Here is a 68,456-nt window from a genome sequence, read left to right as displayed (position 1 = left end):
TGCCGTCCTGAAGATTTCATTAAACAATCCAGTCAACCACCTTACACCAGCCTCTCCAACGAACTTCCAAAACTCCACCGGTATCTCATCCGGCCCCGTCGCCCTACCCCTTCGCATCTTGCGGACAGCTTGTCTAACCTCTTCTACCTTAAAACGTCTACAATAGCTAAAATCCCAACACTCCTCTGAGTGCTCCAGTTCCCCTAACACAATAGCTTAGGCCTTTAGCATATCAAGTTGCATATTTGACGAGGTATTTATGTCTGTTGGTTAGCGTTGACACTACGTCTAATTCCGTCCTTGAAACTTGTGAATATATCAAATGTAACCATAGATGACACACCTCAACAAGATTTTGTATCTGAGTAACCCTCTTTGAAACAGTCATTCGAGTACTTCCATCAATAACTATCAGTGTAGAGTCCTTAGTAATGACCACCTTTGAAGTACTGCCCAACAAGTCCTTGAGGGCATTTTCAAGAGTCAATCCCATGTCATCTCTGATCACAGTTCCTGCAGAGACATGATGAGTTAAATATGTGGATAGTAAAAAACAATGTAAAATTCATAAATAAGCAATGATAAGCTTAAGAAAAAGTTTCTTGATAATCCATACCATCTCTTTGAAAAACCATTACAGCGACAATAATGAGAGACTAAAAGAAATGAGGTAGCAGATATAAGAAACTAACAATTTCTGTTTTACTGTGCGTATACCACTACCTCCAGTCAAGATAGAGATGTCATCTAAGCAATGACTCTTGCGCTCCTCGAAAGATGGAGCTTTTATTGCAGCTACCTTTAGGACACCCCTGAGTTTCTTCCTAATCATGGGTGCCAGAGTGTCCTATTCAATGCTCTCTGCGATTATCAAAACCAGGTACTTCTCCTTTACTGCATTGACCAAAATTTTTACCAACTCCTTCGGGTTTGAAATTTTTTTATCAACCAAAAGCAACTGCAACATAAAACATTTATGCCCTATAAGTAACTGATATACAACAGGCACTAGTGCTTAACAGAAGAAGTTGCTACCTTACAATCGTGAAGCTCGGCAATCCTCTTTCGTCAATCAGTTACAAAATAAGGCGACAAATATCTACGATCGAACTGCATTCCTTCGACAACTTCTAGATTGGTTTCCAATGGTATAGTCACTGCCAGCACTAACAGCAGCAACATCTTCCAGTTCGTGATCCTCAACCTGCAAGTTTTGATGAATGTCAATAGACATGTTGATGATAGTACAACCTCATATATCTTGGATAAGAAGGCTTTTTAAAGCATATTCTTGACCAAACACTTGTGTCTCTGTGTGACTTCGACTAAAGAAAAAAGGGAAATTAATTTGTCCATATCAACTGAAACCCTCAATATAAAATAACAAAAACCAAAATATCCAGAAGGGAGAAATCAAAAAGGTCTGCTACTCTTATTGTCACTCAACAAACCACTATTCATATTCCTTCATAGGGATATACCATGTGTACTTGTCCTTTGACATAATACAATGATGACTGATCCAACCAATTTTAAGTTGAAACACAATGAAAGTTTGTATGAGTCCACCACAGTACTGAGAACCTGGTTCTCTACAAGTTTCTATTGCTAGAAGAAAAATTAAAGAAGAAAAGATATTTATATGAAAACCTCCTTAAGTTGTAAAACCATGACCTTCCCCGTTAGGATTTTAAAATCTTCACTAACAAACACTGAACAACGTCCAAAATACAACCTCTTGTAACATCTTGAAAATGTGTTTGATAAAGAAAACAAAACACGATGCTTTCCATGTAATAACCATCCAAACAATGTTGTAAAAGAAAAGACATAATGGACGCCCGAAATTTCTTCCCATTTATTTGTCCAATCTCTCTGTCAAAACCTTAGTAACTATTTTTTTCGCATTTATAAATTGTATGAACTTGGTTATATGGTACTTGAAACTTATATATGAAGGTAGTGGATATACTTGAGAATCAGGATTTAGTTCAAATGCACTCAAATAAACAGGGATAACTCAACCATAAACAAGAGAGTATAGTCAAAATTAATGTGACAACCCAGAACACAATCTATGCAATTAAAAACTCTATATGAACACCCTTTAGGACGTGAAATATAGAACAATAACACATGTAAATTATAACACACAAACATCACAAAGCCAAAAAAACAAATGCACATATCAACTACTACACAATTCCTAAGGGTATAGTGGTATACAAGCTTAAGATTTGCTAGACTCTAAAGCACAGCCCATCAAAGACAAGATTTAACCAAATTCCTAGCAATAGGATTCACATTTTTAAAAGCCGTAACACAAGCAATCAACACCCCAAACAAAGCCATACACAACACTAACTCAAGTTTAGTAGCTCCAGCTTTAAACACAACAGAAAAAATATGTGAATTTTTTGCCTAAGATAGGCAGATTGAACTTGATGTGATGAAAAACAGACCTTGTTTCTGCAATCTACACCAAAATCAGTCAAAAATTAAGCTTAAGATCCACATGCAAGATGAAAGAATCAAACTTAGAGTTCACTTACAAGATGAAATCAGTAGAAACCCATTTGGGGAAATGGGTTTTGTTTGTAAATAAAAAGATTGAATACTATCATGTAACAATTTATGATTCCAGCTCCCCATCTCCAAGGAATGAGCAATAAAAAAGGGATATTAGATGTTCGATAACAATGTATCTCTAGAATATGAATATTGATTTTAATTTGATGGTAACCATAAATTGTTACAGAGTTGATTTGGTTTTGAGGGGAAAATCAGCAGCTGAAAACCGGAGAGATGCATTTTGGGGAAAACATGAGAGAGGTGAGTTTGGAGGGGGGGAGTGGGGAAAACCCATTTGGCGTGTTTGCCCAATAAAAAAACAGGGAATATGAAATTGAGTTGGTGGTATATTTTTTGAGGGATAGCGGGGTTAAAACCCTCACAAATTTATAAATTTTAGCGGAAGGTTTTTAATCCCCGCAATTCGTATAATTTTACGGAGGTTTAAATAACCCCGAAAAAAAACCCCGTAATTAAACCCATTTTTTGTAGTGCCTTTTTGACCAATCAATCCACCAAGGTTATCAATTAACTAATTACATGACCAACAAGGCCTTTACAGAGTCATTTACCAATCATTCTTACTCATTAATCCATTTTCTTAGTTCAAAACACTATTAACATGTGACTTGTTATTTCTCTTTGATATTTTCACAAACACCTTGAGGGAATACCTTTACCTTGACCAAAATCAAAGTAAAAATCAACAAGGTTAGAGTTATTCATGACCCATTTGTTAAACCTCAATTAACAAGCACCCGTATGTGCAAACCATCACCAAATCACGTATAAACACAAGTTCAAACAAGAGTAAACAATACTCATCACTGGGCATCAAAACCCTCAACATTTGGTTTCAAAACCCACCATTCAAGAATCAAAACAAGGTTTAAAATATATTATATTTGAGAAATAACAATGAGGGAAGAGTTACATGCCTTATACAAGATGATTCATAGAATGAACTTGACCCCTTTAGCCTATAGTTGAATACCTATTGAAACCCTAGCCTCCAATCTTATTGAAGAAGTTTAAAGAGTGTTTTGGAATGTTTTGATCTTGTCCAAGTAAAGAATGAAGGGCCAAACAATGTTATAAGTCATGGGTCAAAAAGGTTTAGGAGTGGGAAAAGTCTAAAATATCCTCAGATTAAAAGCTGAAAATTGGGTCAAGGAGGATACAACTCACCTTACTCAATCGTACCCTAAGGTTCGAGTTGTACGCTTAATCGTACCCTTGGCCTCACATGGACCCCAAAACTGTCCAACATACGAATACATATGCTTAACTCATACCATAAGGTACGAGAAGTACCCTACAACTCGTACCCAAGGCAGAATACTCTAGATCAAACTTAAGAAATCATGCAACTTGCCATCTTACGACTCGTACCTTAACATATGACAAGGGAGAAGCCAAACCGTACCTTGGACAGAATGTTATCAATCTAAACTGATCATCATACGAGAGGGTGGGTACTAGCCATACCCTAGCATGCGAGAGGTATGCTTAATCGTACCCTACACAGAATCTCAAATGTAGGAAAATCTCTAAGGGTTCATAGACAAGGTATTTCAATTCTCCCCCACTAGGATAATTCATCCTCAAATGATGGGTACGGCAAGCACAAGCACGAGTTAACACATCATTACATATAAAATCAACCTTTAGTCATGTTAGAAAGTAAGGATATACAATAAGGATAAGACACATGCCTTGATTATTATCAATCAACCATTCACTCAATTGACTTTGGGACTCCAACCCATTGTCTATTAAAACATTTGCTCAATTCAAAGTTTAAGGACTTGAACCCATTGCTTATCAAAGACACAAATCAATTCAAGAATATTAACACATACCTTAAGCACGAGTCTCTAGAATGGGGAACAAATATGGATACTTGGAATTCATGTCCTTTTCCGCCTCCCAAGAGACTTCCTCAGACTTTTGGTTTCTCCATAGAACCTTTACCAAAGCAACCTCTTTCGTTCACAACCGACAAACTTATCGATCCAAGATTCTCACCGGGACCTCCTCATAGAATAACGAGTCCAAAACACCAACATCCTCCAAGGGCACAACTAATGAAGGATCACCCATACATTTCCGCAACATGAACACATGGAGTACCGTATGGATGGAGCTCAAACTAGAGGGAAACTTCAACTCATAAGAAACATTACCAGCCCTCTTCAAAATCAAATAAGGACTAATATACTGGGGACTAAGCTTTCACTTCTTACTAAATCATATCACTCCCTTCATGGGGTGATACCTTCAAGAATACCCAATCGCCAACATTAAACTCCAAATCCTTATGACTCATATTTGCATAAGACTATTGGCAACTTTGAGCGACTTTCAACATATCACGAATCACCTTCACCTTCTTCAAGGCTTGGTGAACCAAATTAGGGCCAAAAAACTTACCCTCACGAACCTCATACCACCCAATAGGAGAACGATGACTCCTACCATACAATACCTCAAAAGGAGCCATACCAATGCTTGAGTGGTAACTATTGTTATAGGCGAATTCGATCAAAGGAAAATAGTCATACCAAACTACCACCATAATCAATCACATAAGCATGCAACATATCTTTCAATGTTTGAACGGTCCTCTTCCCTTGTCCATTTATTTGCGGGTGGAAAATGGCACTAAGGCACACCTTAGTTCCCAAACCTTTTTGAAATGACTTCCAAAAGTAAGATGAGAACGGAGTACCATGATCTGAAATAATAGAAATCGTAGCACAATATAACTTCATAATCTCTGCAAGATACACCTTATCATAATGTTCCATTGAAAAACTAGTCCTTACTGATAAAAAGTGAGTGGAGTTGGTCATTCTATTCACAATGACCCAAATAGAATCACATTAATATTGAGACCTAGGAAGGCCAGTGACAAAATCCATATTGATGACCTCCCACTTCTATTCGGGCAACTCAATCTCCTATAGTAACCAGCTAGACCTAAGAAGCTTCAAATATTGGTTTGAGTCGCAGGTCTAGGCCACTTCTTAACCGCCGCAACCTTTTGTGGATCCATCATGATCCCCTCACTAGAGATAACATAACCAAGAAATGTCACAACCTTCAACCAAAATTCAGACTTAGAGAACTTGTCATACAAATAATAATCCTTCAAGTTTTGCAGCACAACATGAAGGTGATCGACATAATTTGCCTTTGCAGTACAACACGAAGGTGATCGACATAGTCCACCTTAATCCTACAATAGACCAAGATGTCATCAATGAAAACAATGAAAAACAAATCCAAAAATAGATGAAAGACCCTATTCATCAAATCCATGAATGCCGCGGGAGCATTGGTCAACTTAAAAGACATAACTAGGAACTCATAGTGACTATACCAGGTCCTGAAGGCAGTCTTAGGGATAACCACCTCATTAATCTTAACTTGATGATAACCCAACCTAAGATCAATCTTAGAGAAAAACTTTTCACCTTGAAGTTGATCAAACAAATCATCGATTGTAACACCCCGAATCTGGTACCCAAAACGCTACACGGTGCTCATGATCTTGAAAGACCACAAGCTAACCCATGACTGATATTTGTACCTGTATAATGCATAAAATACTGAATAATGTAGAAACATGAACTGAAAGGACATAAGGTTCACATAACTAAAGTAAAATATAACATCTAAACGAGGTATGAAATACCCAAAATAAAACTAAAAATACTGAAGTCTGAAACATGATAGTCTAGAAAGTCTCTAACTGACTGAACTGTCTGAGTAAGAAGTTGATGGGATATGTCCCCATCTAACTCCAACTAATAAACTAATTAATGATATAATAGAGAAATAATCATGTGCTCAAATGATGAGGAATCACTTCTAACTCTTACTATTGAAACTGGAATCTACTGCTGATTTGGAGCTCGTGTCTCTAAACCTATGGTATAAGAAACTATAGCGCAAATACATCAATACTTCGAATGTACTGGTATGCATGTGGGGTAAGCTGAATCCATGGGGTTCTTATGGATGAACAATACTGGCTAACAGACTAATATGCACGTAAGAATAAATGCATGCATACATAGTAACTATATTTGAAATCGTGATAACATGAATACAGAATCTGAATACTGATAACATGACATACTGACAACTGATATAACTAATAACATGAGTGACTGTATTTGACAGTCCTAAATCTGGTGGAACTATCTGAGTTTTGTACTGTATCTGAGTTGACTGTATCTGATAGCCCTAAATTCTGAAGAACTATCTGAGTTCTTTTACTGAGATTGATACTATGGGAGGTAGTCATCTAACCGACATACCCCAAATAATACATTATAGCTAAATTGGGGTCCAATCTATGCCCTGATTGGAAGGGTGTCAATACCGCGCCATTGGTAAGGACAATATGTGAGTGACCCTAATATAACAGGTAACTCTAGTGAGAACGGTGGGAACCCTCATATATTAGGCTAAGCCACCTCATCTACCCTCATATAACAGGCTATGATGTCTCAAACTATGCTGGCTATATAGTTCTGGAATGCAAGGATTGCTTCTAAGAATCACACCCTCACATAACAGGAGAGTTCCCCTCCTTGGGTTCACTCGGTGTTAATTTCTAATCCTATATGAATAGACTCTGAACATAATTTACTAAACTGAACATGTACTAAATTACTAAATTTCCGTTGACTAATAAAATATTACTAATATCTGACAACTGACTGAGTTCATGAGATCATGGAGATTTCTTGAGTCATAAGACTGTCTGAAGTCTAAGGATTCATAGCTTGAATGAGAGTATCGTGGAAACATGACATGGCTCTAGGCACACAGCTAATATTTCGGGTACAAGTACCCCCAGGACTCGATGGAAGGAAACTGACCAAGCATAACTTACTTGAACATATAACTAACATCATAATCCATAATACATTTATAGAAGCATTCCATCGACACATGTGATTGGCAAACTTGTACATACATGGGGATTTCATGATATCATACTAGTTGGGAATTGTTCCTTTATCTAGGCATTTAATCAAACACATGGTAGGTATAGCACATGTAGACAACATTATACAACAATTAATCATTATGATTCATCTCTAATTTCATCATCCTAGGGTTTATTCATAGATTCACATAAATATACATCTAGACAAATCAATTTCACATAAAATTGATCACCCAACATGGATTTGAATTCAATTGATCATTCTCAACATAAACAAAACTAACCCAATATGAAATTCATAAAGAAATCCATAAACTTAAACTTAGAAAAGAGATTCTTGGGCTTCATGGATGAAAGGAGTCCATGAATGAATACTACGCATACCTTAGTTCATGATTTCATGAAGATTGACGGAGAAACTTTCTTGGAATTAGATCTTCTATGAAAACCCTAGCTTGTTCTTGAGAGATTTTTGAGAGAAGAGAGTGTATTTTGTGTAAAGAGTGGCTGAATCACGTATTAAAAGGCTTAAATAGGGGTGGGAAGTTGACCCTTTTAACCCTGGATACATCATTTAATTCAGTAAAATTTTCCCGAACTGAACCCTTGGCGCGACGCGGTGCTGTCATGCTGTGTCACTTGAATTTAATAATTGGGAAACTGAGGGATAGCGCGATGTGGAGCCATCGCGTTGCCCCTTATTTTGTGACCTGGAACTTTGGCGCGACGTGGAGGAAATCACACTAAGACACTAGAAAAGGACAATTTTAAATTTGTGCCCTGGCGCGACGTGCCATAATCACAGACCCCTACTGGATTTTGCCAAATGCCATTTCCTCTTGTGGTGCAGTGTGCCACTGACTAATATGGAACTGTTTTATGATGGGAACTTAAAATAATCATAACATCTGACTTGGTTATGGATTTGGGCGAATCTTATATCAGTGGAAAGCTTATTGAATTTTCCACATGACAAAAAGTAAAAATCTTGAAGCATCCTCATGGAATAACCATTATTTAATTTGGAAGATATTACTAGACATTCTTGAGATGAAATTAGCTAGGAAAAAGTACGGGGTATTACAATATCTCCCCCTTGAGAACTTCGTCCTCGAATGAGACTGATGAGAGGGAAGGAAATACAACTGATGTACATTCTGAACATGAATAACTGGAACATGATCTCTTGACTGACATGACTAACAAACTGAACGTATAATGCTGAACATGTATATCTTATGCATGTGTAACTGATTCATCAATGCATGACTAAGTGTGTAATGGTACTTGATACCAAGTTTATAATGGGAACATGAGCATGAAACTGCATACTAAGTTTGTGATGAACACTGAACATGAAACTGAGTAAGCTTAAGAAGAACTGTTAGCTTGAGCTTGAACTAAGTTGGCAAAGAAGAGGTGAGGATACTTGGTACGCATGTCTGCCTCTGCTTCCCAAGTAGCTCCCTTGATGGAATAATTTCTCCAAAGAACCTTAACTAGAGGGACTTTTTTGTTCCTCAATCTACGAGTCTGATAGTCTAAGATTTTGTCTAGAATCTCTTCATAAGAGAGAGTGTTTTGAACATCAATGCTCTGAATAGGGACTACAACTAATGGGTTACCTATGCACTTCTTGAGCAAAGAGACATGAAAGACTGGATGAACTGAGGCTAGATCTGAAGGCAATTCGAGCTCATAAGCTTCCTTGCTGAATAAAATAAGAATCTTGAAGGGACTAACGTATCAGGGACTGAGTTTTCCTTTCTTTCCAAACCACTTCACTCCCTTCATGGGAGAGATATTTAGATAGACATAGTCACCAATATCAAAATCGAGTTCTTTTCTATGAATATCTACATAGGACTTCTGTCAGCTCTGAGTAGCCCGGAGTCTTTCTCTGATCAACTGGACTATTTCTAAGGCATCGAATACTAAGTCAGGCCCTATGATTGAGGCCTCACTAACTTCAAACCAACCAAGTAGAGATCTATATCTCGTACCATAGAGAGCTTCGAATGGATCCATCCAAATACTGGAATGATAGTTGTTATTGTATGCAAATTCAATCAAAGGCAAGTGGTCATTCCAACTTCCCTTGAAATCAATTACACACGCTCTTAGTATATCTTCTAAGGTCTGAATAGTTCTTTCTGCTTGACCATCTGTCTGAAGATGAAAGGCTGTACTAAAATAAACTTGGGTACCAAGACCCTTTTGGAATGCTTTCCAAAAGTGAGAGGTGAACTGGGTACCTATGCCTGAGATAATAAACAATGAAATACTGTGCAATATGACTAGCTCCTTGATGTAGATCTTGGCAAAATCCTCGGCCAAATAAGAGGTATGAACTGGAAGGAAATGAGATAATTTGGTCATTCTATCTACAATGACCCAAACTGAATTGTGCTGATGATGAGTTCAAAGCAAACCCGTCACAAAGTCCATGTTCACAACTTCTCACTTCCAAGTAGGAATAATCAACTCTTACATGGACCCACTAGGCTTGTGATACTCTATCTTAACTTGCATACATGTAAAGCCCTTAGCAACAAACTTTGTCACATCTCTCTTTATTCCACTCTACCAATAGATCTCCCATAAGTTATGGTATATCTTTGTGGCCCCTGGATGAATAGAGTAACGTGCACCATGTACTTCTACAAGAATTTGCTGCCTTAAGTCATCCACACCTGGAACACAGAGACAACCCTGACAACAAAGGACACCATCTCCCCCTTGGGATAAAACCTTTACTTTCTGATCCTGAACTAACTCTTTCAACTTGACAAGGCTGGGATGTCTATCTTGCTTTTCTTTTACCTCAAAAACTAGAGATGATTCTAAACTACTCTGAACCCATATATCACCCTCATCTGTATCAACTAAGCGAATGCCTAGTCTGGCAAGCTGATAGACTTCCTAAGCTAACTTCTTCTTACTATCCTCAACATGAGAAACACTGCCCATGGATATTCTACTAAGAGCATCGGCCACTACATTGGCCTTGCCCTAATGATAGAGGATACTCCTGTCGTAATCTTTCAAGAGCTCTAACTACCTTCTCTGACGAAGATTGAGATCTTTCTGAGAAAAGACATACTGAAGACTCTTATGATCTGTGAACATATCTACATGAACACCATATAGATAATGCCTCCAAATCTTTAAGGAAAACAGTACAGCTGCTAACTCAAGATCATGAGTAGGATAATTCTTCTTATAAGGCTTAAGTTGTTTGGAGGCATAGGCTATGACCTTACTATGCTGAATGAGGACATAACCCAAACCTACTCTGGATGCATCATAATACACTACGAACCTATCTGGACTATCTGGAAGAGCTAAAACTGGAGCTGAGGTGAGTCGAGTCTTCAACTCCTAAAAACTCTTCTCGTAATGATCTGACCACTAAAACTTGACTTTCTTCTGAGTCAATCTGGACATAGAGGATGCAATAAAAGAAAATCCCTCAACAAACCATCTATAATAGCTAGCCAAACCCAAGAAACTCCTATTATCTGATGGAGAGACAGGTCTGGGCCAGTTTCTCACTACTTTAATCTTTTGAGGATCAACTTTAATGCCATCACCAGAAATGATGTGACCAAGAAATGCTACTGACCTTAGCCAAAATTTGCACTTACTGAATTTGGTGAATAACTGGTGATCTCTAAGAGTCTGAAGTACTGTCCTGATATGGTCTACATGATGACGCTCATTGCAGGAATAAACCTGAATATCATCTATGAAGACTATGACAAACATGTCCAAGTACTGATTGAACACACGGTTCATCAAGTCCATAAAAGCTATTGGGATGTTGGTAAGACCAAATGACATGACTAAAATTTGAAGTGATCATAGCGAGTTCGGAAAGTTGTTTTCAGAATGTCACATTCCCTAACTCCAAAGACAGTTAATGGTTGGAGAACTAACATGTAACTCAATGATAAGGATAAATAGAATTATCACTTTCGACCAAGTTAATACATCGTATTCAACCATATTTATATACATAATCATACTTGTTAATATACATAACATATTTATTATGTGTCACAAGGAAACAAGACTTAGCAAAACTCTCAATATACTCATTCAGATGTCATGTGGTGGAGGATTCCAACCTTCCCCACTTATAGATTCAAACATTTATTATAACGAAAAGGACTTTAACCTCATACATTTCCATTAGACAAGGGACTTCAACCACAAATATCTTCGTTGAGCTAGGGGACTCTAACCTCATGCCCTTTTGTTAGGCGTAGGACTCTAACCTTTTGCATTGTTATTAGGCAAGGGACTCTAACCTCAGCCCATATTAGATAAGGGAATCTAACCCAAAGTGATATCATTTGGCATGGATCTCTAACCATACGCATTTTGATTAAGAAAGGGACTTTAACCTCAAGAATTTTTATTAGGCAAGGGACTCTAACCACAAGCCACTGTAGTAGGCCAGGGAATTTAACCACAAGTCATTGCGACTATCATTGGTTGACATTGGGACTCTAACCCTTTGTCCATACATCAATATCATTCACTGTAACACTTAGGGACTCTAACCTATTTGACTAATTCCACGCCCTACGTGACCACAAGGTCTTCATGAAAGCATTTGTCATTCAAACAATTCAATAGGTCAATGGCTTGATTTGATTCAATATTCAATTCAATTTATGGTCTTCAAGACCCTTACAAGCCATTCATTCCTCATAAGCACTCTCATACCATTTTTTAGTTCAAGCAAAATCTAATTTTGTGTTTAGGGACTGATCTTGGGTGTATTTATATATCTAATCACTAATATTCATGTATATTTGGACTTGTTCTGAAAGCTAAAATGTGCTATCTGATTATAATTGAGCTTTAAGCATGTTTCTTATCTAATAGATATGATTAGTGTATGTAGGACTAAATTGTGATGGAACTGACTATGATCGGATGCATTAATAATATGTAATGATGAAAGGATCAATGAAGGCATTAGAACATAACTTGGGAAGAAATTAAAAAAGGAAAAGACGAGAAACCAAAAGTCTATAAGTCTCCTCAAGTATGTCACCACATTGCGTTGAAGAGTTAATCTCCATTACTTTAGTTTTGAAGCCCATCGCGTCGCAGTAAAAGAGGAATTGGGAATTGTCAAAATCCAATACCTCACCGCAATTGCACCGCGTCACGGTGAGGACCAAATCTATATTTTTCAAGAAATAAAAACATGCCGCAATTACATCGCATCGCGGTAAATATAGCGATGTGAGGCTTACTGCATCACGATGCTTGTCAAAAGTAGAAATGTTATATCTAGCTATAAATGGAATAAATTGAGTCAACACAAAGCACTTTGGAAAGCACAACAACAGCAGAAAAACAACAATATCTCTCTTTTAGGGTTTTGAGAGTTTCTTTTGCACTTTTTCACTTCAAGATTAATTTTGGGTATGATTAATTACTTATTTTTGATGTTGAATTCAAACATTAGTGGCTAAACACCTTTGTTCTGGGGTTGAGGCCAAGAACATGATTACTCTTTGATATTCTTTATCATAGTTTCTTGTTGGATTATCATATGGGTTGTTCTTAATTTTTTGTGCTTACTATTTTGATGAGTGGCCACCATTAGAATAAATTTATATTTTGATGTGAATTCGGGTGGAGAATCGTAGTTTAGAACAAAGAGATTAAGGAGAAAGTTTCTCATCCTTTTATAAAATAGAGGATTTCAATTAGTATCTAGGATAGGGATATACCTAGAAGCCTTGTTTAGTTCAATTGCAGAAAGATAGCCATATATATTTAAATGGATTATTATATCCCCGATCAACGATGTAGTTGTAAAGTTCATGTAGGTAGAAGATTAGAGCTTGGGAAACCATGATCGTGTTATAAACCTTGTGAATTAACAAACCAATAACTAACTAGACTGCGATAAAAATAGAGATTTGTAAGATTGTTAGAAGTGCCTCAACCCTGACTACTCATTATTACTGTTTACAACTATTGCTTGCTTGCTGTTGTCACAACTTGTTATTTCTTATTTTATTTACATTTTTACACAAAATTTCAAAATCATCTTGATACTTTACAACACTTAAGACTTTCTTGTCTAAAACTAAAGTTGGTTGATTGCTAGTTGTATAGTCCTTGTGGATATAATTTCTGACTGTCCAAGTCACTATGTTACTTGTACGATCACGTATACTTGATTAGAAAATGTGTGTGTGTACATGTGATTCGACTCATGGGTATATTATGGTTTAATTACATGCGTATGGTGGACTAAGTTGCTTAAAGGATGTGTGCCCTCACTTAGCAGTCTTTCTAGCCTAATTTTAACTTTTGTTAATTATACTGGCTGCTTAAACTTGTATAGTGTGAGGGTTATTACCACAAAGAAGGGAAGTCTGAGTACCTTACTTGGTGATGATGCACACCTTACGAAAGTGATTAAGTGTGTGGTGAATCCAATGTGTACTTGTGCAATATAATTTTTAAATTCCCGTTGAAAGAGTGCGTATGAAGTTGCAATAAGGTGTGGAATTGGGTTGAATGTGCATAATTGGGTACTGCCTGTGAAACTTGTACACCATTTTGTTGACTCTCTTTTTGATTATGAGTAATGTTAATTTCTGTGCATATTTGGGAGCTGTCTGTAATTGTGCCCACCTTGCTTTTACTTGATGTAACCCGATGTGGGCCATAGTTATGGATAGTTGTTGGTAGTACTTGAATCGATTTCATTAGGGTCATTGTGCTTGAAATGTGGGTAAGGATGTTAAGTTGGGCATGATTACAAGTAAATGTTGGTTTGGATTAATTGTGATAATAACATAATGTGCTCATGAAGTATTTTGGTACAGCTGTATTTGGCAAAATATAATGAATAAGGGAAGTCTAAGTACTTCATTCTTATATGTTAGCACCTTAGCCTAAACTAAATGTGGGGTGACCTTATTACTTGTCCATACTTAAATTAGGATAGCCTATTACATCACTCCTAACTTACTTGCTTATTGACAGGTACTATGGATCGGAGACAACTGAAAGGTAAGGGAAATGTTGGTACTTCTGAGCCAGCTAGGAAACAAAGCAGGAAGCCAAAAAGGTAAATTGATAGGGTACCACGTGCTCCACTAGTCTTGTATAGTAAGTCAAGTAGATTTGGATTTAAGGTAGTCAGACAAGAAGGAAAAAAGTGGTATACCAAACACCTCGACACAAAATACAAACCTGAGGTATTTATTGATATGGTGAGCCTACAACAGGAATACCCTAGCATGGTTCGGCGACTGGATTAGTTCAACATGACCTTTGTATTTCACCAGCCTACTAAGTGTAATTTGCACCTTGTACGTGAGTTTTATGCCAACTGGGACCCATGGGACCCAGATCATGAGGTGAAATTTTACAGTAGAGTGGTTAAATTTATAGCTGTAGACATAAATTACTTGCTGGGGGAACCTGAGGCTAATGCAAATCCTTTGAGGCAGTTGATTGTCACTCCTCCATATGCTCATATCAGATACTTATTGTGTGGTACTCGTTTGGCTGCTAGGTGGATAAGACAGCGAGGCATGGGTCTTCATTCCTCCTTCTCGTATGCACAAATAAATAAAAAGGGACGTATATGGGGATGAATTATTTATCATTGCCTTATTCAAGGCAAACATATGACAAAGAAGTTACACGTGATCGGCTATGCTTGATTTATACTTTCATGTTCAATGATATTGATATTAATGTAGGCCAGGTGATCTTTTCTGCTTGAAGAAGGCTCACTATAATGAGGGTGCAGATACAACTTTAGAGGTTTGTTGACTCAGCTTTTTAGGAGGCACCGAGTGGAGAAGGAGTATTTAGAGTAGAAACCAGTAGTGGATGTTCACCCTATTGATGTCACTACAGCTAAGAGCACAACTGGGGCTCAGGACCTGATCCTTACTATGTCCAAGTCAAGTTTGGACTAATGAAATCACTGCTAAAATGTATGAATTACAGATGTTGTAGCTGTGGGTTGGGTGAAGAGCAGCCACCAACGAAGAGATTTATGTTGTCGAGCTGGATTACACCTTGGGCCACCATGCCAGGACACTGTAAAGGATAGGGCCAAATTTTGTGGAGCTGGTTGATGATGATGTGCCGGCAGATAAGTAGCAACAATCATGTGACTCAGATATTGAGTCAGGTAATGATGAGAAACTTGATAAAAGTGATGCAGATGATGATAAAGAGAAAGATGATAACGGTGATGATGCTGAAGATGCAAATGATGATATGGCTGAGGCTTAAACAGGGATTATTTCGTCACCTCACCATTTGAGTTTATTTGTAAGCATTGGGACAGTGCTTTGTTTAAGTGTTGGGTGGTTTTGTCTCGAATCTTTTTCTCTTTATCTTGTTATTTTTGTTTATGTTTGTTGGACAATTTTTATTTTTGTCTTTGGGATGTTTAATTTTTATTTTTCTGTTGGGATGTTTAGCTTAACCATTTCTAGGTATTCAGAATAGTATATCTGTAATAGTTAGTAATGATTTTGTAATGGTTTTTTTGTTTAAAATGGTTGTTATTGTTGTTTCCCTCAAGGAAATATGCACATTTTCCCCTCAAGATGATGTAAAATAAATCGTCATAGTTAGGTCCCCTCCCCTATGATAAATGGATGGCAACCATCTTAAGGGGGATTAGTCTTTAGAAGTTGAAAATTGATGAGAACCCAATCACAATTTTTAGAGAAGTGCTTTATGTTGGGCCATTTTTACAGTGACTTTGAACGAATTTGTATTAAAAGAAAAGGAAAATGAGTTAATTTTTTATGCTAATTCTCAATAAGTGAAATATATTTTGTTGGCTTAAATTTGAATTTGACAAAGAACATGATCAGTAAATGTAAGGATCCGATTTGATTCCTAGCAAGCACAGTGAGTGTGGGTGTGAGTGCTTGTTTTTATTCTACATGTATAGGAATGTCTAGAATTTAACCGGTGTGTTTAAAAAATGAAATAAAGGATGTTGGGTGTAGGAAATTATGTAGGCATTTCTTTGATAGTTGAATTTTTAGACTTCATTCACCTACCCTTATGAATATCCATAGTTAGCCCCGTTGAGCCTATAGATGGATTTCTTTGGTAGCCTCATACGTAGCCTAATGCTTTCTTTGAAAGAGCTTGATTTTATCCAAAGCTCTTAAGTGCTTTAACTATAGAAGATTACATGAGTAGGGAGTGTGAAATTGAATTAGGAGAAAGGTGAAAGTGAAGCCCTAATGGAATAGTTATTTGGGTGTTTAATTGTAGTGGTTGGTAGTTATAGAAATTTGAAAGAAATTTCAGTTTTTGTAGCCCGATTTTGTTACAATGAACTTGTTTTGGCCCTGGTCCGCCACAGACATTGTGCAACTCAACCAAGGAAAATAGTTTTAGTTGAGGGTGGCAATCATAGGGGTGCGTAACAGTAAATGGGGCTAGAGAAGGACTGAAAATTAAATCATTATGTAAAAGAAAAAAAACTCCCACCATAGTATATATTATTGTGCTTAGTAAGATTAGGGTGAAACAAATGTGTGTAAAGGTAGAAAAGGTGAAGTTGGGTTGAGAGAGAATGATCTTAATTATATAATGTGAGGTATTAAACCTCTTAGAGAGATTAGTCACTATATCTTAAATAGTTCTTACCCGTCCCTTAGCTTACATTACAACCATGAAAAACGTAGTTGATCCTTAATCCTAATATCCAACTATTAGTGGAGTAGTACACTAAGGGCAAGCTTATGGTTCATTATCTATCATGTATGAATACTTTGTTGAGAGTGAGTGATTTAATTCTTATATTCCCCTCATGCGATACATTGAATAATTGTGAGTGGTATGGGAAAACTTTCTTGTTGTGAGGGTGCATACTGATGAAAGTCCGGATTACTTATTATGTTGTTAGATTGAGTGATTTGATTAAGTTTTCCAATGAGATAATGAGGTTTGAAACAAATTGTCCGTGTGCATAAAAGTAATTTGACATGTTTTGAGATAAAAAGAACGTTAGAATTGTAAGTGCCCAACGCAACCATAACTCTAAGGTTGTGATATGAAGCTTGAGTGATTGTGTTGTTGATTTAGATTTTTCAAGGAATAATAATGTTTTAAGTGCGACGTGGTGATCTTGGGCATGTTTATATGTCTAATCACCAGTATTTACCCATATTTTGACTTGTTCTGAGAGCTAAAATGTGATAATTTGATTATAATTGAGCTTTAAGTACGCTCCTTATCTAATGGACATAATGAATGTATGCAAAACTAAATTGTGATGGAATTTAATGTGATTGGATGCATTAATGAGACGTAATGATGAAAGGAGAAATAAAGGCATTGGAACATGGATTGGGAAGAAATTAAAGAAAGAAAAGGCGAGAAACCAAAAGCCCAGAACTCTACTCAAGTATGTCACCGCATCGCGGTGAAAGGTTAATAACCATTGCTCTAGTTTTGAAGCCCATTACGTCGCGGTAAAGATGGAATTAGGAATTGTCAAAATCCAGTACCTCACCGCCATTGCACTACATCGCGGTAAGGACCAAATCCATATTTGTCAAGAGACAGAAATTTGCCATGATTACACCACGTCGCAGTGAGTACAGCGATGTGAGGCTTACAGCATCGCGATGCTTGTCAGAATTGAGAATGTCAGATCCAGCTATAAATGGAACAAATTGAGTCAACACTAAATACTTTGGAAAGCACAGCTGCGGCGTAAAAACAACAAAATCTCTCTTTTAGGGTTCTTAGAATTTCTTTTGAACTTCTTCACTTCAAGATTAATTTTGGTTATGATTAATTACTTATTTTTGATGTTGAATTAAGACATGAGTGGATAAACACCCTTGTTGTAGGGCTGAGTCCAAGGACATGATTACTCTTTTTATATTCTTTATCGTAGTTTCTTGTTGGATTATCATATAGGTTGTTCTTAATTTCTTGTGCTTACTATTTTGATGAGAGGCCACCATTAGAATAAATTTATATTTCTATGTGAATTTGAGAGAAGAATTGTAGGATAGAACAAAGAGATTAAGGAGCAAGGTTCTCATCCTATTATAAAATAGAGGATTTGAATTAGCATCTAGGATAGGGATATACCTAGAATCCTTGTTTGGTTCAATTACAGAATGATAGCCATATACATCTAAATGGATTATTGCATCCCCGCTCAACGATGTAGTTGCAAAGTTTATGTAGGTAGAATATTAGAGGTCGGGAGACCATGATCATGTTATAAACCCTACAAATCAACAACCCAATAACCAACTAGAATGCGATAAGAATAGAGATTTGTAAGATTGTTAAAAGTGCCTCAATCCTAGAATTTTCATCATTACTGTTTACAACCGTTGCTTGCTTGCTATTGTCACAACTTGTTATTTCTTATTTATTTACATTTTTATTCAAAACTTCAAAATCATCTTGATACTTTACAACACTTACTACCTCCATGTCTAAAACTAAAGTTGGTTGCATTGATAGTTGTATAGTCCTCGTGGATATGATATCTGACTGTCTAAGTCACTCTATTACATGTACGATCACGTACACTTACGTGTGCGTTTGAATACAACAAGTTCTTAAACCGGATTTTCACATGAAGACCCACAACAATAAGTTTTTGGCGCCATTGTCGAGGACTAGTATAATTAGCAATTTGCTCAATTTTTTATTTTTGATAGTAAGTTTAAATATTAACGACTTGATCTTAGCGGCTAAATTTTTGTAGGTTTAACTGCATATAGGATTGGCGAGAGATAGAGAGTTGGTAGGGACTTTTTTGAAACTAGATGTGGTATTTTAATAGAGGTGAAGAGCTCATTATCCAATTCAACAGTTTCAAATGGTTGAACAAAGAGATCCAAATCTTGTTGATCCAAATGATCCAGTTGACCCAAATATCAGACGTGTTCCAACTCTGGTTATTCCAGTTACTCCTGCTCAAGAAGCTGCTAGACCTGTTTGTGAGGTGGCAATCCAACTTACAAACCATGTGACTAACAGTATTCCCAATCCCAAGCTAGGTGGTCGATTTGAATTAAAGTAGAATATGGTACAGTTGTTGAATTCGGCTGGGCAATTTGCCAGATTGTCACATGAGGACCCACAGCAACACATACAGACCTTCCTGGATATAAGCGATACCTATATTTCTGTGGGGGTGAATATTTATTTTCTTCCCCTTTTCTTTAATTTGGGAAATGAAGAGGTGGTTATATGCTGAACCACCACTCTCAATTAATTCTTGGGAAGATCTAGCTCGGAAGTTCCTTATTCGATTCATTCCATCAGGAAAGACTACACATTTGAGATGCGAGATTCTAAGTTTTAGATAGAAAGAAGGAGAGAATCTCGACCAAACTTAAGGGATATTTAAAAGTATACTTAGAAATTTCCCTTGCCATCATCAGTGTAATGATGTTCTTGTTCATACTTTCATTGAGGGATTAGAGCAAAATACCAAGATTCTTTTAGATTCAGTAGCAGGTGGGCAAGCTTTTGAGAAGACTTATGATGAATTGTACACACTGTTGAATCGGATTTAACAAGGGAATCCTGAATGGCATGATGACTAGAGAAGTACTCCTAAGAAGGTTGGAGGTGTATTAGAAGAAGATTAGTTCACACTGCCTTATCAAATTAACTTAAAACACTCCAGAATTAGATTACTAATTAGTTTAGTAGCATGAAGTTTGGGGTTTCACTGTCGGTAGTAACAACAAATGTAGTCTAACAGGTAAATTCTTGGTGTGAGGTTTGTGGAAGTAGCGAGCACGTAGTAGATGCTTGTGTGGCTAATCCAGATTCTATTAATTATATGGGGAATGTGAATCATCTGGGATAATAGAACTTTGGTAATACCTACAATACCAATTGGAGAAATCATCCCAATTTCTTATAGGGTGGAAATTAGGCACAAACAATAATCAGTATAAGGGGACGATGCAACAGAATCAACAACAGGTTTAGAATAATCAAACCACTACTCAAATGAGTAATTAGAGGAGATGTTAAAGTAACTTCTAGCTTCTTAGGTATAGATGGCAGCTGATATAAAAATTCCACAGGCCAATATGAAGACTTAGCAGATGATTACTAGGAATTTGAAGTTGTAACTCGGTCAGATTTTGGGATCGTAAAACACTAGACCTCAAGGAGCCTTACCTAGAGATGCTAAGGCAAATCCAAAGTAGGTAAATACAGTCACAATGAGGAGTGGGTTGTAGTTAAAGAAGGTGGTACCTGAGCAGGTTAGTCCCATAATTACTAATGATGGTCCTAAAAAGAATGAGGAGAAAGGGGTCAAAGAAAAAGTTGCATGTGATGAAATTCAAGTGGATAAGAAGAATATACCCTTACCCTTTCCTCAAAGGCAACAAAAGCGTCAAGAGGAGACAAGTTACAAGAAGTTTTTGGATCTTCTAAAGCTGGTTAATATAAATCTTCTTCTTTTTGATATTCTATAGAGTGTTCCAAAATATGCAAAGTATCTGAAGGACATAGTAGAAAACAAAAACTAGTTGACAAAGTATGATATAGCTGCACTTACTGAGGAGTGCATGTATAAGATATTAAACAAATTGCTCATGAATCTGAAGGATCCATGCAGTTTTACTTTGCATATCACTATTGGGCAGGTCATCACTGCTCGTGGATTATGTTACTTGGGGGCGAGCATCAATCTTATGCTCACATTGTGGTATTATTAGATGGGTCTTAGGAGTCCTAAAACAATCACTATTCTTTTGCAGTTAGCTGGTAAGTCCCTTTCTAGGACGGATGGAATTATTGAAGATGTCTTAGTGCAAGTGGGATCACTGATTTTTCTAGTAGACTTTGTTATTCTTGACTTTGAAGCTGATCCAGTTGTTCCATTTATTTTGGGACGCCCATTCCTAGAAACAAGGCATCCACTTATTGATGTAACATCAGGGAAGATGACTATGACAGAGCATGACAAATTGGAGGTTTTTTATGTATATAAGGCGCTAAAATTGCCTATTATATATGAAGAATTGTCTTTCATATCAGTTATTGACCTTGCATCTGAGCTACATTTATTGTTTTCTGAAGATACCCTAGAGCAAGCCTTGATGATTTTTGATATTTATGGAGATATGAAGGAGCTTAAATTGGTTCAAGTTATGAATTTGGCGGTTGTTGAAATGCGAAAGCTGTCTTTTGACCCATTGAACAGGCCAATTGGTCCATCCCCCAAAGCTTCAGTTGACGAAGCTCCAAAATTAGAGCTTAAGGTTCTTGTTCCTCACTTGAAATATATTTACCTTGGTGATAATGATACTTTGCCTGTTATTTTGTCTGCAGGTTTATTTGATGTAAAGGTAAAGGAAGAAATGGCAGTTTTGAAAAAGAAGGAAGAAGGCAATTGGTTGGCAGACGTCAGACATCATAGGGATCAATCCAACATTTTGCATGCATAATATATACATGGAATATGGTTACAAGGCAAGAGTGCAGCAACAATGGAGGTTGAATTTGGTGATGAAGGAAGTAGTACGAAAAGAAGTCATCAAGTGGCTTGATGCTGGGATTGTCTACCCTATTTCTAACAGCAAGTGGGTCATCCCTATGCATTGCATCCCAAAGAAAAGTGGGATAAATGTGGTGACTAATGAAGCTAATGAGATGATTCCCATTTGCATGGAAACAGGTTGGAGAATCTGCATTGAATACCGACAACTGAATGAAGTAACTAAAAAAGATCATTATCCCATCTCATTCATTGATCAAATGCTGGATAGGTTGTCAAGGAAGGCATACTATTGCATTATGGATGTTACTATGGATATAATCAAATCAAAATTGCACCAGAAGATAAAAAAAGGCCACCTTTACTTTCCCATATGGCACATATGCATTTAGACTCATGCCTTTTAGCTTCTGCAATGGACCCGCAATATTTTAGAGTTGCATGATGGTAATTTTTTATGACATGGTTGAAGAATTTATTGAGGTATTCATGTATGAAATTCTCTATTTATGGTAACTCTTTTGATATATGCTTACAGAAGCTAGATCGAGTGCTAGCTTGCTGTGAGAAGATAAATCTTGTACTGAATTGGAAAAAGTGTCACTTTCTGGTCAAGAAAGGAATAGTCCTTGGTTATAAAGTGTCATTTAGAGGACTTGAAGTGGATATATCCCAGGTTGAATCCATTGGGAAGTTGCCATATCCGGTAACATTAAAGGGAGTGAGGAGTTTTCTAGGGCATACAGGATTCTACAGGTAGTTTATTCAAGATTTTTCGAAGATTGCATGCCAATGTGTAAATTGTTGGAAAAAGAAGCTAAATTTTATTTTGGTGTTTCTTATTAAGAAGATTTTGAGAAGTTGAAGAAGAAACTGACAGAAACACCCATCTTGATTTCTCCAGATTGGGCGTTACCATTCGAGCTAATGTGTGATGCAAGTGATGTGGCTGTGGGAGTAGTTTTGGGGCGGATAAAAGACAACATATTTTGTTTTATTTATTATAAAGTTAAATACTTGAATAATACCCAGATGAATTACACAGTCCCAGAAAAAGAGATGTTAGCATTGGTTTATGCATTCGACAAATTTTAATCATACTTGGTAGGCACTAAGGTAATTGTTCACACAGACCATGCTGCCATCAAATACTTGTTCAACAAAAAAGTTGCAAATCCTCGGTTGATTAGGTGGATTCTATTGCTTCAAGAATTTGACCTAGAGGTGCATGATCGAAAAGGAGCAGAGAATCAAGCAGCAGACTATTTGTCCAGTCTAGAGAATCATGACCATATTGTTGATGATACACTATGCATTTGGGAAGAGTTTCTGGATGAGAAATTGTTGGCTCTAGATGTATGTGAATTTTCTTGGTATGCAGACACCTTGAATTTATTAGTGTGTGGTGTGTACCTTCTAGAAGCCACCGTTCAACAGATAAAGAAGCTACTATATTATTCACGTGCAAACATATGGGATGACCCCTTTCTGTTCAAACAAGGTCCTGATGGAATTGTGCGTAGATATATGTCAAAAACTTAATCTCAACAAGGTCTTTAAAAGTGTCATTCATTTCCTTACGACGCTATCATGGGGGTGAATGCACAGCTAGAAAGGTGTTACAATCAATTTTCTTTTGGCCTACATTTTTCAAAGAGGAGTCTCTTTTGTGAAAGGTTGTGATAGTGTCATCAGTTAGGTACAATTTCCAGGCATCATGAGATTCCCCTAAACAACATTCTTGAAGTTGAGGTATTCGATGTTTTGGGGATAGATTTTATGGGACTATTTCCACTATCCAATGGTAACTTATATATCCTAGTGACAGTTGATTATGTATCTAAGTAGGTGGAAGTTGTAGCTTTCTCTTCTAATGATTAAGAGTGGTATTAAAATTTGTAAAGAAGCATGTATTCTCTCGATTTGGCACTTCCAGAGCTATAATTAGTAGTGGAGGTACGTATTTAATTAACACATAATTTAAAAATATGGTGTTAGGCACAAGGTGGTCACTGCGTACCATCTATAAATAAGTGGTCAGATAGAGGTATCCAACCAAGAGATAACAAAATTTTTGTAGAAGAATATCAATGGTCAGCGGAAGGATTGGGCTAAAAAGCTAGATGATGTGAAATGGTCTTATAGGATAGCTTATAAGAGGCCCATAGGTACCTCTCCATATCATTTGATTTATGGGAAAGCCTGTCATTTATCTGTAGAGCTGGAACATCAAGCTTATTAGGCAGTGAAAAAGATGAATCTTGATATGGAGGCCGCAGGTGAGAAGAGATTGTTGAAGCTTGTTGAACTTGATGAATTGTGTATCCACGCTTATGAGAATGCCAAACTGTACAAAGATAAGACCAATAAATGGCATGAAAAAAATATCCTTGACAAAGTTTTTGAAACTGGACAGCTTATTTTGCTGTTCAATTTGAGGTTGAAATTATTTTCGAGTAAGTTGCGGTATATATGGTCTGGGCCTTTTGAGGTAGTGTGTATGACATCTCATGGAGCAGTAGAGTTGTGGAACAAGGAAAAGATTGAAAATTTCTTGGTGAATGGACAACGTGTGAAGCATTATTGGGAAAATCATAGAGATAAGCACAATGTGTCCATTACCTTTGCTGATGAATGAAATTGAGCTGAGTCATACCACGATGTAAACTAAGGCTCTACATGGGAGGCAACCATGAATGTAATGTAATGTAATAGAGTAGTTGTTGTTTTTAGTTTTAAGTTGATAGAAAAGAAAGCAAAAATACAAAAATATGAGTCGTACCACGACCAAAACTAAGGCGCTGAGTGGGAGGTAACCAACTTTTCCTCATGGTGTTTCTTTGTTTGTGTTATTATGCAGGAATCAGGATAAGGTTGTGTCAAGCGGAGAAATCAGGTCTGTAAATGACATGTGTGCAGATTAAGTATCATACTAGGTCAGAAAGAGGATTAAAATACACTAAAAATATGGTTTCTAATGTCATCACATCGCAGTAAGAGGCACTATAGATCGGAGACAACTGAAAGGCAAGGGAAAGGATGGTACTTCTCAGCCAGCTAAAAAACAAAGCAGAAAGCCAGAAAGGAAAATTGATAGGGTGCCACGTTCTCCACCAGTCCCGTATGGTCAGTTAAGGAGATTTGGATTTAAGGCAGTTAGACAAGAAGGCGAGAAGTGGTATACCAAACACCTTTACACAAAATACATAACAGAGGTGTTTATTGATATGGTGAGCCTACAACGGGAATACCCTATCATGGTTCAGCGACTGGAGCAGTCGAGCATGACCTTTGTGTTTACCCATCCTACTGAGTGCAATTTGCACCTTGTATATGAGTTTTATGCCAACTGGGGCCCACAGGACCAAGATCATGAGGTGAAAGTTTGCAGCAAAGTTGTCAGATTTACAGCTGCAGACATAAATGACTTTCTAGGGGTACCTGAGGCTGGCACATATCATTTGAGGAAGTTGATTGTCACTCCTCCATATGCTCACATCAGAAACTTGTTGTGCAGTACTCCTTTGACTGCCAGGTGGATAAGATAGTGAGGTATGAGTCTTCATTCCTCCTTACCGTATGCACAAATAAACAAGGAGGCATGGATGTAGGGATAAATTTTTTATCATTGCCTTATTCTAGACAAACATATCACAGAAGTTACACGTGATTGGGTATGCTTGATATATGCTCTCATGTGTAATGATATTCACATTAATATAGGCTAGGTGATCTTTTTTGCTATGAAGAAGGTGCGCTACTATGAGGGAAGCTGATACAGCTTTGAAGGTTTATTGACTCAGTTTTTGAAAAGGAACCGTATGGAGGAGGAGGAGGAGTTAGACTACAAACCATTGGTGGATGCTCGCCTTTTTTATGTCACTACAGCTAGGAGCACAACTGGATCTCATGGATCGATCCTTACTGTGTCTGAACATCAAGCTCGGACTGATAAAATCACTACTAGAATGAATGGATTACAGATATTGCAACTGGTGGATAGGGGAAGAGCATCGACCAATAAAGAGATTCGTACTATGAAGCTGGATTACCCCTTAGGCTATTATGCTAGGACACTGCTGAGGATAGGGCCAGATTTTTTGGTGTCGATTTATGTTGATGTGCCGATATATGAGGAGCATCAATGGTGTAACTTAGATATTAAGTCAGATAATGATGAGAAGCCTGACGAACGTGATACAGATGATGATAAAGGTAAAGATGATGACGGTGATGATGCTGATGATGCAAATGATGATATTGATGAGTCTTATATAGGGAGTATTTTGCCACCTCACTATAGCCGAATTTTAATACTTCATTCACCTACCCGTATGAATATCACAAATTAGCCCCATTGAGCCTATAGCTGAATTTCTTTGGTAGCCTCAATGTAGCCTAACCCATTCTTTGATAGACCTAAATTTGATCCATAGCTCCTAAGCGCTTTAAGTATAGATGATTAAATGAGTAGGGAGTGTGAAATTGAAGTAGGAGAAAGTTTAAAGTGAAGCCCCAAAGGAATAGTTATTTGTGTGTTTAATTGTGAAGGTTGGAACATGGCTTAGGAAGAAATTAAAGAAGGAAAAGGCGAGAAACCAAAAGTCCAGAAGTCACCTCAAGTATGTCACTATGTCATGATGAAGGGTTAATCGCCATTTCTCTAGCTTTGAAGCCCATCGCGTTGAGGTAAAAGAGGAATAAGGAATTATAAAAATCCAGTACCTCACCGTGATTGCATAACATCACGGTGAAGACCAAATCAACATTTGGTAAGAAAAAGAAACTCACTGCGATTACACTGCATTGCGGTGAGTATAGCAATATGAGACTTACAACATCGCGATGCTTGTCTAAAGCAAGAATGTCAGATCCAGCTATAAAAGGAACAAATTGAGTCAACACAAAATAATTTGGAAAGCACAATAATGGCGGAAAAACTACAAAATCTCTCTTTTAGGATTCTTAGAATTTCTTTTTAACTATTCACTTCAAAATTAATTTTGGGTATGATTAATTACTTATTTTTGATGTTTAATTCAGACATGAGTGGCTAAACTCCCTTGTTTTGGGGTTGAGGCCAAGAAAATGATTACCTTTTGATATTCCTTATCATAGTTTCTTGTTGGATTATCATATGGGTTGTTCTTAATTTCTTGTGCTTACTATTTTAATGAGTTTCCCCCATTATAATAAATCTATATTTCTATGTGAATCTGGGAGGAGAATCATAGGATAGAACAAAGAGATTAAGGGGAAAGGTTCTCATCCTTTTATAAAATAGAGGATTTGAATTAGCATCTAGGATAGGGATATACCTAGAAGCCTTGCTTGGTTCAATTGAAGGAAGATATCCCTATACATTTAAATGGATTATTAAATCCCCGGTCAACGATGCAGTTGTAAAGTTCATATAGGTAGAAGATTAGAGGTCGGGAGACCATGATTGTGTTATAAACCCTGTAAATCAACAACTCGATAACCAACTGGACTGTGATAAGAATAGATATTTCTAAGATTTTTAGAAGTGCCTCAACCCTGGAATTCTCATCATTACTGTTTGCAACCGTGGCTTGCTTGGTATTGTTACAACTTGTTATTTCTTATTTATTTATATTTTTATTCAAAACTTCAAATCATCTTGATACTTTACAACACTTAATACCTCCTTGTCTAAAACTAAAGTTGGTTGAATTGCTAGTTATATAGTCCTTAAGGGTATGATATCCGACTGTCTAAATCACTATATTACTTATACGATCACGTACACTTGCGTGTGCATTTGAACGCAATAATGACTTTCAAACCCCTCCTTTGCAATCAAACCAACAAGGTCATAATTTAACCCATTACATGGCTAACAATATCTTTACCATACCATTTACCAACCATTCATACTCATTGGGCCTTTTCGTTAGTTCAAAACATCATCAACATGTGAGTAGTCATTTCAGTTAGACATTTTCACAAACACCTTATGTGCGTACCTTTATCAAGGCCAAATATATGGTAGAATTCATCAGTATTAGGGTTACTCAAGACATATTTGTTAAACCACAAACAAAGCACCCTCATATGCAAATCATCACCAATAACATGTATAAACAAAAGTTTAAGCAAGAACAAACATTATTCATCATTAGGCAACAAACCCCTTATCATTTGATTTAAAAATCACCATTTTCAATTATTAATCCATGTGTAAAATACATATTTTTTGAGTTATTTAACAAAGGAAAGAGTTACATGTCTTAAACAAGATGATCCACCAAGAAACTTGACTCCTCTTTGGCTCTAGAGGAACACCCTTGAAACCCTAGCCTCCAATCTTGTTTTGAGAAGTGTAGAGAGGATTTGGAATGTTTTTTTCATTCAAGATAAGGGTTTAGGAGTTCACAACACATTATATAGTAAGGGGACTTAAGGGTTTTGGGGTGGGAAATAACCATAGAGCCCTTAGCTAAAAGCTGGAAAATAAACCCGTAGGAGGGTACGACGCTCTCAAGTTAATCGTACACTAGGGTACGAGTGGTACCCTACCTCATACCAAAGGCTTCACCAAAGACCCCTAAACTGACCAAAACATGAACAAACACCCTTGAATCATATCCAAGGGTACGATTGGTACCCTAAACCATGCCCTAACCCGTACTAAAAATAGTCCGCTCTATCTCAAGTTCCATACTTTATACGACTAGGTAGGATATGACTCATACCCTAATGTATGACCATGGAGAGGCTAATTCATATCTAGGACTATCAGTAACTCTATCCATACTACCTAGAGTAATGTAATACCCTGAACTTTCTTCAAGTCGAATTTCATTCTTAAGAAGAGTAAGGGCTGACTTCCTAAGTGAGAAATATTTTAAACTATATAAAATTTTCCTAATATCAACTTTTGTCATATGGAGAATTGAATAAGCTTTCTGTCGATACTAAATTTTCCCAAATCTGACACTCGAACGAAGAGGTAAAGCCATTTTAGTGAGACAGTGTACCACCTCGTACTTTGGCACATCGCGGAGTCAGCTAAAATGGCAATCGTCAAAATCCAGTGAGCCTCTGCTATTCCACCATATCGTGGTGTATTTCCAGTTCACAACCAAGATGGCAATGTGATTTCCACCGCATTGCGTCATCAACCAGTTTCTCAATTGTTTAATTTCCAGTAAGTTGGCACGATTATGACGCATCATGCCAGCACAAAAAATCAGGATTTTCAGATTCCGTTATTTAATTCCAAGGGAGTCTTAGACTTTTAACATGACCCTTATCAGCCCTAAACATGAAATAAACTGCCCAATAATCCCTTATTCCATGGTCATGATTATTCAAGAATGGTTATATTTTACTTTTATGTTATCGAGTCCTGGGGGTATTTATACCCAGCAAATTAGCTGTTGTCTAGAGCCAGTTTCAGTTTTCACGATAGTCTTAGTCAAGCCATGATCTTTAGAACTCAGTCAGTTATAGAATTCAGTACTCTCAGACAGTTACAGAACTTAAGAAATATCAGTAATCTAAGTATCATTAGCATTCCAACTTCAGTTCAGTACTCAACTCAGATCTTAGTAGTATTCAAGAATTCAGTTTTAGACCTCAGTAGAATTCAAGTAATCAATTCAGAACTTAGTATCATCTAGTTAGATAATGAGATTCAGAAGTATTCCGTCATATAATGGAATCAAGAAAACTCAGTTAGATCAGTCAAGTAAGATAATCACTAATAGATTCATCTTAGTCTAGTACAGTCCAAGAATCAGTTTAGTGTCTTTTAGTTGGGAGTAGGAACTAGCACCAAGCGAGTGCAGGGATGACGACTTCCCCATTAGAGAGGCAGAGTCATTAGTAATAGTCCCTGAACTCCAAAACTGCGTAGCCAGCGCAGGACCAGGAGTCACCCGTTAGATTAAGGCTTAACTATCATATTCCTTAGGCTTGACTTCCTGTTCAGGGTCACCCGTTAGAGAGGCTTGACCATAGCAGACGTCTTTACCTGTGGCAGGGTATTGATAACCTTCCAGCTGGGGTTACAGGTTGGACCCCACTAGATTAGATTCGGGGCATGTCGATTAAGTGAGAACTCCCACAGTTGCAGTTTCAGTATCAGTCTTTGGAGTAGAACTCAGAAATTAGGACTTTCAGATACAGTCACCCATATCAGTAAAGAACTTAGATAGTTCCATAGATTCATGGACCACCCGCTAGATAGGCCTGGTCTCACGTAAAGTTGATCAGTATCAGTACTAATAGAGCCAGAGATAACCCATTAGATAGGCCTGGTCTCAAACTCAATCCGTCATTTCTATTATTAAAAGATTCATAGATCTTCCGCTAAAGAGGACTGATCTCAACTTCAGTATTTAGTTATCAATATTAGAAGATTCAGTTATTCAGTATCTCAGTATTAACACTGAGTTCAGTGTCAGTAAAGCAGTATCCGAGTATCAATATTCAAAGTCACGATGATTTCAGTTATGGTTTGTGTATTCATGCATATGTCCTCATTTAGTACTCTCATGTTATTTAGTTAAGCTATGTTCATGCATAAGCCCTTGCATTTAGCCTTACCTTATCTAGCATAACAGTACATTCAAAGTACTGACGCATACTTTTCTCTTGCGCTATGGTGTCTTATACCATAGGTTCAGAAGCACAAGATCCAGAGCACCCTTAGCAGTCCAGACTCAGTCAACAGCAGTAGACGTAGCAGTGAGTCCTCTTCATTCGAGGATGATCCTTATTTTACTATGGCATTAGACTCAGTTTATTTTCAGTAGATGGAGTTATTTGGGGACATATCCCATCAAATCCACATTTCAGATAGTTAGAGGCTTTTCAGACAAATGTATCAGTATTCAGTGTTCAGTTTTGAGATTTTTTAGATGTTTTGAATCTTATGGCAAGTTTTCGCCAGTTTTTCGCTTTTATTATATTATATTATATAGTGCTCAAGTACAGATATCAGTATAGGGTTAGCTTGTGGTCCTTCGAGATCATGAGCACTGTGTGGTGTTCCTATTCTAGAAAATCGGGGCGTCACAAGTACGAGAGGGGTCACTAAATCATATACAAAGATATGACTAGTTCCCTTAGTCGTACCTAGTCCAGAAGCCTCAATCAAGGGAATTTTTCTATGGGTCCAAAGTCAAGGTGTTTCAATTCTCCCCCACTTGGATCATTTGTCCTCGAATGATGGATAAGGAAAGCTTAAACACAAGTTAATACACATTAACCAACCTTTTAACAATTAGAAAACAAGGCACAAAACAAGGATAAAACACACATCATAATCATTATCAAGCAAACATTCATCTCATTTACTATGGGGACTCAAACCCATTATTTATCAAAGACACTTGTTTAATTTAAAGCTTAGGGACTTTAACCCATCGTCTACCATCACACTGGCTCAATGCATAGTTTAGGGACTCAAACCCATTGTCTAACAAAGACATAAATCAAGGCAAAAAGGTAAACACATACCTCAATCACGAGTTTCTAGAATGAAAAACAAATGTGGATACTTGGACTTCATTTCTTCTTTCGCCTCCCAACTAGCTTCCTCAGACTTTTGGTTCCTCCAGAGAACCTTCACCAAAGCCACTTCTTTCATTTGCAACTGGCAAAAATGACTATCTAAGATCCTCACTAGGATATCTTCATAGGACAAAGAGTCCGACACACCAAAATCCTCCAAGGGAACAACCAACGAAGGATCACCCACATATTTATGCAACATAGAGACATGGAAAACCGGGTGAATGGATTTCAAACTAGAAATCAACTCCAACTCATAGACAAGTAATATCATATCCAAACCATTTAGGTTAGGGGAACTTAGGTGCCCTTCCAATTTCCACAGTAAATCCACTTGGGAGACTTCCATGTTCTCTACAAGCTTGACCATTTAGCCTTTAGCCTTTTCAAACCATTTAAACCATGCATAAATCCTTTATCCAGTTTAAAATATGCAAGATTTCTATTAAAAGAAGTCAATGCAATTAACATATCTTTATAAGCACTTCATCAAACTCCTTCAGGGCATAATATAACCAAAACCAACTCCAAAAACCATTTAACCATTATCATGCAATCCAATTGTCCAAAACCACCATTAATGCATATAAAAGCATAATTAAAACCATAGGAAACCATAACCAAATATTTAATATCAAAACCCCCAAATAATAGTTGAAAGCCAAAATTAGGAAATAGCAAAACCATGAAATCAATCATATAAACCATGTCTTTATTAAAATTACATGAGGGAAGAGAATCATGCCTTATACTGAAGAATTGACAAAAATAAATCACCAAAGAAATCCCCAAAGAAATTCGTAAGATGAAACCCTAGCCTTTTTGCCCTAAAAGCTCTTGAGAGAATTATGAGATGTTTTAGAATAGTTTCTAAGTGTTAATGAATAGAATAATAGGCTAAAAATCCTCCTAAGTATATTAGAAGTCATGGATCCTAGTTAGGGTAAGTAGGGAAACATCCATAATACGCCCACCTAAATCCCTTAAAAACTCGTCACAAGGATACGACTGACCCATATATGTCGTACCCTTCTATAAGATCGGTATCCACTACTCGTATCTAAGGCTCAACCCTTGGATCAAACACTATTCAGTATATGAATTATCCAACCAAGTCGTAACCACAACATATGATTCGTACCCATAACCCGTATCTTTGTCAGAATGAAATACCAGAAGGATCAAATACTGCCCATAATATGAGTCCTTGATACGACTCGTACCAAGCCTTACAACTCATACCCTTAAGTCGTACCCATTCCAGTAACCAAAACCATCCTACCAACTAACACTAGTCAGCATACGATAGGACCATACTATACTTACCCCAGCATACAGCTCGTACCCATGAGTCGTATTGGGTTCGAAGAACAGATTTCCAAGAAATTTTCTTAGGGTCAAAACCTAGGATGTTTCAGTCTCCCTAACTAGGAACATTCGTCACCAAATGATGGAAAAGGTAGGGGTAACCACACACAGGGTCATTTGTATTATCAAACATCCCTTTAACAAAGTTTGAAAACAAAAAGGCAAAGATGTTAATCTTTTCTTTAATAAACTCAAAAAAAAGATGTGTTCAAGATAAATACCTTATGCACGTATCCCAGGAGCAAAAAAATGTGGATACTTGGACTTTATGTCCTCTTCCGCTTCCCAAGTAGCTTCTTCCACCTTATGGTTCCACCATATAACCTAACCAAAGCTATATCCTTGGTCCACAATCGACGAACTTACCTTTCTAATATCTTAATCAAGACCTCTTTATAAGATAGAGAATTCGAGATACCCAATCCTTCCAAAGGAATGACCGATGAACGATTACCAAGACACTTCTTCAACATAGAAACATGAAAGATTGGATGAACCAAATTTAAGATAGATGGAAACTCCAACTTATAAGAAACATTTCCAACTCTCTGTAGAATCATATAAGGACGAACATACCGACGACTGAGTTTCCCCTTTTTGCCAAACCACACACCCCCTTCATGGGAGACACCTTGAGGAATACCCTATCCCCAGCCTCAAACTCCAAGTCTCTATGCCTAATATCCGCATAGAACTTTTGGCGACTTTGGGCAGCTTTAAGACTATCCTGAATTAAGTTGACCTTCTCTATCGCCTGATAAACCAAATCTTGACCAAACATGTCTGCTTCCCTAAGTTCAAACCACCCAATAGGAGATCTACACCTCCTACCATATAATGATTCGAAAGGAGCCATACCAATACTCGAACGAAAGCTATTATTGTAAGCAAACTCCACCAAAGGTAGATAGTCAACCTAATTGCCACCATAGTCAATCACACAGGCCTGAAACATATTTTCCAATATCTGAATAGTTCTTTCTTATTGCCCAATCTTTTTGGAAAGACCACCAGAAAAGAGACATAAATTGCATACCATGATCAGAGATAATCAAAATAGGTACACCATGTATCTTTATATCTCCTAAAGATACAACCACATATAATTCTCTACTAAAAAAGTAGTTTGCATTGGCAGAAAACATGCAGACATGGTTATCCTATCCACGATGACCCAAATCAGATCATACTGATTCCGAGACCGAGAAAGACTGGTAATGAAGTCCATATTTATCACTTCCCACATCTATTCGGGCAAATCAGTTTCTTGATACAACCTACCAGGTCTTATGTACTCAACCTTAACCTATTAACACACTATATACTTGGACACAAAATCAACTAAATCTCTCTTTAAGCTATTTTACCAATAGATCTCCTTGAGATCATGATATATCTTAGTTGAGCTGAGATGAACAACATAGCGTGACTCATGTACCTCAACCAAAACCCTTTGTTGCATCCCGTCGACATCAGGAACACACAACCTCCCTTGGTATCGTAAAGTACCATAACCACTGATCTCAAACACCACTACCTTCTGCCTACTAACATTACTCTTGATTTTATCAAGATCGAATCCAACACTTTCTTCTCCTTAATCTTTGCACCAAGATATGATCAAACCACTTCCTGCACCATTACACCACCATCCTTAGAGTCTAAGAGATGAACTCCAAGATTATCCAAGCGGTGAATATTATTTACCAATTCCTACTTTCCTTCCTCCACATGAGCCAAACTCCCCATGGATAACCTGCTAAGAGCATCAACAACCATATTAGCCTTACCTGGGTGGTAGTGAAGACTCATATCATAATCTTTGAAAATCTCAAGCCACCTCCTCTGCCAGAGATTAAGCTCTTTCTTAGTGAACACGTACTAAAGACTCTTATGATAAAAAAATATATCCATGTGAAAACCATTAACTAATACCCCATATTTTCAAGAAAACACAATCGCCAACTCTCTAAATCATGAGTAGGATAATTCCTCTCATGTACCTTTAAATGCCTGGAAGCATAAGCAATCACCTTCCCATGCTGCATCAAAACACAACCAAGCCCTACCCGAGATGCATCACAATAAACCACAAACCCATTATTGCCCTCCGGTAAGGTCAGGATTGGAGTCGAAGTCAACTTATCCTTCAACTTCTCAAAAATCTCTTCACAAGCATTTGACCAAGAGAACTTAACCTTCTTCTAAGTCAACTTAGTCCAAGAAGCAGTTATCAAAGAAAAGCTATCCATATACCACCTATAATACCCAGCTAAACCTAAGATGCTTCACCACAACAACTTTCTGCGGATCTACCATGATCCCTTCACTAGAAATATTATGGCCCATGAAAGTCGCTGCATTCAACCAGAACTCACACTTAGAGAACTTGACATACAATCATTGTTTATTTAAGTTCTGCAACACCACACGAAGATGTTAGCATAATCCATCTCACTCTTTGAGTAAACTAGAATATCATCAATAAATATAATGACGAAGAGATCCAAATACTACCTGAACACTCTGTCCATCAAATCCATAAATTCTACTGGAGCATTGGTCAACCCAAATGACATCATTAAAAACTCAAAATGCCCATATTGAGTATGAAAAGTCATCTTAAGGATATCCATCTCCCTAATTTTAAGATGATGGTACCCAGATCGAAGATCTATCTTAGAGAAGAACTTGACACCTGGTAACTGGTCAAACAAGTCATCTATCTGAGGAAAAGGATACTTGTTCTTGATTGTTACCTTGTTCAACTTTCTATAGTCAATGCATATCTAAAAGGAACCATTTTACTTGCGCACAAAAAACACTGGTGTAACCCATGGAGAAATACTAGGACGAATAAACCCCTTAACCAGAAGATCCTTAAGTTTTTCCTGAGTTCCCTCAACTTATCCGGAGCCTATCTATTCGAAGGAATAGAAATTTGTTGAGTGTATGGAAGCAAATCAATACCAAACTCTATTTCCCTATTTAGAGGAATGCTAGAAAGATCAACCGGAAAGACCTCTGGAAACTCATTAATCATAGGAACCGAAGATAAAGAAGGACATTCTGAGTTAGAATCCTTAACCCAGACCAAGTGATAAAGACAACCCTTAAAGATTAACCTCTAAACTTTAAGATAAGAAATAAATCTCCCCCTAAGAGCTAAGGAACTACCTTTTCATTCTATAATCGATTCACTGGGAAACTTAAGGATAACCTTATCTACAGACGCATAACAAGAATGCAACCAATTTATACCTAGAATTATATCAAAATCTATCATATCTAACTCGAACAGATCCACCAAGGTCTGCTTGCTACCAACAGATACCACACATACCCTAAATATTCTCTTAGCAATAACCGAGTCACCTACCAGGGAAGAAACTGGAAAAGGATCCGAGATAACTTCCGGATTGGAACCAAATGACACAACCACATATGAAGTCATATAAAAAAGAGTGACCCCCAGATCAATCAAATAATATATGTCATAAGAGAAAAGTTGTAACATAATAGTAATGACATCAGGTGATGCCTTAAATTCCTGTCGAGACGCCAAAGGATACAACCTCTTCCGACCAACACTAGAACCAGAAGCAGTAACAGAAGTAGGTTCCACCCTACCAAGTGCAGGAGTGGAAGATGAAGCCACAGGAATCTTATTCTCCCCCTAGCAACCTTATTGACCGAACAATCCCTAAGCTGATGGCCTACCTGGCCACACTTGAAGAATTTGTCCCTTCCTTCTTTGCAATAACCCCGATGAGGACGGCCACAGAATCGACAAGGAAGACACAAGGAAACTGACTAACCTCTGCTTGCCTGAGATTAGGAAACTTGTGTTCGAGAATTTTCACCACCTTGATGACGCCTATCTCCTGATTAATAAGGAGCACTAGAAAAAAAGGAGCCCGAACTCCCCCCACTTTTTTTTGTCACTTGCTACCACCCATACCATCCCAAAACTGAGCACCTCCCTGATCAGAAAACCTGTTCCTCTTTCCTTGCCCTATCCCCAAACTCTGCCTGCTTCCCTTTTTTATCCTAAACCTGTTGCATATGAACAGTCAACCTAGAGATGTCCATATATTTACTCAGAAAGGCAACCTTTCTCTCCAGAATTAAATCTCTATTTAAACCAGAAGTAAACTTCCTCATTATCGACCTTATGTTAGCTACCAAATCAGGAGCTTACCTTGATAGCTAACGAAACTTCAAAGCATATTCCTTTACTAACATCCTCCCCTGCCTAGGGTTCACAAACTCCTCCATCTTTGCTTCCCTCAACTCTTGTGGAAATAAATGATCCATGAAGGCATTAGAAAAGGCTTCTTACAATCCATCCTCTTCTATATCATTTTTTTTCCTATCCTACTCCTCACACCACTGATAAGAAACATACTTAAGTTGGCAAGCTATAAAGTTAACCCTCACTATATTAGAAGCTTGCATCACCCAAAAGATCATTTCCATCTCATCTAAAAAGCCCTATAGATACTCATCTACCTTCACCTAGTAAAAGTTAGAGGACGCATCTTCATAAATTGACCAACCCTTAGGGCCTCATCATACAGAGCACGAGTCGCACCCTGCTTAGCTTGAGCAGCAACCAATTGGGCAATGACATGAATAAATTGACAAAATTCTGCATTCTTCACGTTGCCCTGAGGAACCTGAGGAGACTAGCCGGATTGGGAAGAACTCTAACACTATCAGAAATAAGACCATGAGACCAAAAATGTACTCTAGATGTACGACATACCCCATCAACATTATCCCCAGATATGATGAAAGAATTTCCTTGTGTTCCAGATCTAGAAGGAATGATCTGAAAGATTACAACAAGCATTAGAAGAGATTCTAGGATTGAGGGCTCAATCTTAAAGATAGAATACCAAGAAGTGAAACATTCCTAAGTGTCTTGTAGCCACTTCCTTATGAGTGTGGCGCGCTTCACACTCCTAAACACGACTCCACTCGACACGACTTTATGGACTTTTTAGTTGACCATGAACCTGACTCTGATACTAACTTGATATAACCCAACCTCCGGCCTTGTCATAATAGGCATACCAAGTCCAACCAGGATCGGGGACCTCCTCCTAATACCCAACCCAATCACCTATGTCCAGCCTTAGATGGGCTGAATTTCAAACATATAAAAATATAGCATTATTGTTCTCATTAAGACTCTAGGATAGGGTCACAACCGTGACTGACCCAACCGAGTCCAATCATACCACAACAATCGCCCAACCATACCAAACCAAACCAAAGGCCCTAAACAAAAAGGGAATACCAAAACATAATATGAAAATCAATCCCAAAATGTAGTAGAATGGAACAACAAACAATATCGTCTAATGATGTCAGCCCACCGACTTATTCCCACCACAAGAAAAGTGTTTATTACCTTGGGATTTTCATAGGGATAATGCGGTAAAATTCCCAAGTAATTTGATTACCTGTGGATTTTCTTACCAATAGAATCCAATAGAATACCTTCATAGGTAATTTTTACCTGTGGATTTATAAAATCCCTAGGTAATTTAGTTACGGAAATAAATCCACACGTAAGTTATTTGCAAATTTATTTGTGATTAACTATCAAAATTTTGCATGAATTATTTGGTAAAATTTCATTAAAATAGGATTTTACCTATGGATTTCTACGAAAAAATTCACAAATTATTCCCCATGAAAATTCTCAAGTAAATCCGAAGGAAGTTTAGAGGTGAAAATTCCTAATTAATAAAAGAAAATTTCTTGCGGATATTTATAAAATTATTTTGCGAGAAATTTCGTATGAAATGCCCCAAGTCAATCCGCAAGAACAAATTTTTTCAAGAAAATTTTCATAAATATTTAGCGTGTACATCCCCATGGAAATTTTCAAGTAATAATTCACTCATAAATTACTAGAAATATTTCACAATTAGTCAAAAATCTATTCAAAACCATCAATAATTATCAAAAACATCATTCAATACTAGTCTAATGTAAAACATTACAATTAACAAAAAAACATAATTCATAACATCCACATCAATAATGTATGATTCTTAAATGGTCCAAAATAAATAATTCAAACTTGAATCCTCAATAAAACTATCAACCAACAGGGTCAAAATCACTTTCATCCACGTTATCATGATTAGAATCACTTTTATTCACGTCATCAGAGTCATCATGACTTTCATCCTCATAAGTTTGGTTGTCTTCTTGAGAAGAGCGTTCATTATTTGAAGATGATTTCTTGTATACGTGATTCATCAACAAGTCCAATTCCTTTCTCATCCTCTTATTTTTGTGTCGCTCATTCTGATACAAATCAGCATTTGAAGCTTCAACCTAGGACTTAATAATCTCATCAAATTTAATATGTAATCAACCATCATAAGAATAAAAACATTAAAGTTAAATTATTAACACAAAATTTGTCAATGTTACAAAAGTAAACTACAAAACATACAAAAAACTATCCTATGGACTTAACTAAATTTGTAACAAAACACTATGGAGTAACTTGTACAAAACTATCCTATGAATAATTCCTAAACATATATATCTGATAAAACTATCTACTGGAGCCACTAATTTTCAATTACGATCCATCAGTTACGAAGTCATATTTTTGTCATGCAAAGAAGAGAAATGAAGCTCCCTTTTCTCCTATCATCCTAATTAATTAGTAGTACTAATCTAAAAAGATTCTAAAGATCAAATTAAGTGTCTAAAAAATTATCTCAAAGCACTTGCAACCTCTGAAGAGACAATAAAGTGCCTCTTTGCCAAAAAGTAACTTAAACTAATGCCAACATGTATGTAGTTAATTCTAAAAGCTCAGATTAGGTAAAAATTAATCACTATGTTTGTCAAATACCTAACTCAATCATTGAGAATCTTCTACTAATCCAATGACTCAAAGGCAGCTGCATTTTAATTAGTTTCAAATATATATATATATATATATATATATATATATATATATATATACATATACATACATATATATATATGAACAATTTACTAAAATTGTAGATTATTAGTAATATCAAATTCTAAACTCATTCTTGCACAACTACTAATAGTTCACTGACAAGGACAAAAATTGATTAAGTGTTAAAATTTGTAACTGTCACTACTTCACTTCTCAAGTGACCACTCTTAAGTAAATTCAAAACACAAATTCACCTTTAAACTAACCACACTTAAACATTTTCAAGTCACTACTTCACTTCTCAAGTGACCACACTTAACTAAATTCAAAAAACAAATTCACCTTTCAACTAACCACACTTAAACGTTTTCAAGTCACTACTTCATTTCTCAAGTGGCCACACTTTACTAAATTCAAAAAACAAGTTCATTTCTCAAGTGACTACATTATTCTTAATCAATTTAAAGTAACTAGTTTACATTTCAAAACATTATTCTTAATCAATTTCAAGTAACTAGTTTACATTTAAAGTCCCTTGACTTAACCATTTTTAAAATACAAGTTCACATTCTCAAATAACAACTACACATAATCATTTTCAAAACACAAGGTAACCTTTCAAATAACTAAGTTCAAAACAAAAGTCACCTCTCAAGTGACTACATTATTCTTAATCAATTTCAAGTAACTAGTTTACATTTCAAAACATTATTCTTAATTAATTTCAAGTAACTAATTTACATTTAAAGTCCCTAGACTTAACCATTTTCAAAACTCAAGTTCACATCCTCAAATAACTACACATAATCATTTTCAAAATACAAGATCACCGTTCAAATAAGTTCAAAACACAAGTCACCAATTCACTTCTCAAGTGACTACACTTGATCATTATCAAATCATTAATTCACTTCTCAAGTGACCACATTTAACTAAATTCAAAACACAAATTTACCTTTCAACTAACCAAACTTAAACATTTTCAAGTCACTACATCACTTCTCAAGTGACCACACTTAACTAAATTCAAAACACAAGTTCACCTTTCAACTAACCACACTTAAAAATTTTCAAGTCACTACTTCACTTCTTAAATGACCACACTTTACTAAATTCAAAACACAAGTTCACCTTAATCAATTTCAAGTAACTAGTTTACATTTCAAAACATTATTCTTAATTAATTTCAAGTAACTAGTTTACATTTAAAGTCACTACACTTAACCATTTTCAAAACTCAAGTTCACATTATCAAATAACTACACATAATCATTTTCAAAACATAAGATTACCTTTAAAATAGCTAAGTTCAAAACAAAAGTCACCTCTCAGGTGACTACACTATTCTTAATCAATTGTAAGTAACTAGTTTACATGTAAAAACATTATTCTTAATCAAGTGACAACACTAAATCAATTTCAAGTTATGATTTACATTTTCAAGTGATTACACTTTACTAATTTCAAAACACAAGTTCGCCTTTCAAGTCACTACATTAAATAATTTTCAAGTCACTAATCCACTTCTTAAGTGACACTTGATCATTTTAAAGTCACTAGTACACATTTCAAAACACTACACTTAACCATTTTCAACTCTCTAATTCATATTTGTACTGTAAGGCATGACATGAGTACATGAATCATGAACTACATGACCTGAGCTTGGAGTTTTTGTGTTCATGGAACATGATGCGTAACACTGCGTGATCTGGAACTCTTTATACTAGGAATTATAAGCATGCATGATTTTTTATGATGTTCACAAATACAATCTATGATCATAGAGATAACATATAAGACACGAGTAGCTATCGTGATAGCTAAAGTACGAAACTTTGCACCGAGGTAAGGATGGATTAGGCATTATGCCTTCCCATTGCTTTTTTACCATACAGACATTACTATTAAAATTTGAAAGCCTGACTTGGTTACTTGTCTACCATCTCCCCTTAGCTTAAAGTCATTATTCTAAGTCTGTGAATAACTTAATAAACTAAAACTCTAATCCAAACTGAAACCACATTAATCTAGAGTCGGAGATCTAATAATACTCATAAACACTTTACTCATTCTGAAAGACTATACCTGATAATGTAAGGTTCACTGCTAGTACTTTCTTTTGATACATAACTCTTAGCTTTCTATTGCCTCAATAATCATCATGTAGCAACCTCAACACTGACTAACTTAGAATTCTCTACTCTTCTTTCTACTAGTTTAATCTAGAGATTCAAACTTAAATCAACTGAAACTGAGGTACTACCCCTTCATCCTAAGATTGGTCCCTCAGGAAACTGAAATAGGATGACTCTATTACTAAAATCAACTGAAGGGATTTTTTCTGAAATACTACAACCAAACAATTTTTGTATACTTATCTGGCTGGAATAGATCTACTTACTAGGGGAGGCACTAAGAAAATTCTATTAAGATTTCTAATCTGACTTGAAAGTTGACTGCTATGCAAGGAGTTACAAAAGATAGAGAAGCTCCTAGATCTAACAAGGCATATACATGTAATTAAAAGATCTATAATATACCAGTGACCATATCAGGAGAACTTTCCTAATTTTTTTAGGACAAATATTCATGAAGCCTATTTGGGTGTTGCCCACTTGTGGTACTAGAAGTGGCACCCTGCTGATTCGGGCGACTAGACTGAGCTGAAGGATGGTCAGACTGACCTTGTTAGCATAAATCCTTTCCCATCTGAGCCATTACTCTATACTCTAGCATCTTATGGCCTAGCTTACCGTATCCAAAACATACATCACTGCCAGCTCTACATACCCCTTTGTGGTTCTTATTATATTCTCTGGAAAGTGGATTAGTATGAACACCCTTTCCCCTACCTAGCAACTTAGAGCCTAATGCCCCATTTCGACTGTCATTCTTAAACTTAAGCACTGGTGCCCTGACTGAAGAAGAAACTGGGGCTGAGAATCTTTGACGAAATTTGGAGCGATTACTACCTCCTGATCTTGGCTTAGAATTATTTGTTCTAGCCCTATTATTCTTTCTACGCTCCTCTCCCTCACCCTGCTGAGGGCAAGTCAATAACCTAGATAGGACAACAGTCTACAAATTAATTGAGCAACTACTCTACAAGCCAATGTAGTGGAAGCAGCTCTGAATTCAGCATGAGAGATATACTCATTCAGGGGATCTGCCTGAACGAGTGGAGAAGCTGGCCAATTTTCATCTCTTCTCCCATTAGATTTTCTGGGAGGCATGTTCTGGAAGCATAAGGAAGAGATGAATTAGACTGACAGTTTAACTGGAGCTCATGCTCACTTACATGACATGAATGCTGAAAGAAGAGAAACTTTTCCTAAAATATCTAATAGCCTACTATACATAATTGTGGTGCACTACACATCCATGCACAAGACTCTACTAGATGCGGCTTTCAGACTTCCTAGGACACTATTGAACCTTAGGTTCTGATACCAAGTTTGTAACGCCCCGAGTTTGTACCCCGGATGCTACATGGTGCTCATAATCGCAAGGGTCCACAAGCTAACCCATGACTGGTACCTACTATAATAACTGAATAATAATACTATATTTATGCAAAAATTAGGTGGAAACTTGCCATAAGGTTCAAACTAAAAGTAAATACTAAATACTGAATAGTGATAAATCTGTTTGAAATACTCTAGTCTAAAAAGCCTTTACTGTCTGAACAAGGAGTTGATGGGATAAGTCCCCAACAAACTCCAACTACTGAAATAAACTGAGTACTAAAATACTGAAATAATAAGTCTATCCTCGAATTATGAGGACTCACCACTAAGTCTGTTGCTGATAGATCAGGCTGCTAAGTATGATTGGGAGCCCATGCATCTAAACCTATGATATAAGACATCATAGCATAAAAAAAGGTATGCGTTAGTACTTTGAATGTACTGGTATGCTAAGTGAGGTAGGCTGAGATGCATGAGTTCAAATGCATGAAACATACTGAATGAATGACATGAGTGTAATTGAATAAGAGTATATGTATGAATACATAAACTATAACTTAGATCTTGATAATACTAGATATTGAGTTTTGAATTACAGATTTATTGATATCTGAGTTTAGTGATACTATGTATCTGATAACTGAGTGATTGTATCTAACAACCTAATTTTGAAGAACTGGTCTGAATTCTATACTGAGCTAAGTGACTGTACCTGACAATCCTGAATCTGTAGAACTGAACTAAGTTCTATACTAAGACTGAATCTAAAATTAAGACTATGGGAGGTAATTATCTAACCAACATGCCTCTCTCTGAACTGATTCGGGTCCAACTTGTAACCCTAGCTGGAAGGGTGTCAATACCATGCCACGGGTAAAGATAAGCTGAGTTACCCTCACCTAGCAGGTGCTCTGAATGAGAATAGTGGTGCCCTCAACTGGCAGGTAGGATACCTCATCAACCCTCAACTGACAGGTTGATGTCTCCACCTACGCTGGATACATAGTTCTGGAACACAGGGACTTCTTCTAAGGATCATATCCTATACTAGTAGGTGAGTCCCCATCCTTGGATTCACTCAGTACTGAATTCTACTCTCAACTGAATAGACACTGGACTGAGTTCTAAATTGTACTAGGTTGGACAGAAGTGTTACTAATCGTACTATATAACTGAACTGAACTGAGTTCACTGAGTTTTATTGACTGATGGAATACTACTGAATTCTGTTAACTGAATGAATTTACTGAGTTCTGAACTGAATACTAAACTACTAATCGTAATATGACTGATACTATTCTAAAATGACACTGTCTCTAGATATACAACTAAATTATCGGGTATTAAATACCCCCAGGACTCGATAACATAAAAGGTAAATCATACCATAAATTTGAAAGGCATAAGCATATGCACGGGATTATAACTCATTCATAGAGACATTCCATCAAACACTTGCATGATATAACTTGCACATAAGCAAACATGACATGATTGTTTTCCCCTTTTTCTTTGATTACATAATCAATTTATCAAACACTTAGTGAGCATGGGTATTTCACATATCAATAAACATATTGTAATATCATGGATTTTACATTCAACTTACAATTCAAGAGTTCAACATGTAGTTAACAAAATTCAATTCACAATTGACTAGTTTGCATGAAACTTGGGACAAATCATGGAATTAGATCACCATTAATATCATAATTATTAACACATTCAAGATCCAACATGAAATCTATGATATTAATTAACTTGTATTTAAAAAGAGCTTCTTGAACTCCAAGGGTGGAAAGAAATCCTTGGATGAACACTTTACATACCTTGGTATTCAAATTTAAGAAGAATGATGAAGTGTTCTTGAAGGCTGTATCTTGAATTGAAGATCCTAGGGTTTGCTTCTTGAGAAATTTTGAGAAAGATGAATGGATTTTGCCTCTAAAGGGGCTTAATATCGTGTTATGGAGGCTGACATAAGGTAGGAAAAGACCCAATTACCTTTGAGGACGCGGCCTTTTTAGTGAATGAAAACTGATTCAGCAACGCGCAGACCGATGAGTCTCGTCATTGGCATCGACGCAATGGACAATGCTTCGCATTGAGTCCGCATTGATTTACTAGAATTTTCACTGTGAGCTAGAGAAAAATATTCACCGACGCTATAGGTGATGCAGCGCGTCGAGATTGCGTCGATCCACTGGTTTGAGCTTTCAAAGGTGTTTTAAACGAGATCTGAAAAATCCAAAACTTTTTCGGGAACACCTTATGATATTCTTGATCATGATTCAACCTTAAAATCATTACTTTAAAGTAATGAGGGTCGTGAAATAGAGTCGTCAACCTAAGAAGGCTAAAATAATTCTAAGTGTAAACACTTAGCAGAAATTGCTAAGTCTAGGACCTTTTTTCAAGCTTTAACAGACTGAGTTAAGCTTAGAATTTTGCGGGGTCTTACAATGTAACAAACTTAAGGACTAGTTTCCATATTTTAACTAAGTAAGGTCCACCCACTAGTTCACTAGGCTTCTAGCCTACAAGTCATAGTCATTTATTAGAGACAACTAGTTATCACATAAGCCACTTTACAAGGTGAAATTCCATAACGTAACCATTTATCCAAGTCAAGTAGATTTACTAGGTGAGCCCTTGGTTCTACCCAAGATTACACATATCAATAGCCTTAACCCAATACTCGGCATAGTCTACTTCTAGTTACTAATTAGAGTTAAAAAGGGCCACGTATCTTAACTAGTGATTAATGACAAGAATGCATAATAATTTACCAAGAAATACATCATGTCCTAAGCACACAAACAAGGTTAGCCACACACGGCATAACCTCACATACATTCATGTCCGGATTCACCGGACGTCATCATAACATTGTTATATCCTCCGGATTCATTGGGCATCTTCATAACATCATTATATCATCTAAATTCATTGGGCATCATCATAACATCATTATATCCTCCGGATTCACCAGGCATCATCATCATATTAACACATCCTCTAAGACAACGATATAAACATACATATGTATTCAAATCAATATGCATATACAACCCACAATTATAGAGTAACAGTGATGTAAGGTAATACATAACATCATACTTTACTATTAATCATCACTACATAGTATAAGCAGATGCATGAGCATGAGTATCTAAATGATATACGCAATCAGCTCATTTCCAAGTTATCATGTTTATTAGCAAGTTAATTGTAAGTCATATGCATGATCTCTAGATACTAACCCCAAAGAAAAATCCTTCACATAAACATGAGCTTAATCATTAGGCTTGGGTCATAGCAAGAGCGGTAACATAATTAGAGGTCCACTTGGTGAACCTATCAATAAGCCAATCGATAGCATAACCATCGGTTCAATTTACAAAACTTTCCAAGGCTATCCATATCATGATAATAAGATAATCAATCAAGTATGCATATTATCCAACCATTGACCATATACATGACCGACAACCGGGTTTAACCATTATAACCTCAATAACGTAACTTAGACGCTCATCAAGTATCTAGGTCACTAAGGAATTACATAGTTCAAGCTTAAGGTGGGTCAAATTCCACTCCTAAATCCCAATAATGCAAAAGTTCACTTCTACAAGACTAACTTCTACCCGAAATTAGCTAGGTTATCTAAATTACACCATAAGGGCTTATCAATCCTTACTAGGCCTATAAGGGAAAATCTTCTTAGAGTATCCTCTCTAAGTTACCCCAAACACTAAGGCCAATTCATAACTAGTCATATCTAGGTCAACATACTCTTAAGGTTAGTCAACAACATCATTCTCCTCTACTAGAGCAATCAAAGTATTCTCATACTATTTATGAGATTACAAGTAGACCTATCCAAGTTTCTAGGCTATAGTCAAGCATCACATTTACAAGTTTAATAACCCATAAGGATCAACTAATCCCAACTATCATCATTCATCCATTTATCATCTAAGACCCTGCCCAATCTCACAAGATATCATAATTATACTACAATTAAGCTCAATCTAACTATAAGTAAGCCTAACCTACCTTGAGTCCAAATTGCTCACTAACCAACGAGCTTTGCCTTTTCTTTTCTTGAAGCTTCTTCCACCAGCCATGCTATCAACAACATAATATAAGCATCATTACAAGATTAACAACACTGATTATAGAACCTTATGCCATGGGTCCAAAATGATACCAAACCCTTAAGTGGGTCCCACCATCAAAAAATGAGTTTTCGAGACCAACCCATTGCTCAACTATCATTAGGGAGCTATAACCTCAAGAAAATTGAGTAAATCAATCACATTTATGGCTACAATTGGGCCTCAAAGACTTAGGGGTTTTGGGTCTAGAAATTAAGAAATTAATACCAAACTAGAAGGAATCTTACCTTAGATTTGTAGAAAAAATGGATTACAGAAGTTATTCAAGTTCCTAATCAACCTAGAAGACTCACTATGAAGATTTTTCACTCTATTAGGGTTTTAGTGCTCAAAAAAGAGGCACAAATGGCCAAAATTTTGGAAAGGACAACATTTATTTAGGCCCTGCCCAGGCCTCAGGTAGCACAATCATGCACCCCGCTTGGTCGTGGTTGCGGCTCATACATTTACACCTCACCCACCACTATCATGGTATCTCTCTCTAAGCCAGGCAACGACTGAAGCTTGGAACTTGGTTTCGAGCTTCGGCCAATGCCTGGAGATGCATCCTGAGTCTGTTTTGTGCAAATAAGATATGTAACCACATATGTTTTGACATTACCGATGCATTGGCAAAGTCGAATTTCAGATTTAAGGTTGTTTTACTAAAATTTACACCTGGTAGTCAATTAGAACCAACGAAGGCTTCAAATTGAGAAAGGGTTCTAAAATCTAAATTAACCGCCAGGTAACCAAACTATCGATTCCAATAAGTCACTACTGACTTGGGGTAGATTTGGAGAAGCTTTATCGATAAAAATAATCAAGAACATGGATAATGACCTGAAAGGTCATTATAATATCCACTGCTGAGGAAATTTTATCCCCAAAAGTTAAAGATGAAGAAAATACCTGATGTCTCAAGCAAATAAGGATACTGGGCCCGTATCTCACTTTTGATCTCCCAAGTAGCCTCCTCTACTGGGCGGTGCCTCTACTGAACCTTGACTACTAGAATCTCTCTAGAACGTAGTCACCTCACATCACTAGCCAAAATAAGCATGGGCTCCTCCACAAATGTCAACTGCTCGTCTAACTGGATCAAGTACCATCTAAGCATGAGAAGGATTTGGAATATACTTCCACAACATAGAGACATGAAAAACCGAATGAACAATGACAAAGTCTGGAGGTAAAGCTAATTCATAGGCCACCTCACCCACTACACTTAGGATCACAAAAGAACCAATATAGAAAGGGCTAATCTTACCCTTCCTCCCAAATATCATCATACCTCTCATAGGGGAAACATGAAGGAACACACGATCACCACTCCAAATCTCAAGGGATGGAGTCTACAGTTGGTGTAGGCCTTCTGCCTACTTTGAGCAGCTCTCAGCCTATCTTGAATCACCCTGACTCTATCCAATGAGTCTTAAAGAAAATTTGTACCACAGGTTCTAACCTCAGAAGTCTCAAACCATCCTATAGGAGAATGAAATCTCCTACAGTATAAAGCCTTTAAGGCACCATCTTAATACTCGAATGATAACTGTTATTGTAGTCAAACGCTGCAAATGCTAAGTGTTGATCCCACTGTCCTCCAAAGTCCATAACATAGGCTCAAAGTATATCCTCAAGTACCAAAATAGTCCACTTGGACTGACCATCCATCTATATATAAAAGGTTGTAATCAAATCTACCCAAGTACCTAACTCCTCCTAAAATGCTCTCCAAAACTGCAAAGTAAATTCAGAACCATGATGTGTTATGATAGACACAGGAACCCCATGCAAACAAACTATCTCTCAAACATAAATCTGGGCTAACCTTTCAGTAGTGAAGGTCATCTGAATAGGAATAAAATGTGTTAACTTGGTCAAACAATCCACAATAACCCAAATACCATCATGACCATGGGAAGTATGAGGTAAACCACTAATGAAGTCAATGGTAACCCTTTCCCATTTCCATTCGGGAATAAGTAACCTCTAAGTCAAATTTCCTGGATACTGATGCTCAGCCTTAACCTCTTGACAACATAGGAAATAAGCTACGAAGTTTGCCATCTCTCTTTATACTATCCCACAAATAAAGTTTCCTTAAATCTCTATAAATCTTGGCCATACTGGGATAAATAAAATATCTTGAGCTGTGAGCCTCATGTATAAATGACTGAATCAAGTCATCAATTCTGGGAACACAAATACGACTAAAAAATATCAAGATAGCCTCAGAATCTATGGTATATCTCCCAGATTCACCACCCAATCACGGAGAAGGCACAAGTTACTATTCTTAAATTAATGATTGCGAATTTGCTCAAATAGGAAGGACCTTTCTTCCACACAAGCCAAAATCCTTGCAGGATCTAAAATATAAAGTCAAACTATAAAATTAGCTAAGGACTAGATATCCCGTACCAATGGCCTCTGAGAAATTGATATACATTCCAAACTACCCATACTTATTGCCTTGTGACTCAAGGCATCAACCACCACATTTGCATTACCTGGATGATACAAGATGGATATATCATAGTCCTTTAGCAACTCCATCCATCTGCTCTAGCGAACATTAAGCTCTCTCTGGGTTAAAAGATACTAAAGACTATGATGATCGGTAATATCTCACAATGCAAGTAGTGCCTCCAAATCTTGAGCGCAAAATCTACCGTCGCCAACTCCAAATCATGAATGGGGTAGTTGCGCTCATACACCTTAAGCTGTCTAGAAGCATATGAAATGAAATGACCTTGCTGCATCTAATGTTCTTTGTTATATATTAATTGTATGTCTTAATATTACATCATAAAAGACCAATATAGAGTAGGTATTAGGTATACATGTCAACTATATATACAATGGAATTGAGTTTAGGATAATAGGACCCCGTGAAGTTAAAGTGTGTCATGGAAACTTTGGATATAGTTCAAGGTAATAATACTTTATCTTTATTTTATTTGATGTCACTAATTATATATAGTGACTCCGACCAGCCTCACCCCTGATTCACAGTCATCTTGAAATCTATATTAGTTTTATTTTTTTTGTTCTAGATGGTCACTTAGTATGTCATTGGACACTAAAAATTTTATGTTGATAGTATAATAACACACTATATATTATTATTCAGAACTTTGGTGGACTATATATTATTATATAGAACTTTGGCAGACACAAAGGTATAAATTTTTGTGGTGTTTTTGATGGATATGGACCATCCAGTTACAAGGTGTTAGGTTGCATCAGAGAAACACATATATTCATATTTTTTTGTCTTAATTCAGAGATAGTAATATGATAAATTTTGATTCTTGACTTATCAACGTCTTTATTTTGATTTTTGATATGTATACTTCTGGGTTAAAAAACTTCATAATTTGATTATGTCATAAGAGTGATTATGTTAATTCGTAGATCACTAAATTTTCTTCAATTATATATTGAATCAACATACAGTTAGTGCTTCAATCCAAAATCTGTGGAGCCGCAATCCTTGTACTACACTTAAAGAAGAACGTAATTGAATTCCAACTTGAGCATAGCATGACTTCGATCCCAGGTTTAATATGTCGAGAAAGTATCGAGCCAAAGTTAAATTTTTAATATATGTTTTAGAACATATACTATGTGTTTTAAAAACTTTTGTAATAAAATTAATTAAGAATTTTGATAGAAAATGCAAGTGGAATTGATCGAGGGAAACATTAGCCAAGACAATAAAGTGGAGCTTTGACTGAGAAAATTGAGTTGAGTCAAATCGAGCTAAATACAAGTGAACTGGTTTGAACTATTTTTTCTTGAGTCTAGGCTCTATCAAAAATAACTTGAGGGAGGGAAAGGCCTATGTATATTCTATCCTCCCTATACCTCACTTTATATGACTATATATAGTGGATTGTTGTTGTTGTTATTAGTTGTAATTATTTTTCTGTTACTATCTGTAGTTTTTGTTATAATTTCTTGATTTTTGTACTTTCGTTTGCCTCTCTCAAAGATAAAAATAGGAGAACAAAAGATGAGTCACCAAATCTCAAAAGTATATGGACAAGTAGTTTCAAATCAAGTTGATTGCCAATCATTTAGTTGTGGGAAATAATCATGGGTTCGATCAATTCATTGTCATGACACGGGCATTTCAAGTCCACAGAGGACTAGAGACCACCCTCATTCCCTAGTCAAACTGAACACAATGCCCAACAGAGGCTAAATTTCTAAACATATAACAAGATACAGTAACATAAGTTCAAAGTTTCTAAGTTATATCAATTACCACCAACCGATACTGATAACCAATACAACTACCAACACAACACCCTTGTCCACAGTACCCACAAAACCTCAAACAAAATTGAATACCAATAAAATGTTCGAACATGGCCCCAATCATAGACAAAAAAAAGTCTGAAACAAAGTCCAAGACATAAGAAGCCAGAACATGAAATGAAGTATTCCGAAGGATGGAAGCTCACCACTTCAAGTCAACTCGTGAACTATCCACGAACAACTGATCACTACGCAAGAAAAGTAGAAGAATATTTGGCGCCTACTTTGTATGGGTGTCACAACCCAAAAAAATAAGGTTATGATGGTACTTATCGTGGTGTACCTTGACAAGTAAGCCTATCACCCAAATCGATACAAAAAAAAGACAGAAATATCCCAAGGTGAGGCTTCTAGAACAAAGCCGAACCATATAAGTAATTGTAACAACACGAAAAGAACTTATCTAAAATACTAATTATGCCCAAAACCAGGTGTCAATAGTGTAAGAACTACTAATACAATCCAAGAGTCAAATACATTGGAAAAATAACCATAAAGGAGTAATATCTGTCTCCGAATACTAATAAAGACATAACTACTATAGAAACATAGAGGTGAACTTCAGACGCATGAATGTCTAACCGCTACCTAAGAAGCTCCAACAATCACCCGAGTCAAGCAAGCTGAGGCGTACTCGATCTAGGACCTTCACTAAAAGGGCGCAGTAGGCATGAGTACGGTCCACTTGTACTCAGTAGGAATCATAAGCCAACCAAGAAAAGTAGTAAATAAAGCATACAAAATATACACTAAGGGCACGTCACCTGCAATAAAAAAATATCCCACAACGGTACCCCACACCGCTTGCACTAACAGTTCTAATATATCTCACATATATTGCAACATCACACCAAGATAGAACAAAAGTACGTATTATATCACATATAAAAAGAACAAGAGGAACATGCATATACAAGATCATCAAATACAAGTAAAAGAAGATACGATAAATACATAGATGACAAGTCAATATGCCAATACAACACAACATAACACAATAAAGTAAGTGCAACGTATATGATGATGATGATGATGATGCACAAGGTCGTCGAACAATCTCCGAAATCATCACACAATCCCCGTACACCCTACGGAGCTAAAGCTTCCCGACGTAGGACCCATGGGGGGTTTTTCAACCCATATACTATCCACATATCTCATATCTCCTTTATGGAACATCCCTCAAAAAGGGTTTTATAAGGTGTTAAAATATTTTATCCCCAGGACGTCCCTCGGGGAGAGTTTTAAAATGTATTACCAGTGTTTCTCAGATGTTTAAATGGTGATACCAATGTTTTATGAATGAGGATGATATGAGGATGTAATACTCACAACCAAACACAATAAGTATTTTCACAACCAACCACAATGATATATTTCCACAACCATGTGAGCCAATATCCACTCATTATTTTATTTTCATCCACGAATTTTCACATGTCTCATATGCCAAATAACGTATGAATATAATTATAATACACCAATGGTACCATATTAAGCATCTTAATAATACAATACAATTATTCACATATATTCAAAGCTATTAATATCACAAAGGACCCCACACAGTCACACATATCACATAATAACTCAATTTCCATAATTACATCACATATAGGCCCCTACATGGGCACAACACATAGATAGCCATTTTTCATGATTAGTTCCCACCCTTAACATGCATTTTGTACCATCATTTACTACTCAGCCCAGTCTGAAAGAGTTAAGCCATAACCTACCGCGAAAGTCGAAACCGATCCGCTACACTTGAACCCGCGACCTTAATTTTCACGAGTGATCCCGAACTCCACTAAAAATATTAAATATGAAATCTACATGTTAAATAAAATCAATGACACCCATATTGACTACTTTTGATTTTGAGTCAAAACGAACCCACGAAATGAGTTTTCGAAAAAAATGGCAAAATCAGAACTTTATTTCAAAAACATGTTTCCCATATTTCTAGGAACCTAAAGCTAAAAACCCAAGTTAAATTGAGTCAAAAACGAGGTTCAAATCGAAGAAAAATTATTTTTGAACTTTACCGAGTAAAATCTTTGAAATCCGAATTAAAATCAAGAATCGGGGTAGTTTTGAAGTTTAAATTGATGAAAAACTAATGATTATAAGATAATAACATTATTCAAGTGAAAAGAAGTGAAGTTGGGGTTTAAAATCAAGCACTAAGATTTGGGGGGTTTTGAGAAATTAATTAAGAAATTATTAAGAAATGGGTGAATTCTAACCTTAAATCCAAAAGTAAAACCAAGAAATAGATGTTAATCTAACTTCCCAAGCTCTCACAAACTTTACTTTTAAACTCCCACACTATTTTAGGATTTAACTCTCAAAAGGCAAGATAAAAATGTGCAAAATGGGCCAAAAATAAGTGGAAAAAGCTATTATATTGCAGTTTTTCTGCAATATTAACTGCTGGTTTTTTTCACTTAAGTCGAAATGGATTTCGACGGGGTGCTCAGATTTGTTCAGAATTCGAAATACACAAACGAACTATGCAACCATACTAAATTCGACGTTTCAAACGCAATGACGATATCAGATTTTCAAAAAAATATCATTTTCACAAAATTGACCTCCGAAACTCGAAATCACAATTTTCCAAATCGGGGGTCGAAATAAAATTTAAAAGTCATAAAATTATACCAAATATGCTAACTCCCTAAATTTGATATTCTGTATCTACTAGAAAAGTTGAATTTTTCATCCAAGATCATTTCGCCAAATGTGGGTCCCACACATAAATTTCAAATTTTTCAACTTTTCAACAATAGGTCAAAATGAGCTCGGGTGCACCGGGACCCGAACCAGAGATCTACCTATCCTAAAATCTATATTCCAAATCTGTTGGCGCAGTCCGTTCGGCCATCCATCGTACGGATCAAATAATATCCACATAAATCCAAAATAAGGCTCTCGAAGCCATAAAAACTACAATATCACATAAATGATACCAAAATGCATCAAAAAATATGTCAATCACCCCCACACCCCAAAAATATCATAATGCAACTACGGGGAGGGATAAAACAGCCAAATCACACAAAATCACAAATTTTACTTAATTTATCAAATTTTTTGGTCGTTACAGTGGGGGTACAGCATCCGAAGATGGTTAGCGGTTAGAGCACTAGCACGTAACTTAGGGATAAGGGATTAAAATAATGTCATGAGTCATAATTCAAAATCACTAAAATCCAATGGACATCATCAAATGCAGGTACACATATATAAATATCACATACCGGGGTAGGGGACAAGGCTTAGCATGAACTTTTAAAATATTAACCTGAATTGTGTAGCATAACCATCATGATCAAGGCACCCATGGGCTATATGAGCCCAGCTCGCCCCCAGCTAGAAGGGCCCAAGTGCATGTTGCAGCACGAACCAAAGGATAATCACATGTCATATGCCTGATCGGGGACTCGAACCTCCCAGCATAAATCAAAGGAGACTTAAGCACCAATTTATATAACATAGGGGACTCGAACCTCCCAATCATATAATAATAATAATAATAAGATAGATTCGAACCTCCTGGTCATTTAGGCCCCCACACCGGCTAGCTCAATTTTTGGTGTTGGTCCCTCGAGACCTCCACTTTCACAGCTCGGCTACACAAACCACTTTTAAGAACAATTAAAATATTCAACACACTTTCTCAATTTATTAAACCAATTATGCATTATCATACCAACCCTACTTGCAAGTTCATTATCATGCCACAATTCATTGGCCATCATACGGGGAAAATTTATGACCCCTTAGGTTCAATTAACATTCAAACAGAAAATCCACATACCCTCCAAAGTTTATTTAAATCATACCATGGTTCATTAACATTTTATGTTAATGCATTAGTGTAAGTGAGCACGTCAAAACATAAGACAAAGCCATGTATCGTTATCAATTTCACATTCAGGTTGAGGGAACTCAGTTTTCTAACCCATATGTCAAAGTAAAACTCATCATGATTGGGGGAAAATATGACCCCTTTGATTATTCACCAATCCTATGGACCCCACAAGTTTATAACCGGTAACAAAGCATGAATAATGCACAATAAATCGGGGGAAATCAATTTAAGAACTATTCATGTCAAAGACCTCAACCATATCAAAACCCTTATTTCAAATCCACATAATTAACCATGTAAATTTATGCATTAAATAAAATGAGTTTAAGGGTAGAGTCACATGCCTGTAATACCCAAGATTATGGAAAGAATTCAACCCTTGAGGCTCTGCTTGATCCACTTCTTAGAAACCCTAAGTATTGATGCTTGAGAGGATTTGACAGAGAAGGGAGTGTATTTGATATGCATTATGGATGAAAATAGGGTCCCAAGTATGTTTATAGGCCGTGGGTTATTATTGGGATAAGAGAAAAATGTCTAAATACCCTCATTAAAAAGCTAGAAAATAAGTTGCTAGTCGTTATGGTGACCTTATGACTCGTAGGGTCACCCTGCAACTTGTTTCCCCTCAGTCATAGTCTGGATAGTGTCCCGAACAACCAGCACTGTTCTGGTTATGGAAAGGACCTTACGACTCATTACATCCTAGTCGTACTCACGATAAAATACTTTAGGCATCACACTAGTTTCCTTACGGAAAGGACTATACAAGTCATTTAGAATGCTTATGACTCATAACATGGTAGTCGTAGTAAAAAAAGTGACTTAGGTAAATCTTATTAGGCATGTTATGACTGGGTCCTATGACCTATAATGACTCCCTACGACTCACAAGGAGAGTCGTAGTTAGGGCAGTAAGCTCAGAACTCAAAATTTTCCAAGGACTAACACCTGGGGTGTTTCATTCTCCCCCTAAGGGTCATTCTTCCTCGAATGATGGTTCAAGGCATACATTAGCACGATTTAACACATAAACACACCCACACTTACCTTTAACAAAGAAAAAAATCAAAGATATCAAGGAAGTCACAATTTTCTTTAACAAAGCTAGAAAACAAAGATGTTGAGATTAATATATACCTTAAGCACAGTTTTTGGAATAGGAAATAGGAACGGATACTTGGACTTCATGTACTCCTCGACTTCCCAAGTAGCTTTCTCAAACTTTTGGTTCCCCAACCGGGACCGGGGACCACCCCCAATACCCAACTATAACCACCCTACACCTTATGCCGGATGAGTTCCAATCATATAACATAACAAGATGGAATCATAAATCAAATATATTCAAATAGTGCCATCCCTAATATCAATACCAATGCCAAGGATGACACCAATACCGACACCATCCATGCCAATCCAAAGTAGTCTCACAAAGCCTCTATCCAAAATCAAAATAACATCCGATCAGTACATGCCCCTGATCATAGCCAAAAACCAAAGTCTAAGAAATAACAAAAGTACGTAGAGATGACCATAACATAAAATGGAGCCTTTCGGAGTATGAAATCTTACCACTTCAATCAGACAAAGCTGTCATCGAATCCAAGTCACTGAGCAGGAGAAGTAGTATGGTCGTTTCCTGCATCGCATGGGGATACAACGCCCAACGAGGGATTAGTGGAAGAATGCTAAATTGTACTCAGGAATAAGAATAAAATAATGCCATCATTTAAAACCAAAGTAAATAACCATATGCAATCACATACATATATACATATATACCATGCCGGGAAAGGGAATCGGGTTTAACATACATTTAAAACCTCAACTTGTGTTGTGTAGCTTGACCATCCTAAAACCACCTACGAGATATATGGGTCTAGTGTTACCCCCTGAATGGGCCCTAGTGCTTGTAAACTGGAGGTATCATGGGATTTTCGTGTACCCTTTGTCCTCCATGATACATATGTTGACACCAATTTTTGCCCTCCACGACTAAATTTAATCTTGGATTTCTTTAATTTTTAATAAAATTAAAATGTTTATTTCATCCAAATAAATGCGCTTTATAATATTTATTTAGGTTAATTTTGTCATTTAAGTGACGACTATACGTTTTCGTATTTACATATACGAGAATGTATAATATTTGTTACTTAAATGAACATTTTTATCAAAATTAGACTTTTATTGAGGTTATATTGAAAATCAATTCAAATGGATAAAATATTGATTTAAATATAATTTTTTACTTAAAAGTAATTTACATGAAAAATATTTGTTTAGTTTTATTAGGTCGAGAAGCTCAGGGGTAAAGTAATTGTTAATTTATTTCAAGTTTTAATTAAATTAAATTGACCATAATTGAAATCAACTTGGCCACAATGACAATGCAATTGGCCAATTGATATTCGATTTGGGTAAAATTTAAATGAATTTGACCAAAATTTTAATCTGATTTAGGCTATTTTATTAAATCCTAAGTCTACCCTTTCCCAAAAATAATACACCAGCTCATTTTCCTTTAAAACATTGGGCCAATAATAAATTCAGCAACACCAGCCAACCCACACTTTACAGCATCAGCCCCAGCCCATTTCAAATCAACGCGGCCCAACTCAGCTTCCCATTTTCTTCAACAAAACAACGATAACAACAAATTTCAACCTTCAACAACTTAAACAATAATATCGAACAACAACAACTTCAACAACTCTGACCCGAACAAGTGATACCAGCAATCAACGCACAATAGCGGCTGCAATGGTGACTTGCTTCAGCCGACCGGACAGCAATGGAAAAACCAGAAATCGATGGAGACACGACCCGCAAACATCAAAAATTCAACCAAACAAAGACCCGTGAATCATAGAAACCTCTCTCTCTCTATCTTATCTCTGCAATTCTCAGACCTAGAGCTATCTATGTTGACTTTGTAACACCCAAAATCTAATTTGAATTAGGAGATGTCAATTCGAATCCGAATTTTAGGGATATGTTTTCTCTTTACTGGCTTATTTCTTCTCTTCTCTTTTTCTAGCTGTTATTTTGGGGATGAAAATTAATATTTTCTCTATAAATAGACATTGAGGCAAAAAAGCAGAGGAAATTTTTGGGGGAAAATTGGGGGTACATGCTTCAAACCTCACGCAACCAAAATTCTTGAAGAACATATCAAAAAATCAACTTCCGATGAAATTATTGAATTTCTGCGGATTAAAGTTAAATTTAGTGTTGAAAGTCGTCGTCAGTTCGTCGTTCTGGTTCCTGCCCCACAAAAGGTAATCTTTTATCTTTGGTTTTCCTCTATGTGATATTCTGGAAATTTTTTGATAGTTTGAATATTCGTTGATGTTGGAAAACTGTTTCGGATGATGGAGATTGTGTAAAGGCTTCACCTTTTGCATTCTTTCTTTGTGTTTCTTCGTTATAATAAAATTTAAATACCACGATCGTGAGACTTGTTGATTTGTTGATATTGAAAATCATCCGGTTGTTTGGTAGACTTAGTATGATGGCGCTGTTGAGAATTCAAAACCGATTTTGTTGACATTAATTGTGTTTTCTTATAGCATTAAGTTAAGGAACCTCTGAACATTTGTTCCGCTTTCTGGATGGATTTGAATACGTAAAGGGTTTCAATTTTTTTTATTACTATTCTTTCTATGGTTGAACTACGATTTCGATTTGTTGAACATACTATACATGGATGTAGAGTTTACTTTGGATAAGTCCAATGCTCCAATTGTTTCAAGTTTAGCATCCAATGAGAATGCCTTCAGACAGAATTTTGCAAATGCAATGAATAAAAATGGCAAGTATTGATTTTCTAGTTAGAAGTGCTGGAGAAATTAGGAAAATTGTGGGGTCTTTAATCCCCCAAAAGTGTTGCAATAAAGAATTTGGCATTATAATATTTATTTTACTAAAAGTATTATGTGTATGTTTTCACTTTATTATATGTGGAATTGTAAAATAACTTAGTAAATTATCTAAGACACATATATGAAGTCAGTAAAAGAGACTAGTGAATATTTTCGCTTTATTATATGTTATTGCTTTTTGATCTTACAATGTGTATGTGATTGTGTTGCCTTTGTTCAAAATATATACATGTAAAATATTTTACACACATAGTGAGTTGCAACGTGTTTTAAACTAATATGATAAGTAAGCTGTTGGTTTCTAGAATTTATTTGTGAAAATCATTGACTTACTCTAATTGGATGTCATCATTAGTTGTGCATTTTCACTGGAGCTTGTATTAATTCTTTATATTTTTTCTTTTGTTGTTATTGCATGTGACTTGAATCGCCCGAGTCCACACGGACTCAGATCCCTGCATTTCTCAATGGCCCAAAGGGGCCTACATCTTCTACGAGCTCAAATGCCTTATTTTTTGAAGAAACAATTGTTGGTATACACAGTATACAGTTGATATACGAGTTTACAGGTTAAAGATGGCTGGTATAAGTCCAGAGATGACTTATGGTAAAGCTGAGAGAGAGTATACAAGGTTTTTCACGCTGATATACAACGTACATACAAGAAAACGCAGGTAAAAACGAGGTTGTATACTGCTGGTATACAACTGCATAAATGGACCAAAAGTCCATTAAAAATGGGCCCAAAAGCTGGCCAGATTTGGGAAAAGGCACAAACTTTAATTCTTCTTATTCTTGTAAATCCTATTTGATTATGTGCTTGTATTAAATTATTAATTTGGTTAGTCTATATAAATCCCCTTGGAATCGATATTTTTTATTTGTCTCTATATTTTTCCCTGCGTATTTTATTTTATACCGCGAAATTCGAAATTAATAAAATATATTTTCTTTATGTTTTTCCTTAGAATAAGCTTTTAAAAAATCAAGGTTGCATTTTATTTTATCAATATGTTAAAGTAGTTCATTTAAGTTTAAAAGAATTCTCAACGACCTAAAATCAATTTCCTTTGCGAAAGATAAAAATATTTTCACTAATTAGTCAAGGTTCATAATTCGTTAAGTTGGTATTTTTCTTTAAAGATAGATATTTTTTTATCAAAGATGATATTCAAAAATCACTTTCTTTTTTCCTTTTATTTGAAAGAATAATTTATGATGAAAACAAGTTTAGCCCAACCTTCTTTACAAAATTTTTTCTCAAGTTAAATAGGATCAATTTTTGCTTGGTTGAATAAATGTCATTTTAAATTTCAAAAAATATTTAAAGGTAATATTTTCTATAAAAATAATTTTTTTTAACGAAAATTAGCCACTTTTAGTTAGTCAAGTTAGTTATTTTGGTAAACCATTTTAAACGGACGCTCCTAAGTGCCTTAAAAATTTTCTTAGGGCATTAATTGAACCCTTACCCAGTTTCTCTAGTTTTAAAGGTTTATTTCTGTTTTTGAACATTTGAAACTCTTTTAAGTTTTTTCTTGATTTTTTTCTATAAAAATCAAGTGTCGACTCTGTGAATCTGTCAAAATTATTTCAAAACTTTCTCGAATCTTTTGAATTAGTTTTAAAGAGGAAAAATTATTTTCTCGCCAAAAGAAATCTGAAAAGGATAAAAAAGAAATGGAAACTCTGCTGGGGATTTAACTAGGTTCTAACCAAATATTTGAACTAACTTTTTTGACTAATTATTCGGGTTTGTAATACTTGAACTGTTTGTTTTCTTAGGTGTTTAAATTTTCGTAAAATTTAAATTGTTGCATTTCATGGCATACTTTCACATTTGAATATATAAATTGTTTTGGAGTTTAGTGGATGTCTCGGCCCCTATTTATCAATTCCAAATGAAGTGTTGGAAATACGATAGTTTATTGGCTCGTTAGGCGTTCGATGGCTATTCGTATTTTCAAACCTGAGTTGTCCACTCGGGAACCTGGTCAAAGTCCACTCTAGAAGCCTAGAATAGAGCGAAACCAAAACCCTTTTTAAGTATGACCCTAGGATAACCCAATACCTGAGGGGGTATTGGGCCCATTAGAAAAACTCACCTTACGTCTATTGACCACGAGTCAATAACAGACGATCATTCTTTATGTGTTTTGATTGAAGAATTTAATGTCGGATTGTACGAACCATCGTACCTTGGGATATATTTGGAGGTCAATGGAATGTCTTACAAACGATACATATATCCTTCAAACGTTAGGCTTACGTTTGGCTTGAAAGGTCCCATTATATGCTAGGATGCATGATAACTGTTTATGTGCTAAAGTGTTTTATTGTTTTGCTTTGTCTATATTTTCTTGATCTGTGTGTTTAAATAACACATATTTGGCTTTAAACAAGAATAGTCCATTATTCTATCTCAAAATCTTAGAGCATTAATAGGCATATAAGACTCAAAATTTGAACCCTTCCAAAATACCCTTAAAAGTCCGTCAATTGTATTCCTTTGAATTTATCTTATTTTTTATTCAAAATTTTATTAGGTCATTGTCCAATTCATATAGACCACGCTGCTCTTACAATCATTTTTCTCGCACTAAATTATAATTAGAGCTATCCAGATGTTCTACTAATAAAAAGACTATGTTGTCTTTGGAAAAGCTTTTTGAATAAACCTTTTAGAATGTTTATTCGTAAACACTAATTTCTCCAAATCACTTTGTTCATTCTGATTCAAAATCCATCAAATGGTCAAAGTTCTGATCATTCAGTCACTTTTTTGAAAGCATCCTATTCTTCGAATTCTGGACTAGTCTGTTTCAAATCAAATATGTGTCATTTGTTTCATATATTAATTACACAAACTAACACTTTTAATTTTTGAGTATTCTTCTTTTCTTTTAAATAGAGGATGATTTGTGTTGGTAGTCAAACTTGCCCGCTCACAAAGACAAAGATTAATCGTTGGCAGAACATCAGTATTTCACACGGTCTAAGGTCAAGAAAGCAACTACAGATTCATTCGTTCTTGCTTGGGCTAATAGAAGGACTCGTTCAACTATAGATCCTAGTTTGATTAGCACAAATACTTCATCTGAGTTAGTTCCTACCTTCTTTGTGGCAATGGACCCGAGTGCCTCAATAGGAAGAGAAATAACTCCAGAGCTCATTGCCGATTTGGAGAAATGATGCAAAGTAGTACACCTTATCAAACTCCTCCAAACATGACTCGGCCTCCTGATGCTCAACAAAAGGGACCTATGTCTCCAACATCAGAAGGAGTTGATCAGGAAGGTCATCTTGCTCATGTTTCTCAGAATGCCCATTCTGGGTACACATTTGCTCTTCCAAAGGTTCAGAGCTCAATCAGTGAATGACTATGCTACTGTCCCACCAGTAACAGTAACTCAAGGGTTATACCGCTTAGATGTTAATCATAATGTTGAGACATAAAATAATCCAAGAATGTACACTGATGAGATAGTGAACAGAAAGCCCAAGGCCTTATAAAATTCAATGACGAGTCTTCGGGGGCTTGGGAATAACCAAAGTGTGAAGTATGAAGAGTTGTGTACATTTCTCAAGATTGAGTTACCTCCTGGTTATAAGATCCCAAAGTTTGAAAAGTTTGATAGGTTCAAAAGTCCGTTCTTTTATTTGAAGACTTATTATGAGAAATTAATTGGCGTAGGAAAAAATAAAGGAATACGGGTCAAGCTATTTAGTCAAAGTTTGAGTGGAAAGTCTCTAGAATGGTATGCTAAGCAAGATGTTACTAAGTGGCATACTTGGGATGACCTAGAAAATGCTTTTGTAGATCACTACAAGTTTCATGTCGATATCATTCCTGATAGAATCTCTATCACAAAGCTAAGGCAAAAATCAAATGAGAATTTTCATGAATATGCCATATGCTGGAGAGAAGCAGTGACCAGGGTGCATCCCCCTATGGAAGAAGCTAAAATGATCAATTACTTCGTCCATGCACTAAATCCAAAATATTTTGATCGCATGATAACGATTGTTGGAAAAATATTAATTGAAATTGTTAAGACTGGAGAAATGATTGAGGATGGCCTAAAGACGGGAAGGATAATAAATTTGATAGAACTACAATCCACCCACAAGGGCTTCTAGACTAGTTCTTTTGGAAATAGAAAAAAAAAAGGGAGTAATGGGAGTGGCGATTCAACAAAGTTCTTCCAACTACAAGCAACCTCCTTAATATCAACCAAATGCTAGACATGCTCACTATCCAGTCTTCAATACACAAGCGACATATTATGCTCAACCTTCACCACAAAACTATCAAAATAATGCTCTCCGTGCCAATCGTGAAAAAAAGCCTCCCAGAATTTTCACGCCATTGAAAGAATCTCTTAATCAACTTTTTAAAAGGTTGAAAGATGCAAAACTACTTCATCCAGGGGAAGCAAATCCTGCAAACACTTCTGCTAATTGGTATGATCCAAACAAGCGATGTGTTTACCACTCTGGAGTTGTTGGACATAATACAGAGAAATATATCACTCTCAAGCACAAAATTCAGGATTTGATTGACAATAAGGTGATAACACTTGAAGAAGCTCCAGATAATGTTAACAACAATCCATTGCCCAATCACAAGAAGTAGTCATTGGCACTATCAATCAGAAGAAGCATGATTTTTTCTCAAATTTTGCACTTTTGGAGTCCTTCTATCCTACATTTGGAAGTTGTTATTTTCTTTTATTTTAATCTTACTTTGTCGTTTTATTTCCTTGTAATTGTATTTTGTCGCTTGTTTTCTTGTAATCGCACTTTATGATTTGATTTCCTTGTAATCGCATCCTTTTAGCAGTTATAAACTACGTTCGACCTAATTTCTGCAATACCCCGATCGTTTCTTAATCCTAAATCCGTCTTTTGAGTGGATATGTATGACTTCCAAAGTGATTGATGTTTAAACCATGTTGTATTTCTCTAATTTCTACTTTTTGTCATGTAGAGCATTGAATAAGCTTTCCATCGATACTAATTTTATTGATTTACATACCATCAATACTAATTTCATTGATTTACGTATCAGTCCTATATAGTAGAGGCTTTGTCAGAATAGTGTTCCAGCGTGCACAAAGATTTCAGTATTTTATTTGTACAGAGCAGTATTACTTTGTATTTCATTATGTTCATGACATGGTTATTCCTCTTTATCTTAGCATGATTTGTGCTATAATGAGTTCTGAAAGCGATGACAGGCTTAGAGGGTTAGCTTGAGGCCACGTGTGGCCTTGAGCACCATGGATATCTCAGGATAGGTTCTTGGGGCGTTACAATTTCCCTCGTGGAATACATAGGTGGACTGTATTGGCTTCGGTCACGTTATAAAAAACATCAAATATCTCTTTTGCATGTATGAACTATGTTTGACCTGAATTCCCAAGAACGGGATACGTAGACGATCTATGTCGGCTTTGGTCAACCTCTTAAAAAAAATTCTTTTTCAGATGAACTACATTTGACCTGAATTTCCAAGAATGGGATACGTAGGTGGCCTATGTTGGATTCGATCAACCTCTTAGAAAAGTTATCTCTTCATTGTATATATGAACTACGTTTGACCTGAATTTCCAAGAATAAGATACGTAGGATGCCTATATCGGCTTCAGTCAATGCCTTAGAAGAATTATCTTTTCATTTTATGTTGGAACTACCTTTCCCACCTTAATGGAATGCGTAGGTGTCATACTGGCTCGATCATATTTCCCGTAAGATTTTCATAGAAACTACGATAAAATTTTTTAGAAGACATAAAAAATTCATCAAATGATCCTTTCCTACGTTAAATAATGATGACATTGAAGAATGTAACTGGGGTAGAAATTTTTGAGAAGGTCTCAAAAATTTTATGAAACTTGACATTTACTCAAAGTTGAAAATCAGACGTTGCTGAGGTCAGAGCATAATTTTTTGAGTTCTCTATGTTTAAAGTACTCCATGTCAGAAACAACTCAAGTACTTTGCATTTTAGACTGGAGCAAAATTTTTTAGAAAATCTCAAAAATTTCATACTCATAAATGTCACAAATTATAAGAAAGTTTGGGAGTTAAATGTTATAGACCGGGGAAGAATTTTTTAGGAAGATCCGCTAAAAATTCACAAAAGTTGTACTTCAAGATCAGAAAAGTTTGCAAATCAATTATCAACAGGGTGCATCAGAAGAGCAAGGGAATACCAACATAGTCAGTTTCTCAACACTAAAAATTTTTCTTTGGATGCAGGAACAGTAAAGTCACAAAGCTGACAATATTAAGCATGATAAAGGGCATTATCAGACCCACTGTGGCCTTGCCACAGTAAATCGAATAACTTCTCTCCCCCATCTTCCTTTTGATTTATGTTTCTATTACTTCGTTATGATTTCTAACACTTTCTTTGATTTTATAGGGAAAGTATCAGACATAACAACGAGGATATGGAGATATTATCCGAACTATTCTCTCTAAGTTATCATAAGTCAAAGAACTTCATCTTTATCTTTAAACTCTATCTTTTGTTACACTCATAACTTAGTTATAACAAATTATGTATTATTAATGAGTGTTGATCAAGTTATATAGGTGACGTTATGCAAGATCGACTCTAAAAAATAATGCAAAAGTATCATCGAGGATCCAATCCAAAATCTCAGGATATGCACAAGTCCTTTGACGGGCTCTTGATTCAAGAGATACAGTTTAACGAATCAACTTCTATCATTTCTTATTACATTTGGTTCATCCACCCTTTCGAAAGAATACATCTTATTATACTTGGGTTTTCACCCTTTAAGAGGATACATAGGGCCATCACCCTGTTCAAAGTGACATATTACATGCAAGATAGGTCATTCGTCTTTCAATGGGACACATCGGGCCGTTACCCCGTTCAAAGTGATATGTTATATTCAATATGGTCATCCGTCTTTCAATGAGATGCATTGTATTGTCACCGCCGTTCAAGTGGCACGTTACATTCAAGATAGGTCGTCCGCCTTTTAATGCGATACGTTGGGCTATCAGCCCGATCAAAGTGACATATTATATTCAAAATAGGTCGTCCGCCTTTCAATAGGAGACATTGGGTTTTCATCCCATTCAAAGTGATATGTTATATTCAATATTGGTCGTCTGCCTTTCAATGATACATATTGGGTCGTCACCCCCATTTAAGTGGCACATTATATTCAAGATAGGTCTTTCTCCCATCCAATGAGACACGTTGGGCCGTCACCCCGATTCAAGTGACATGTTATATTTTAGATATATTGTCCGCCTTTCAATAGGACATACTGGGTCGTCACCCTATTCAAAGTGATATGTGATATTCAATATTAGTCGTCCATCTTTCACTGGGACACATTGGGTCGTCACCCTCGTTAAAGTGGCAAGTTACATTCTTAATGAGACACGTTGGACCTTCACTCTATTTAAAGTGGCATGTTACATTAAAAATAGGTCATCCGTCTTTCAATGAGACACGTTTGTCCGTCACTCCGTTCAAAGTGGCATATTACATTCAAAATAGGTTGTCTACCTTTTAATGAGAGATGTTGGACTGTCACTCCGTTCAAAGTGGTTATGCAAATTGGTCCATCAACTATCTCAACATAGCATGTTTAAACAGGTTTACACCAATTTACGTTTGTGTAATGCTACATTTATGACTAATCATTTGTCTGAGTTGTTGTCGAGAGCATCGAAAAGGATGAAATTCTCAAATCAAAACCACAGGTGTGGACGATTCCAAAAAGGACGCAACACAACGTGGAACTCTTTCTTAGCAGCAAACTGGGACATAGTCTGAAGAGAAATATCAAACTCTTTAGACGCGAGCTAAAGGAAGACTTCCACGACCATCCAACCACACCCTATTAGAAGGCATGTGGGATATTTTGAGATATTCTGGTTTCAATTTTACTTTCAGGATACTTCTAAACTCATACTGGAAGTAACCTTCTCTTTCCTTCAAATCTGAGTGATAACGTTCTCAGAGTTTTGAAAATTATGTCCAGGTAAATTCTTGCCTATGGATATGAAGGATCCAACATTCATGGTTAAGAGGTTACACACCCTTCTTTCATAAGCTCAAATAACTTATCACTCATCCCGAACTAAAGATTGTCTAACATAAAAGACTGTCTTTTTCACCAATTGAGTCGAACTACAAGTAGTCTAATTTATTGAATCATTGGGATATGTAGGTTGGGATCTATCTAGAAAACTCGACTGCATTCCAACCTCCCCCAATCCTCTTATTCCCCATCTTTTTGATTTTACAAAAATTTAAAAATCAGAATAATTTGTGAATTCCTTGAAAATCGTGCTTAAAATCAAACATTATAAACTACAAGTGGCCAGAGTTCTCATTTGACCTGAGATATGTAGAAAACCTGATACCTGGGTCCATCCATGACTCCACGAAACTCGAGCAAAAACCAACCTCTTTCAGAAATGAATTAGTGGTCGGACAAAAATTAGGAACGTCAAACTCACTTTGCCTAGGGTTACTTGCATCCATCCTACCCAAAAGGAGAGGGCAGTTGTTGACACCTATTTTTGCCCCCCATGACTAAATTTAATCTTGACTTTCTTTAATTTTTAATAAAATTGAAATATTTATTGCATCCGGATAAATGCACTTTAAAACATCTATTTGTGTTAATTTTATCATTTAAGTGACAATTATACGTTTTCGTATTTTCATATACGAGAATGTATAAATTTCGTTACTTAAATGAACATTTTTATCAAAATTAAACTTTTATTGAGGTTGTATTGAACA

General features: G+C 36.3%; 2 protein-coding genes across 2 annotated transcripts in view; one reads left to right on the top strand and one right to left on the bottom strand.

Annotated features, from left to right (window-relative positions):
* LOC124899486 (chaperonin 60 subunit beta 4, chloroplastic-like) overlaps nt 1-832 on the bottom strand; it is a 5,292-nt gene extending 4,460 nt beyond the window's left edge. The window contains exons 1-2 of the mRNA XM_047414379.1: nt 724-832; nt 344-513 (exon numbers count right to left, since the gene is read on the bottom strand). Coding sequence (XP_047270335.1) covers nt 344-513; nt 724-832 — 279 coding nt within the window. The remainder of the gene's footprint in view (nt 1-343; nt 514-723) is intronic.
* A 21,192-nt stretch (nt 833-22,024) lies between these two features.
* LOC124899485 lies at nt 22,025-23,609 on the top strand. Its single transcript, XM_047414378.1, has 2 exons — nt 22,025-22,247; nt 23,176-23,609. Exons 1-2 carry the CDS (start codon nt 22,025-22,027, stop codon nt 23,607-23,609), a joined length of 657 nt encoding a protein of 218 aa, XP_047270334.1.
* Nucleotides 23,610-68,456: the final 44,847 nt, after the last annotated feature.

Source organism: Capsicum annuum, chromosome 6 (genome assembly GCF_002878395.1).
Source record: "Capsicum annuum cultivar UCD-10X-F1 chromosome 6, UCD10Xv1.1, whole genome shotgun sequence".
In the NCBI taxonomy this organism is placed as follows: Eukaryota; Viridiplantae; Streptophyta; class Magnoliopsida; order Solanales; family Solanaceae; genus Capsicum; species Capsicum annuum.
Note: the sequence above shows the minus strand (reverse complement) of the source record. Positions and strands in the feature narration are given on the sequence as shown.

Bases quoted from the DNA above. Each gene is read 5' to 3' on its own strand.
- LOC124899485 (XM_047414378.1), top strand. From the start codon at position 22,025: ATGGAATATGGTTACAAGGCAAGAGTGCAGCAACAATGGAGGTTGAAT. The intron at 22,248-23,175 runs GTTGGAGAATCT...CATACTTGGTAG, and splicing joins TCCCATTTGCATGGAAACAG to GCACTAAGGTAATTGTTCAC.